General features: G+C 47.2%; 2 protein-coding genes across 4 annotated transcripts; both read left to right on the forward strand.

Moving 5' to 3' along the window:
• The first annotated feature begins 988 nt into the window (after positions 1-988).
• On the forward strand, positions 989-40,456 carry ALKBH3 (alkB homolog 3, alpha-ketoglutarate dependent dioxygenase). 3 transcript variants are annotated; one of them, XM_061152253.1, is made up of 11 exons: positions 989-1,179; positions 1,696-1,793; positions 2,962-3,107; positions 3,212-3,315; positions 4,101-4,135; positions 6,461-6,508; positions 12,218-12,321; positions 13,878-13,966; positions 22,692-22,901; positions 39,268-39,366; positions 40,098-40,456. In XM_061152253.1, the coding sequence occupies exons 3-11, from the start codon at positions 3,029-3,031 to the stop codon at positions 40,188-40,190; spliced, it is 861 nt and encodes a 286-aa protein (XP_061008236.1). In that variant the 5' UTR covers positions 989-1,179; positions 1,696-1,793; positions 2,962-3,028; the 3' UTR covers positions 40,191-40,456. The 3 variants fall into 3 exon arrangements, with proteins under 3 accessions (XP_061008236.1, XP_061008229.1, XP_061008232.1); XM_061152246.1 differs by having other exon boundaries at positions 989-1,793; XM_061152249.1 differs by lacking the exon at positions 1,696-1,793.
• Positions 40,457-64,207: 23,751 nt separating this feature from the next.
• Positions 64,208-65,503, forward strand: C1H11orf96 (chromosome 1 C11orf96 homolog). The gene has a single exon (XM_061140369.1). It carries the CDS (start codon positions 64,464-64,466, stop codon positions 64,833-64,835), a length of 372 nt encoding a protein of 123 aa, XP_060996352.1. The 5' UTR covers positions 64,208-64,463; the 3' UTR covers positions 64,836-65,503.
• Positions 65,504-70,672: the final 5,169 nt, after the last annotated feature.

The following is a 70,672-nucleotide window of genomic DNA, read 5'->3' on the forward strand; positions in this document are numbered from 1 at the left end:
TGGGTAAACTAAGCCACCTGAGACTTAGTTTATGGGAAGGGGGTAAAAGATAAAAATTATAGTCTGGCCTTACCACTTTTCTCTCCTCTCAGTTCAAGGATAAATCCTTTCCCCTTCAATGTCACAAAGTATAACAAAGAGTAAAGGATGCTGTGAAATTAGATTTGACAGTAGCAACAATGTAGGGTTGTTGATGGGGTATACTATTCCTGCAGGTTAAGCACTATATAACACAGTTTATTTTAAATCCTTCCACAGTATAATTTGCACAAGGTGTAGTAAATTTAGCACTACTTCTGCTATTTTCACACTGTAAGATACACGATTTAACACGGCCACTTAAAGATGTTTCTCAAGAACTCAGACAGATTGAAGACACTTAACATTTATTAAGTTTCTATTATGTTCCAGGCATCGTGCTAAATTCTGTAAATACACTATCTCATTTAATCCTCCCGACAGAAAAGCTATGCGCATTTCATAAAAAAGCAGGGTACCCGACCTAGATTATACACCAAGTAAAAGGGTGTATATCCTGAAACTCAGATCTTTTCTGTCAAGCAAACTTTGTTAGCACTACAGATCCACGACGAATAGGGCGTCGTGGATAGAAGTCTGCACCGGCTGCAGGGAAAACAGACGAGGTGCATCTCAGACGCTCAGTGGAGCTCAGGACAAAAGTCAAGGCCTGTTGCTCAGCGCATCCTGACCTGGTTCCCCAACGCCTTTGCCCTTCCGCTGGGGCTCGGTCGCTCTTCCCGCACGGACCAAAGAAGCGAGAGCTTGGATGTCTCTCGTCTTTGGTCAGGGGTGTGGGACTTCGGCCGAGGAAACGTCTTCATCCCCACCCTTAACGGGGCTCCGCCGCACCCTTAATCTCTTGTGCTCCCCTCGAGCCCCGGCGCCGCCATCTTCACCTTCAGAGGCCCGGCCCTTTCGGCTCGAGGGCCGCCGAGCCGCCCGGAGACCCGGGCTGTGGCGCCGGAAGAGGCGGCGGCGCCGCCGCGTGACGTGAGAGGACGAGCCTGCCGCCGTGGGCCTGTGGTTGGGAAGTGCTGGAGTCGGGGCCGGGGTCCTGAGACTCCCACAGCCCGCCGGCGGCAGAGCGGGCCCGAGGCAGCGCGGGGTTTGCTTTAGGAAGAGCGGCTTTAAAACCTGCGCGCCCGGCTCCGCTGGCAGGTGCGGCCTCCCGGCCTGTCCTTGCGAGTTGTGGGGACCGTCCTGAGGTCCCTTCCCCGGCGACCCCCGGGGACTTCATTCAGGGCCTCCCAGGAAAAAAGAAAAAAAGGGGGGGGGGTCTAAAATAAAGTTGCTTAAGCCTTACTGAGAGGACCAGGCTCTTTCACCTTCGAGCATTGCTTAATTCTCACTCGGACCGTGAGAGAGGTATTGGCTCCTCTGTTGACAGAGGAGGAAACTGACTCGGAAAGGGGAAGGCGTTTGCCTCAGGCCACGCCGCTGGGAAGGGTCAGGTTTGGATTCAAAGCGAGTCCTTCGCTGCCGCCGGAGCGCTCGCTCTTGGCCCTGGAAGCCGGGTTCTCGTGCTTAATTCGGGTAAAGAATCTCGGCGTAGGAGGTAGGGGTTAGTTAATAGTTTGCGGGACTCCGCAGATTTAGTCTGGGATAGGGTTCTGGAGTCTATTTTCAGCAGCCGTGCAGCGCACGTAACAGCACATCGCTCCCCTGTAAACACAGCAAGAATGATAGCTGGTTGTCGCGTTACGGTTTTAAGGCCTCAACTGAGAGAAAATATCATACGAGAGCTTCCTCTACAAATCATATGGGACTGGAGAGTAGGTATTTGGTTCTGCCGTTAACTCTGTGGGCGGATGGCAGCCTCTGTTCTTTTCCACTTATTAAATAAGAAAACTTACATGCTTGTCACTTGGGGGAATTTGTTAAACATACAGATTCCCAGGACCAGCTTAGTTCTACTGAATCAGAAAGTCTGGGAGTGGGGCTGGGAATTTGTAGGCTAAACAAGCTATTAAAAGGAGCCTGTTAACCTTTGAGAACTTTTGAGTGAAGTTGTCTTGGACCTATGAAAGAATGGACTATAGGTCCATACGTGCCCCAGCTTTTCCGTTTTGTTTGGTTTTGTTTTGTTTTGCCAATGTGTATGCTCTGTATTTGATGTGGGCTAGACTTTTATTCTTGCCTGCGGAATCCCAGAGACTGCGGAGCCTGGTGGGCTGCCGTCTGTGGGGTCACACAGAGTCGAATACGACTGAAGCGACTTAGCAGCAGCAGACTTTTATTGGCAAAAATGTCAAATTAATATTACTGGTCATTATTGTGTGGAATTTTTACTTAACTGAAGACTGGAACGTGGTAAAATTTGAACGTTAATTACCTGTTGATTTCCTGAGTGACACTGGGTGAACCACTTAACCCTGTGGCCCTTACGTATCTGTTTATCATCATCACCTACAATGCTTGTTTCAATGACAGACACCTGTATCCATCCAACATCAAATCTTCTGTGACAGGTCATAGGTGTTTTTAACAAGCTTCAAGGGAAGTTTGATGCAGCCTGTGATGATGAAGTATGGAAATACTCTGGGAAACTGAGTTTTAGCCTATTTCTGAATCTTCATGTAGGTGGCATATTACAGTTTCGTTGTGTTGTCCTCTTGGGGGTCTAATAAGAGTAATGTGGTTTATGGTAGGTCCTGGTTTTAGAATTTCTTAGTATCTACTTTCTTGTGAATGAAGTGAAAGTACTATGATAAGCTAAATCATTAAAAGATAAACATTGCAAAAGATAAAACATTAAAAGCAGCATCCCCAAGTAACTTAGTAGGCTCCTGATTGAGATGTTGTGATCTCAGAGTTGATTTTATGTAGACGCACTGATTGCTATTGAGTCATCTCATCTACTTAAAAGGCTTATAATTATCCCTTGGTAGTCAAAGCTTTCACAACCCCAACTTAAAGCTTTTTTTTTTTTCCTTTAAACAGATACCACTGCGTAGTTTGAATCAGGAATGAACTTTTCTGAAAGCTAAGAGTAGAAGTCTCGATCAGCATGGAAGACAAAAGACGGCGAGCCCGAGTGCAGGGAGCCTGGGCTGGTCCTGCTAAGAGCCAGGCCACTGCTCAGCCAGGCAAGGACCTGTGGGGATCTCCTGTTTTTGTGTATGTGTGTGTGGACCAGTATCGTTCTCTTTTAATTGATGTTAAGGTTTGAATCTTCTCTCTCTTTCTTCAGCTCCCACTGCTGAGAACCATCTCCAACAGAGACCTGGTAAAACCTGGATGAACAAGGAGCAGCATCTGTCTGACAGACAGTTTGTGTTCAAAGAACCCCAGGAGGTAAATTCTTGTTTCTTCTTCAACAGTAACAAAGATTTATTTATAAAAGCAACAGTCACATAGTAGATACTCAAATAAATAGTGGTTGAATAAACTCACTAATAGAGAACTGAAAGGCCTATAATAATAATGAAATGTGGAGTATCAGTTTCTTAGTATGTCTGAGGATTCTTTGTAGTCTTCTCTCAATTTATAGGCATATATAATTCCTTTTTTTTTTTTGACAAGGAGATGTACTGTGACTAGAGGTTATACCATGACTAGAGTTTGCATTAGTTATTTAAGTTCTAACAGTCCTAAACATGCTAGTATATCAAATATCTCTGGAATTGGATTGAAATTCTAGCTACTGCAATGCTTAATCCCACTAGGAAAAATGTAAGAAATGGGAAAGAGTTGCCATTTTTAATAACATGGGGAAAAGGGGCTAAAAATCAGATATCTTGCTGTAGTAATGATTACATAAATAATGATTAAAACCTCTTATTTCCTAATATGTCGTCTGTTTTTAAAAATCCCTTGGAAAGAATGATTTTTCCAGAGCTGCTTACTGCTAGGAAAACATATTCTAATTTTGTCATCCTTTACTGCCTACTAGTCACTCTGGAGTAGTTCTAAGAAGAGTAGAACCAGAACTTTCTGGTGGGATACTAAGAGCTTAGAATAAAACAGGGATAGTTTTAAACCTGCCTTAACTAGAAATGAGAGGATGCCGTAATTCTGCAAGGAAGCCTCCCTGGGGATTAGGAATCATTCAGAAATAACATCTGACTGTTTCTCTGCAGGTGGTACGCAGAGCCCCAGAGCCACGAGTGATCGAGTAAGTATACTGCTGTACCCCTGGAGCCGTTTCCCACAGTGAAATGGAGAGCCCCGGATCTTTCCCTCGGCCTGGTTTTTCCATCTGGAAAAGACAATGGCCAATTAGTGTCTCAAAGTTGAAGCTGGGATATCCCTGTCTCAGATATCTTTAAACCTGGTCTTTTGAGAAGCCTTTCTGAATTTGCTGATGGTGTGGAAAATGCAACCGGATATCTGTTCCTTAAACTCTGACTGGTGTAGATTACTTGACCCTGTTTGACTAACATATATGCAGATAGCAGCTAAAATATCTCTTAGGTAAAGACACAGAGGAATTTTTTTTCCTGAGTTATTGAAACATGGTTCTTCAAAAAACCTTTTAGTATCAATTTACTAGCAATGCTATGAAAACTGCTAGAAATCTAGAAACTCTTACAGTTCATTTATTAAAACCACAGAATTGTTCCAGAGCAATTAAATGATAATAAACATTTATATTGATCTCTGTCTAAAAATATTCTTTTTCAAAATGATGAAAGATGCTTTGATTTCTCTTGTCCTGCTTCTCAATTTCCATCTAATGCAGATAAATTATCTGTAGAAAGCATGCTTTTATTTAAGCAAATTAGCATTATATATGTGTGCTATTGTTCATGAGCAAGTATTAAGCTGTTTGGCTGTTTGCAGGTCAAGTTGTATATCTTAGAAAAGTTTGAAACTAACACAAGTGTCATCATGTTTTCAGAGAGGGTGTGTAGTTGTGGCTTGGCCACTAGTCAGCTATGTAACTAGTCCTTAGGTAAATTATTACTGTCTCTCTGGACTTTTGTTTCCTTGCCTGTAATATTAAGGGGTTGGACTATATAATCACTGAAGACCCAGTCTGGTACTCTAACAGTCTTTGTTTTGCAAATACAAATGTGATACTGCCTCCATCGATGGTAAAGAGAAGAAGCAAAGCCAAGAAACCTATTACAAACTACAGATGGGACATTCAGGTTGAAAAAAGGGACAATTGTGAACTTCCAAGGCAGAGACAAAAAATGATGGTACTCATTCCTACTTGACCATAGGGTTTGTTAATTCTGTTTATCTAAAATTAGCCATGCTAGATTTTTTTAATAGCCAGAAATACCCCTCACATTTGGAGTGAACCATTTTCTAAATATGGCCCAAAATATAGCACTGAAATATCAGCAGTCTAGGAAACTTTATAGCCAACTAATATTTTGTAATATGCTATACGTTTATGATAATAACTCTGCCTACATTTTGGCTCCGAGTGGCTTACACATCCCCCAGCTCAGAGGTTATGAACTGCTAAGTCACATGGAAAAGGATGACGTAAATACTGTCCCTTTATATTATTCTCCAATACTTATCTCTGAGAAGCATCCGACACAGCTATCTGGACAGAAATACCTATCCAGTCTGGATCACGTTTCTTACCGTGACGTGCCCTTCTGTAACAGTTTTGTGCTTTTGTACATTTGATTAAGTTCAATAAACTTTCTACTGTGCATCAGTTGTGTGCTAGGCACTGGGAGACAGAAAAGTCACCCATTCCAGCCCTTCAGCAGCTCATAGTCTAGTAAATGAAATAGACATATAGTCCGACAAATTGTGATCCTGACTATCTTCAAATAGTATACTTGTAGGTGAGGTGTAGTGGTCACAGAGGATGAGATATGTAACATTATTTGACTGGATTACAGACCAGGAAAGGCTTAGACAAAGTGATACTGAGCTGAGATTTTTGAAGGATGAATTAGAGTTTTCCACTGGACGAAAGCTGGGGGCGAGTTGGATTGGGATGCTAGATAGTGGGGACGCATACCAGCATGTAGAAGAGCGTGGGATCAGACACGTGGTGGTGTATTCAGGAGATTCCAAGTGGTAATTACCCTGGAGGATGCTGAGTCTGTGGGAACTGTCAGGAGGCGGAGCTCTATCATGGGGACCTTCAACTTCTGTTCCATGTATCTCTGTTCCAGGCTCCAAGGCACCCCTTTTTGTGTGATAGATTCCCACACCACATCAACCTGAATTATGGGTGAAATATGAAGGTATAGGACAAGAATTTACTTTATCCTGGCCTTTGCCTTCATGGCCTGATTTTGTCAAGATTCTATACCTAGGGCCATTAATGGTTACTACCATCTTACCCCTTATCTCAGTGATAGAAGAAGGTGGGGCTATACTTCCCTCATCGTGTACTCTCATCGGGAAGTGGTTTTGGTGAGCTGGGACTTTGTGCACTCCGAAGGACAACTCTTCCTTCCCCTACATGCAGTATATTGTTTAACTTGGTACTAATAAGTCTTTGTTTTCTTGGTTTCTTTAGTAAAGAGGGTGTGTATGAAATCAGCATGTCACCCAGAGGTGTATCTAGGTAAGTGAGTTCTCACTGGAAAGGGATTATAATTATCACTTACTTAAAGTCTTTTGAAATATTTAGAATGTTTTTCTTGTAGAATGTTTACCTTGATTAAAGTAGGTAACATGTGCCCTTAAATTCCTGGAGAGCAAATATGTGGTAATATCTCCTTTTATACTAGCTTCAAAACATTTTCATAACCTCTCTGTCAGGTATAGTATTAACTATTACTTCTCCAGTTTTTCATGTGAGGAAATGAGGTCCAGGGAGATTCAGTACTTTGTCCTAGTGCTACACAGTAGTTTAATATTAAAGTTGAGTCTGGTCTCAACTTCTGTGCTGTGAGTGATGTATTATTGTTAGATTGTTCTAGTTGTTCAGTCGCTAAGTCATGTCCGACTCTTTGGAACCCATGGACTGTAGCATGCCAGGCTCCTTTGTCCTCCGCTGTTTCCCAGAGTTTGCTCAAATTCATGTCTGTTGAACTAGTGATACTATCTAACCATCTCATCCTCTGCCACCCGCTTCTCCTTTTGCCTTCAGTCTTTCCCAGCATCAGGGTCTTTTCCAACAAGTCAGCACTTCACATCATGTGGCCAAAGTATTGGAGCTTCACTTCAGCATCAGTCCTCCCAATGAATATTCAGGATTTATTTCCTTTAGGATTGACTGGTTTGATCTCCTTTCAGTCCAAGGGACTCTCAAGAGTCTTCTCCAGCATCATAGTTTGAAAGCATCAGTTCTTTGGTGCTCAGCCCTCTTTGTGGTCCAACTCTCAGGTCTGTAATGAGTACTGGAAAAAAATCACAGCTTTGACTGTATGGACCTTTGTCAGCAAAGTGATAGTCCTGCTTTCTAATATGCTGTTTAGGTCTGTCATAGCTTTCCTTCCAAGGAGTCAGCGTCTTTTAATTTCATGGCTACAGTCACCATCCGCAGTGATTTTGGAGCCCAAGAAAAAAAATCTGTCACTGCTTCTGCTTTTTCCCCTTCTATTTGCCATGAAGTGATGAGACCAGATGCCATAATCTTAGTTTTTTAAATGTTGAGTTTCAAGTCAGCTTTTTCAGTCTCCTCTTTTACATTCATCAAGAGGCTTTTCAATTCCTCTTCTCTTTCTGCCAGTAGAGTGGTATCATCTGCATATCTGAGGTTGTTGATATTTCTCCTGGCAATCTTGATTCCAGCTTGAGCTTCATCCAGCCCAACATTTCACCTGATGTACCCTGCATATAAGTTAAATAAATAGGGTAACAATATAGAACCTTGATGTACTCCTTTCCCAATTTCGAACCAGTTCATTTTTCCATGTCTGGTTCTAACTGTTGCTTCTTGATCCACATACAGCCTTCTCAGGAGACAGGTCAGGTGGTCTGGTACTCCCATCTCTTGAAGAATTTTCCACAGTTCATTGTGATCCACAGAGTCACAGGTTTTAGCATAGTCAACGAAGCAGAGGTAGATATTTTTTCTCGAATTCCCTTGCTTTCTCCATGATCCAGCGAATGTTTGCAGTTTGATCTCTGGTTCCTCTGTATCTTCGAGACCCAGCTTGTACATCTGGACGTTCTCAGTTCATATATTGCTGAAGCCTACTTGAAAGATTTTGAATATAATGTTGTTATCATGTGAAATGAGTGCAGTTGTGTGATAGTTTGAACATTCTTTGACATTGGCCTTCTTTGGGATTGGAATGAAGACTGACCTTTTCCAGTCCTGTCCTGAGTTTTCCAAAATTTCTGACATATCGAGTGCAGCACTTTAACAGCATCATCTTTTAGGATTTTAAGTGGCTCAGCTGGAATTCCATCACCTCCACTAGCTTTGTTTGCAGTAATGCTTCCTAAGGCCCACTTGCCTTCACATTCCAGGATGTCTGGCTCTAGGTGAATGACCACACCGTCATGGTTATCCCAGTCATTAAGACCATTTTGTATAGTTCTGTGTGTTCTTGCCACCTCTTGTTAATCTCTGCTGCTTCTGTTAGATCCTTCCTGTTTCTGTCCTTTTCCTGTTCCCATCCTTGTGTGAAATGTTCCCTTGGTATCTCCAATTTTCTTGAAGAGGTTTCTAGTCTTTGCCATTCTATTGTTTTCCTCTATTTCTTTGCCTTGTTCATTGAAGAAGGCCTTCTTATCTCTCCTTGCTATTCTCTGGAACTCTGCATTCAGCTGGGTGTGTCTTCCCCTTTCTCCCTTGCCTTTCACTTCTCTTCTTTGCTCAGCTCTTTGTAAAACCTCCTCAGACAACCACTGCCTCCTTGCATTTCTTTTTCTTTGGAATGATTTTGGTCACCACCTCCAATTTAGTGTCTGTAGCTCTGCAAGCACTCTGTCTACCAGATCTAATGCCTTGAATCTGTTTGTCAATCATAAGGGGTTTGATTTAGGTCATACCTGAATGGTCTACTGGTTTTCATTACTTTCTTCAATTTAAGCCTGAATTTTGCAATACAGAGCTCATGATCTGAGCCACAGTCAGCTCCAGGTCTTGTTTTTGCTAACTGTATAGAGTTTCTCCATCTTGAGCTGTAAAGAACATAATCTGATTTCAGTTTTGACCATCTGGTGAGATCCATATGTAAAGTCATCTTTTGGGTTGTTAGAAAAGGGTGTTTGCTATGACCAGCATGTTCTCTTGACAAAACTATTAGTGTTTGCTCTGCTTCATTTTGTACTCTTAAGGCCAAACTTGCCTGTTATTTTTGGTATTTTTGGTGGGCTTCCCTGGTAGCTCAGCTGGTAAAGAATCTGCCTGCAATGCGGGAGACCCTGGTTTGATTCCTGGGTTGGGAAGATCCGCTGGAGAAGGAATAGGCTACCCACTCCAGTATTCTTGGGCTTCCTTGGTGGCTCAGCTGATAAAGAATCTGCCTGCAATGTGGGAGACCTGGGTTTGATCCCTGGGTTGGGAAGATCCCCTGGAGAAGGGAAAGACTGCTCACTTCAGTATTCTGGCCTGGAGGATTCCATGGACTGTATAGTCCACAGGGTCACAAAAAGTTGGACACAACTGAGTGACTTTAACTTCCACTTTTGGGTATTTCTTGACTTCTGCATTTGCATTTCAATCCCTTATGATGAAAAGAACATCTGTTTTTTTGTGTGTTAGTTCTAGAACGTGTTGTAGGTCTTCATAGAACCAGTCAACTTCAGCTTCTTCGGCATCAGTTGTTGGGGCATAGACTTGGATTACTGAATTGTTGAATGGTTTGCCTTGGAAATGAACCAAGATCATTCTGTCATTTTTGAGACTGCACTGCATTTTGGACTCTTCTGTTGACTGTGAGGGCTAGTCCACTTCTAAAGGATTCTTGTCCTCAGTAGTAGATGTAATTAATGGTCATCCGAACTAAATTCACCTGTTCATGGATTTAATTCATTTTAGTTCACTGATCCGTAAGATGTCAGTGTTCAGTCTTACCATCTCCAGCTTGACCATGTCCAGTTTACCTTGATTCATGGATCTAACATTCCAAGTTCCTATGAAATACCATTCTTTACAGCTTTGGACTTTACTTTCCCCACCAGGCACATCTGCAACTGAGCGACATTTCTGCTTTTGCCCAACCACTTCATTCTCTCTGGAGCTATTAGTAATTGCCCTCTGCTCTTCTCCAGTAGCATATTGGATACCTTCAGACCTGGGTGGGGGGAGGCAACTCATCTTCCAGTGTGATATCTTTTTGTCTTTTCATACTGTTCATTGGGTTCTTGCAGCAAGAACACTGGGGTGGGTTGCTGTTTCCTCCTCCAGTGTACCGTGTTTCGTCACAACCCTTCACTGTGTCCCATCTGTCTTGGGTCGCCCTGCGCAGCATGGCTTATTGCTTCATTGAGTTACACAAGCCCCTTCACCATGACAAGACTGTGATCCATGAAGGGGATTGTTTATTATTGCATGTATTATTATGTTGATCATGCATTATTATATATAATATATGTTGTTATATTGTATTGCTATATAAAGGTAGATTTCAGTAACATTAAAGCATATGTGATTTAGGATATGTTAGGCAGTAGTCATTGTTTCATTTTGAAAGCATCACCTTAGTGCATGTTACTGTAAATCAGTGAGATGTTTAAGTAAATGAGAATTTATATATCCAAGTGAATTGCCTGGGAAGAGCTGCTTTTGGATTTGGAAGTCTCTGTAGTTAGTCCAGTGGCACTGCCATTGTTACAACCCTTTTCAGAAGTTCCGTTTTCAGAGCTTCCCTTTTAGAGCAAGTTTAATCGTCACACAAGAAAGCCAGTTGCATCCTTTTGTCACATGTCACTGTTAACCTGGTGTGGCCTCAGGTGAGCTTCGGCTCTTTCGAGATATCAGCTCACAGTGTGTGTGTGTGTGAGCCAGATTATTGTGCCTTATGCTGAAAACGTGTATAGTGCTGTGTGTCCACTATGTCTTAGTGAAACTGGAAAAAATAATGATTCAGATCAAACATTGTAAACTGTGCAGCTGGTTACAATTAATAAACTCCTTGTTAAACTGTTAAAAAAAAAATCAAACATACCTTCAGAGAGGGAAAATACATTACCAGCAAGGCTGTTGAAGAGCATGTTCCATGTCTTTCAGAACATTTCTTGAGAAAGTTATCCAGAAATCCAAATGCATTGTTAAAATGAAATAGTGCATTAGGGACATTGAAATCAAAACCACAATGATATACCACTTTATATTCATTAGAATTTCCACAATCAAAAAGACAGTAATAAGTGTTGTTATAAGAAAGAATGTGGAAAAACTAGAGCCTTCCTGTATTCCTGGTGGAATATAAAATAGTACAATCCACTTAGAAAAAAGTTTGGTGGTTTTGTATACCTTTATCATATGACCCAGCAGTTTCACGCTTAGATATCTTATTCAAGAGAAATGAAAACATACATCCACACAAAAACTTGTGTGTGAAGGTTCATAGCAACATTCAAAATAGACAAAAGTAGAAACAACTCAAATCTCCACCAGTTGGTGAATGGACAAACAAAAGGTGTTATATCTATATAATGAAATATTTTATTCCACCATAAAAGGAAATGTTGTTTTGATAATGTGCTACAACATGAAAAAAAACCTTGAAGATGTTACCCTAAGTTGAATTTTATAGTATATTAGACTATACCTCAGTTATACCTCAGTTAAAGAGAGAGAGAAGAGATATCCAAAACAATTCTGAGCTGACTTGGCATTGTTGGAATAAGTGTGTATTCAGTGAGAGAAAAAAATCCTCATTTGAATATCTTTAGTTTGTTGCAGTTGTAAATGATTGATTTCCCTACAACTGGCATGGTCTTGGAAGACTATCAATTGTTAAAGTAACACAGGGCCATGCATTTTATTATTCTATTTTTCACAGATCCTATCAGGTCGAGATCATCTTTGTGTTACAGATGAGAAAAGCCAAGGTTCAGAGAGGTTAAGTAACTTGTCCAAGTTTTCACAGTCCAGCAGTGCTGGGGTAGTATTTGAACCATGTCTGTGAAAGCCATCATGTACCTCCTTATCCTTCATTGCCTGTTTTATTGCCTGTCTTAACTTGGCAGAGGTTGATTTTTCATCTGGAGCGTCATGATCTGGGTGATAACCACCCTCTGGAGGTGTGGCAAGTTGATTTCATCTACCCCACCAAAGGAAGCATCGTCCAGATTAATTTACTCTGCTAATGGTTGGTGTCTACCCCATCTTCTGTGTTCTTTAGTTAGTAACTGTTCTTTCTGCATCCAGGGTGTGTTTATGTCCTGGCTTTATTGACTTGAAAGAGGCCGACTTGGTGTTTGAACAGCTTTGTCGGGATGTTCCCTGGAAACAGAGGACCGGCATCAGAGACGGTAAGTGGCTATCTTGAGATCACTGTTGTTGATGTTTGGCCCTCCTTTCCAGATTGGTTTGCAGTACCCTTGCTTCTTAGTATCGCAGCCAGACTTACACAGAGATTTTCAAAGCCTAACTGGAACCGTAAGGATAGGCAGGAATTCGCCAAAGGGGACAGAGAAGAGTGTTCCTCGCAGAAGAACCAGCACATGGTTCTCAGTGTATGGCAGAAGGTAGGCTTTCCAGGAAAGGAAGGAGGTTTGGTTTGGCTGAGCTGTGGTTGACGTGCTTTTCTCCCTTAGTGTTTGATCACTATTCGTTACTTCAGATGGTGCCAGCTTCCCTCTTTCTTCATAGAAGCTTCCAGAACTTGTTTTTTTCTGATTCTGTTTGGCATATATTCTTTTTATCATCTTTTTATTCTCACTGTAGTTTCACTAGAAGTGTCCTTTAGCTTCAACATTTGTGTTAGTCTCCTGAGCTTGTCGAGATTACCTGACTCGGAGCGGGTTTGGCACGAGCAGCAGTGCCTGCTGTACCAGAGGCGGTCACTGGGGGGCGGCGATGCTCCAGCATAGAGTCTTTTTTTTCCTGGCACATGAGTGATTTTAAATTTTCTGTGGAGAAAAGCAAAGTATACTGGCATCACTTGCAACAGGCATCAGAAGGAGAGTCAGCTCTTTCAGGGCAGCCTTCCGATTCCCAGAAGTTTCTACAGCAGGCTTTTTGGTGGCAGACTTGGCTTCAATTGCTGGCTCTTTCAAAGTGATTGTTTACTTGAAAGAAATGATAGTTAAGTAATTTTCTGATTCTTAATTTTTCTGATCAAGTAAATAGAGCTAATAATAATACCTATCTTGCAAGGTTGTTGTGAGAATTAAATGAGACAGTGCGTGATACGTACTTAACAGAATGCTTGGTACATAGTAAGCCTTCAGTGAATGTTAACTGCTTTTATTATTATTGTTATTGTTGTAGTGGTTGAAGTCAGTTGTAGGGAAAAATAGCAGATCTGAGGGTAGCTCCTTCTCTAATTATAAAGTGGACATCAAAAACTTCTGACTAAAATTAACTGTGTGCTGTGGTGGGTCAGAACACCTTTTTCTTTATTTGGAATCAAAAGGGCTTAGATAGTGGTGGCACATGGGCGAACAGTTGGTTTTGTTTCCTGTATGGACGTTCATGCCACAATTTCCTACCTGCAAGGGTTCGGACTCCATGTCCTGCATCTTAGACCCTCTCTAATGTGAATCCTTCTGTCCTACGGTGTGACTCCTTCACTCTTGTTTGTGTCACCACTGACACAAATAGGTTAAACACATTCTCACCCCGGAGCTCCACCCATACTGGTTCTGCCGATATACCTTCACTTGCCATCCTTTTAGCTGTCGCCATTCCACTCCTGATGTCCCGTGCCCTTTATGAAGGTGGAACCTTGGGTGGGCGCCCATCCTGCCTCTTCCTTTGTATTTCTCATAGCCCCTTATACATTACTGGGCAGGGTGTTGGCCCTCGGTAGGTACACCTAAAATAACATTGAACCCTTTCAAAGGCCCTGTATTTTCTTTCTTAGATGTAACTTACCAGCAACCAAGGCTTACAGCATGGTATGGAGAACTTCCTTACACTTACTCAAGAATCACTATGGAACCCAATCCTCACGTATGTTGGAATGTTGTTGTTGGTATGCTTTTATAGACGATATGCTGTGACTGTAGAGTACTGTAAAATAACAATAAATGACCTTGCGGAGCTGCGTGGTGGTTCCTAGTTCAAAAAACCCTCCGAGTTCCAACACTGAGTCTTTGTGCATATCACCATTGATGTGCTTTTGATCCACAGATGAAGTGAGAGGATGAGAAAAAAAACTGGAACTAGAGTAAACTAGAACCAGACGCAAGGATTTCAGAGAAATGAATCATTTCTTTTCCTAATCTCCCGCTTCCCCAAGCTTTTCTGCCATAGCCCTTTGTGTATCTCCTGGTACATATTTGCTGTGGTTCCACATCTTTACGACTGACCAGTGAGGTCAGAATGTTTCTTTCCACGTCTCAGGCTCTTTTGCCATTTGTGAGAAAAATCTGTTGCTTTTCTTGTTGACTTTGTATTCATTCTGTGGCTGCAGTTCTCATACTTATCATCGCTTTGGCTTGTCTCTACTGCGTCTTGTGTTTTTAAAAATGTCCATGAAAGATAAAGAGATTCTAATATATAAATTAAGCTTATCCAGATGATGGAATTAAGATCCAAGAAACAGCTCTCTGTTTAGTCCCTGGAATCTTGCCTTTGGCAAATAATAATATGGCTTTTGTGGTTTTTTTTTTTTGAAGACTTTGAAGAAAATGGAGTTTTTGCTTATGGCATTGGAATAAAGAGAAATGTGACACATTTAGAACTCCTAGTAATTTCTTATCATAAACTAGCATTTTACTAAAATGTTTGGGGGTCAAATATTGACTGAAGGGAACATGACTTTTTCACATGAAGAGATAGATGGGTGCTCTGGTTTCTAAGGCTGCATTTAGAATGTAACCCGGGGAAGTACAGAGACCCCCTTTATATCTGAAAATGACTTGGAAACATGAAGAGAATTGAACTAGGCCAGTTCAGCATAAACTGCTGGCCATGTTTCTGTCAGAATTAGTGTATCTTCTTATCAACAGTTACAGCAGAGAGGTTGAGGATTAAATAGCCTGTGGGAAAGAAGTTCTTTCATTCTCGCTGATCTTTCAGAACAGGATTTCTCAACCTTGGTATCACTGACATTTCAAGCACAATAATTCTTTGTTGTTAGGTCGTCGTGTGCATTGTAGGATGTTTAGCAGTATCTGTGACTTCTGCCCCCTAGATGCCAGAGGCACCCCTTACCCAGTCAAGGCAACCGAAAATGACTCTGGATATTGCTAAACATCTGTTGGGGTTCCAAATCGACCTTGCTTGAGAACCACTGCTTTAGGTTAAACGTAAGACATGTAGGGTCTGCTGAGATAGACTGACCAACTATGCTTGGGGACATTTTGACAACTCTTCAAAAGAATTGTTTGAATGACAACCCTTTTCTTATGTCGTAAGTAATACGTGTTTATTATTGAAACTTTAGAAACTACAGAAAAATATGAAGAATATTAAAATTTTGGATAACACTTCCATCTGATGTTTTGGTTTCAGTCTTTTTTTTCTTTTTAGGCAAATATATAAAGAGAATTTATTTTTATATAAAATCAGTTATTCATATACTACATTTAATTTTGCTATATTATTAACATATTCCATTATCATAAGATTGTCATATTAGAATTCTTTAATTTGAATTTGACTGGCTCATAACTTTGTATTTATTGCTAATAGATTTAATTTGTATACCATCTGGAACAAAATCAAAACAGACGTCCCTTTCTCAGATTTTTTAAGGGAAGATTCCCTAATGTGTATATATGTGTTGGGGATATTAGTTTAATTTTAAAGTTGTTTTTACCTCAAGCTTAGTATTCCATAGCACAGGAGGAGGTTCAGTCATAGGTACTTAAACATCTTTTAGTCTTTTATTTGGCTGCACTGGGTTTTCATTGCGGCACGCAGGCTTTCTCTAGTTGCAGCACGGGGGGGCTTCTCTAGTTGTGACTTGCGGGCTTCTGTTATTGTGGAGCATGAGTGGGTGGCTTCTAGAGCGCATGGGATCAGCAGTTGCTGCTTGCGGGCTCGCTAGTTGCCCTGCAGCATGTGGGATCTTATTCCCCAACCAGGGATCAAACCTGTGTTCCCTACACTGGAAGGTGGATTCTTAACCACTGGACCTCCAGGGAAGTCCCTTTTAGTGTTTTTTTCAAGCTAAATGTTATATGAATCCACTGTATGGAAATAAAAGAGTGCCCTCACTGACTGGTAGTCCCACCAGCTTGACCGCTCCTTTCACCTCCTGTGGTCCCAGAGGCATCTCTGTGGCACCTGGGTGTCTGCAAAACACTGTTTGAAGTCCACCAAATAGGTCCTTGTATCTTCTCATACTCTTTTCCTCAAATGTCTTTTAAGGATAGAATGTCTTCACTGAACATTGAGAAGACGTTGGGTTTTAATTTAGACTTTCAGTTCTGCGGGATCTGTATATAGAGTATTGGTTGGAAAGTCTAAATTAATCCCCTAGTTCATTATTCCTTGTTTTCTCCTTTTCTACTTACTTCACCACCAAAAATAACCAATAAAAAAAATATATTCACTTAGAAACATAATGCAAACTTGGTGTTAGCTCAGTCCCTAAGCAAGTCAAGGAAGTGCTAATTAGTTTCTCAGTTACATTGCCGAAAAGCTATCATTCTCCTTTACGTTCTTGTGTTTCTTGTTAAGTGTATGATTCTAGCATCTGATCTTTATCCCCACGAAGATAAGCTTCTTCTTGTTGTTGTTCAGTCGTGGCCGATTCTTTGCGACCGCACGGACTGCAGCATGCTAGACCTCCCTGTCCCTCACCACCTCCCAGAGTTCACCCAAGTTCATGTCCATTGAATCAGTGATGCTGTCCAACCATCTCATGTTCTGCTGCCCTCTTCTCCTTTTGCCTTCTGCCTTTCCCAGTATCGAGCTTCCCAGGTAGTCCTTGTGGTAAAGAATGGCCTGCCAATGCAGGAGACTTAAGATACACAGGTTCAATCCCTGGGTTAGGAAGGAAATGGCAACCCACTGTTGTATTCTTGCCTGAAGAATCCCATGGACAGAGGAGCTTGGTGGGCTACAGTTCATGGGGTCACAAAAAGAGTCAGATGTGACTTAGGGACTAAACTGTTATCTATAGCCCTTGAGAAAGAACTAAATATCCTTGCCTATGCTTAATGCGTTCTAATGACTTCCCCCGTATCAGGGTCTTTTCCAGTGAGTCAGCTGTTCACATCAAGTGGCCAAAATAATGTAGCTTCTGCTTCAGCATCTGTCCTTCCAATGAGTATTCAGGTTTGATTTCCCTTAGAATTGACTGGTTTGATCTCCTTGCAGTCCAAGGGACTTTCAAGAATCTTCTCCAGCACCACAATTTGAAAGCATCAATTCTTTGGCATTCAGTCTTCTTTATGGTCCAACTTTCACATCCATATGTGACTACTGGAAAAACCATTGCTTTGACTGTACGGACGTTTGTCAGCAAAGTTAATACACTGTCTAGGTTTGTCATAGCCTTCCTTCCAAGAAGCAAGTGTCTTCCAGTTTCATGGCTGCAGTTACCATCTAGTGATTTTGGAGTCCAAGAAGAGAAAATCTGTCACTGCTTCCACTTTTTCTTCTATTTGCCATGAAGTGATGGGACCAGATGCCATGATCTTAGTTTTTTGAATGTTGAGTTTTAAGCCAGCTTTTTCACTCTCTTCTTTCACTTTCGTCAAGAGTCTCTTTAGTTCCTCTTTACCTTCTGCCATTAGAGGGATATCATCTACATATCTGAGGTTGTTAATATTTCTCCCAGCAATCTTGATTCCAGCTTGAGCTTCATCCAGCCCGGCATTTCACATGATGTGCTCTGCATGTAAGTTAAATAGACAGTGACAACATACAGCCTTGTCGTACTCCTTTCCCAATTTCAAACCAGGCAGTTGTTCCATGTAAGGTTCTGTTACTCCTTGACCCACATACAGGTTAAAGATAGCTTAAAGCCATAAAATAAATAGGAAATACAGCTTGATAACATTATTATGGAATTTCACTCTTGAATGTAGGTTAGTTTAATAACATTTAATGACATTTAAATAACATTTAATGACTAAGTTTTGTTTGTTGTTATTGCAGTTTATTTTTTAAAATCATCTGCCTTAGAGGAGCTGAATAGATATTTTTCCAAAGAAGACATACAGATGGACAATGGTGGTGATGTTGGTGGTTTAGTCGCTAAGTCGTGTCTGACTCTTGTGACCCCGTAGACTGTAGCCTGCCAGACTTCTCTGTCCATGGGATTCTCCAGGCAAGAATACTAGAGTGGGTTGCCATTTCCTTCTCCAGGACAAATGAACAATAGGCATGTGATAAGATGCTTAGCATCACTAATTAGGGAAGTGCAAATCAAAACCATAGTAAGATATCATCACCTCATATCTGCTAGAACGGCTGTTATCTAAAAGGTAAGAAATAACAAGTGCTGGTGAGGATATGGAGAAAAGAGAGCTGCCATTCCCTGTTAATGGGAATTTAACTGGTGCAGCCATTATGGAAATATCTCAAAAAATTAAAATATCATATGATCCAGCTATCCCACTTCTGGTTATTTATCCAAAGAATATGAAAACACTAATTTGAAAATACATGTGCACCCCTGTGTTCATCATAGTGTTATTCACAATAGCCAAGATATGGCAGCAACCTAAGTGCCCATCAACAGATGAATGGATAAAGAAGATGTGATGTGTGTGTGTGTGTGTATCTGTATATATGTTGTTGTTCAGTCACTAAATTTTGTCCAACTCTTTGCAACCCCATGGACTGCAGCACACCAGGCTTCCCTATCCTCCACTACCTCCAAGAGTTTGCTCAAGTTCATATCCATTGAGTTGGTGATGCTATCTAACCACCTCATCCCCTACCGCCCTCTCCTCCTTTTGCCTTCATTCTTTCCCAGCATCAGGGTCTTTTCCAACGAGTTGTCTCTTCAAATCAGGTGGCCAAAATATTGGAGCTTCAGCTTTAGCATCAGTCCTTTCAATGAATATTCAGGGCTGATTTCGTTTAGGATGGACTGGTTTGATCTCCTTGCAGTCCAGGGGACTTTACAGAGTCTTCTCCAGCACCACAATTTGAAAGCATCAATTGTTTGGTGCTCAACCTTCTTCATGGTCCAACTCTCTTATATTTATAAATGGACTACTACTCAGCCATTTAAAAAAAGATGAAATCTTACCTTTTGTGAGACCATGGATGGACTTTGAGGATATTATGTTAAATAAGCCAGGTGGAGAGGGACAGATTCTGTATGATTTTATTAATGTGTGGAATATAAAAAATCAATAATATAAATGAACAAACCAAACATGTAGGTACAAGGAGCACAGTAGTGGTTACCAAGGGGGAAGGGACAGAATGGAGGACACAGCAGAGGAAGGAGGTCAACTGTGTGGTGATGGATGGAAACTGAATTTTTGGTGGAAGTGAACATGCTGTATAGTTGGAGAAGGAAATGGCAACCCACTCCAGTATCCTTGCATGGAGAATCCCATGGACAGAGAAGCCTGGTGGGCTACAGTCCATGGGGTCACAAAGAGTCGGACACTACTGAGTAACTGAGCACACACGCATGTGCATGGTGGAAATATGATGTTATAAACCGGTGTCACTTCAGTAACATAAACAAAATCCTCTGCTAAGAATGTAATGCCACGTCCGTAACAAGAAAGGCCAGCTTTTAACACGATTTCCACGAGATAGTGAAGCTGATTCCCACATGTGCTCCCTGGAAGTTTTACCTGGTGATAGTCATGGTATATACCTAAGAATGATATTGTGCTCTCCTTTGCTGAGCGTACATTTCTCCACTTCCAGACAGAGAACATGGACTCTGAAGGGGTTCTCTAAAGTGGCAGTTCTTTTTTTTTTTTTTTAATAATTTTAAAAATTTATTTATTTTTGGTTGTGCTGGGTCTGTGTTGCTGCGCAGGCTTTCTAGTTGCAGAGAGAGTGGGGGCCTGTCTCTAGTTGCGGTGTACAGGCTTCTCATTGTGACGGCTTCTCGTTGCAGATCTCGGCTCTAGGGTGCATGGGCTTCAGTAGTTGTGGCATTTGGGCTCAGTAGTTGCAGTAGCTTGTGGCACATGGGCCTAGCTGTTCTGCAGCCTGTGGGATCGTCCCGGACCAGGGGTCGAACCCACATCCCCTACATTGGCAGGCAGATTCTTGACCACTGAGCCACCAGGGAAACCTGAGTGGCAGTCCTTAAAGTAGAATCTGTGGATCCCTGGAGGAAGTCCACAAAACTCTTTCTGGGAATCCACAGGGTCAAAATTATTTTTATGAGATTACTAAGACTAGGTGACATTTTTCACTGTGTTGAGTTTGCACTAGACAAAAACAATGGTGACTAAAATTGTTGGTGCCTTAGTATTAATCAAGGCATCGCCACCGAACTGTACTAGTAATCATTGTTTTCTTTACCACATGCACTTCGAGGTAAAAAAAAAAAAAAAAAAAATGATGGTTTCATTCAAGGGTGTCCTTTGATGAAGCGATAAGCATTATTAGTTGTATTAAATCTTGATCTTTTAAAATTGTTTCATGAAATGGAAAGTGTGTATAAGGCATTCCTGCTACAAATGATTTATGATGGTTGTGTGTGATTGTTTAAAGTATAAGCTGAACTAGCTACTTTCATTCTGGACCATTTTACTTGGAAGAGCCACTGGCACACACACTATTTAGACTTGAGAACTCAGCAGACATTTTCTCATAAGTGAATGAAGTGTCACTTCTAGGAAAACAATGGACAGGATTTAATAGAAGTGTGATACTGATAAAAGTTGAGGTTTCAAGGAAATGTTAGAAATTCTGGAAAAACCCATATCCTTCACCTTGAGCCTGACCTCTTCCCATTACTTAGCTTTTTCTGAAGAGATCAGTGGCAATATTAATGGAGGTGATTTTTTTATGGTATATAATGAAATATGTCAGTAGTAAGAGGGTCTGCATAACTCAGTGAGCCAGTATTTTCCAAATGACCAGTGCTTGATGTTACAGAATCATGCAAGATTAAAAGATTCATTCAAAGTGCAAGTTGGACCAATGGATTTAGATGTAATAATATAAAAAGTGTGTTGATGTAGTTTCAGATTCCACATTGGCTCTAACCTTTAAGAAATCAGTACAGTTGAGTTTTGGTGTAATAGCAAAGAATATCAGTTATTTGAAAAGGCTTTTTCTTCTTTTTTCCAACTACATCTCTGTGTGAAGGCAGTTTTCTTTGTATGTGTCAACAAAAACATCTTAAACAGATTGAATACAGACGCAGATATTACAACCAACTCTCTTCTGTTAAATCAGACATTGAAGAGATTTGCAAAACAGTGCCACTCTTCTCACTAATTTTTTTGTATTGGAAAAAAGCTACTACTTGGTTTAGCATATAATGGAGTTGTTATTTTTTAAATGAATTAACCAAAAATTAAAAATTTTTTAGTTTTAATTTTTAATATGGTAGCTATCATAGAAGTTGTTTGGGGTCCTCAGTAATTTTTTTTGGCTGTGCTGAATAGCTTGCAGCATCTTAGTTCCCCAAAGAAGGGTTGAACCCAGGCCCTCAGTTGTGAACGTGCTGAGTCCTAACCTCTGGACCGCCAGGGAGTTCCCTCCTCAATCATCTTTGGTAGTGGAGTGAGAAACCCTGTCCTACAGGAAGCTTCTGTAAAGCACTTGAGGTTTCTTGGGAGGCAAAACATACAGAATTCTAACCAGAACCATAAGAGCTACGCTGATTGTAGCTCCCTAGTACAACCTAAGTTTCCTAAAGCACATATGACGAGATGGTGAGTTCTGAATATAAACTACGAATGTGAACTCGGTGCTCAGGAGGCAGGGCTGTGGACTGTTTAAATCTTTTGTAGTTCACAGACATTTCATGACTCCATTCTGTAGAATGTTTTTCCCCTCTGGGTTCTGGTCTTAGGAAGTTTGCCACTCTGGAAATATTAAATATCCTTTTCAAAGAGCAATTTTGCCATTTGTGATTAAATGGGAATTGCATCCTGGTGGGTCAGACAGTAAAGAATCCGCCTGCAATGCAGGAGACCTGGGTTCGATCCCTGGGTCTGGAAGATCCCCCTGGAAGAGAGCATGGCAACCCACTCCAGTATTCTTGCCTGGAGAAATCCCCATGGACAGAGGAGCCTGATGGGCTACAGTCCCTGGGGTCGCAAAGAGTCAGACACAACTGAGTGACTAAGCACAGCACAGCACAGAAATGGAACAGAGGGCCACCCCGAAGAAGAGCTGCTTCACCCTCAGACTTCAGTCTTTATCTGCCAACTCCTGACGGCCCATCAGCCGTGGTGACAAAGCAAGCTTCCTGCTCCACATGCCACCTCCATGCCTTACTGAGGCCACCGCCCAGAGTGTACTGACAATTACTTCTCGGGAGGGTCATATTTTAACATGGAGAGGATGAGATGGGAAGGTAGGTCTGGTCTTCATGACATGGCTACACCAAATTTAGCACCTTAATAAAATTGCAGAGGCCAGCTTGCTTCAGAATAGACATAACGGGCGAGAATGCACCTTCTCTTCTGGCGTTATGCTTATTACATGTCAGATGGTTTGCTTATTCCAAGCCCCTGTTTATAGCATGACTGACTTTGCACTTCCTGTTTTCCCTGTGACTGCCACCTTGTTCTCATGTGAGCTGTCTCTGCCCCTTCTCTTGACCTGTTGATTGCAGTGGCATCCTGTGCTGCTCACGCTGAAGAACCAAGTTGAAGAGAACACTGGCCACACCTTCAACTCCTTGCTCTGCAATCTTTACCGGAGCGAGAAGGACAGCGTGGACTGGCACAGCGATGACGAACCTTCACTGGGGAGGTGCCCCATCATTGCTTCTCTCAGTTTTGGTGCCACACGTGTGTTTGAGATGAGAAGGAAGCCCCCACCAGTGAGTGGTCTGTTTGTTTATTTTATGTTCCTCCTGCCATATAATAATCTGTGGGGAAAAAAAACTGGGCTCCTAAAAGGCTCCTACTTTCAGATTTAGGGGATTGGAGTGTGTGTCTGGTTGACGAAATGTTTTCAACTGATGGCTTATATCCTGTGGATAACTTTTGACTTCCACAGAAGCCATTTGTTCATTTCTGCAACAGAAATTGCCCGCCGTGTGCCAGGTGTCAAAGGCTTATTTCCATTGGTGGAAAGGACAGACACGGTCCCCATCCTCATGGAAATGGGGGTAGACAGACATTACTCATTACTCAAGTAACTGGAATTACGATAAATGCTAGGAAGGAGGGCTCACAAAGGGACGACTCTAGTGAGTAGGGGCAAGAAGGGAAAGAAAGGAGGCTCAGGGAAGATGCCCTTCTTCAGGAGCCTTTAAGTAAGTGTCCTTCATGGCAGTGTTGCCTGTCTTCTTTGAAAAGAAGTACCACAGGCATCCCCATTCCTTCTTAGCCGGTTCCTGAAGTCCAGATGGATGGTACTCCTTCAGAGAGGAAGTTCCAGCCAGATGACCAGACAAGCAGTGACTAAACTGTAGAATAACTTCAGTTGTCCAGCCCAGCTCTTACCTATATATTATAAGACACTGGAGGAGTATGAGGGCTCTGTGTGTGTGTGTGTGTTTTTTTTTAAATCAACAAGTGTAGAACTTTAGGACTAAAGTAGATAGAAAGATAGTAGGAACTCTAAGAAAAGAGCAAACCTCTACCAAATTATCTTATTTCCACGATTTGCGTGTGGGTATATTTTTTAAACCAAGGCTCCCAATCATTGAGCTTATAACATTAAACCAGACGCAGTCAGTGTGGACGGCCTACAGGGCTGTGTTTTGAGTATGACCTAATCCAGACCACATAATTGTCAGGCAGTCAATGCTTGTGTCTGTTCTTCATCAGATATACTTCTTGGGCTGTTTTCCAGACATGTATTTGGGTTTCCAAACATGGGATTTTGAAGCATATTGTGTTGTTTTGCACTTACTCCATTAAGCACCTTTCCTTGGCATATCTTCTGTTGACAGGGCTGTATTTGCTCTTGTTTACACAGACGCTTTGGTCTGTGTTGGCGGGGTGGGGGTGTGGTCAGTTGCTAGTGACTTCCTGAGTGAACTTGCTCCCTGAGCACTCTGACTAGCCTTCACTGTCTCAGTGTACCAGGGAGACCCGCCTAAGAAGCAGGCTCCCCAACCTTTGCCACGTTCCTTTCAGGTACAGTTAGCTTTTATATGCAGACTTCCACTTGGTTAAATCCTACGTTCGCACGTGTGAGGAGTTCATCCTCCCCTTGGTAAGTCTTCTGTTGTGTGGATGGCAGAGAAACACCACGTGTCTTATTTTAAAGTTCAGACCCTCAAGCCAGACATGCGGAACACCACCTTTTTGCCAGGCCTGGTCTTAGGAGCTGGGATTATAGCCATGAGTAAGTGAGATGAAGTCATCCTTCCCCTCCTGGAGTTGATGATCTGGCCCCTGTTAGTGCTCTGTCTCCCTTCCAGGGTTATCCTTCCAGCTTTCTGAGTGGACAGCAAACTCTGTTGGATCCAGGATAATCTTTGGTGTAAGCTGAGTCTCTGGTTCATTGCAGTTACTTTCCTTGTTGCCAAGTGTTTAAGTATTCAGTTATCGCTTTTCTCTACATGTACATTTGCTACCACTACCATCACCCTTTTTAAAAAACATTTTTTGGCCTATTTCCAGATTTTAAGGTTAAGAATTCCCAAAGCATGCTTTGTAGGATAATTAGTCTTACTGTACAAGCAATTTCCAACTGTTAAGCATTAGTCATTGAAAGGACTGATGTTGAAGCTGAAACTCCAATACTTTGGCCACCTGATGCAAAGAGCTGACTCATTTGAAAAGACCCTGATGCTAGGAAAGATTGAAAGCGGGAGGAGAAGGGGGTGACAGAGAATGAGATGGCTGGATGGCATCACTGACTCAATGGACATGAGTTTGAGCAAGTTCTGGGAGTTGATGATGGACAGGGAAGCCTGGCGTGCTGCAGTCCATGGGATCGCAAAGAGTCAGACATGACTGAGCGACTGAACTGAACTGAAGAATTAACAGTGTTCTGGTACCCAGAATACCTCTATTTTTTCCCCTCTAGGCAGCTGAAGGTCTTCATATTCTCATATGAGAACATATTCATGGTGATCAAGAATTATTTCTTGGAAATACCATTCAGTTATGTTATAGGTTAATGGGTGGATAGAAAATGTAACTGCCACATAGCATTGTGTCTGAGGGCAACCAATTGGAACGAAATCTCTTAAGAGGGACACTGACCACACTTACTGAAACTTTGTCTTCTCAAGGCTTCTTAGAGTCTATTTTGATGAACAAGAGTGAAAGCACAGGCCGTGAAACACTGAAAATGTGGTTAAGTCCCTTTAATTGTCTGCCAATAGCAGGGGAATTTGCACTATAACTGTAGTAGCTGATTTGATGAAAAAACCTATCTGATAAGTAAGAAAATTTGTCTAAGATCTTGAAACAGAGTTGGCTAAGGAAACAGATACGGGAAGAAATACAAATGTGTCAGTATATCAGGTTACTGATTAATAAGTTTTGTTTCTGGCATAGTCTTAACTGTGATTGAATTTGATGCAGTTGTATATTCCTTCAATTCTGACTTCTGTTTAAGATGGAGAAATTGAAGGTTAATATATTTGAAATTATAATCATGAGTTAGTGAATACAGTTTTAAAATTACTTCCCAGCCCCAAGAACCTATAAACTCCATTCTTGGGTAAACAAAACCCAGGTTTAAACTTTTGGAAAAATTTCTTCAAGTTTCTTTAACAGCTTTAAAAAATCTTGGGCTCCACAAATCTAGCTAAACTTGAAGTACAGAAGCCTTTCTCTGAGTTGGCATCCTTGGGAATGTATCTTAGAGTACATCATCTTTATCTTAGAATAATAATCCCTTTTCCAAAGGATTGAAAGGAAAATGGTTATTGCAGATCTGTCTACTTTTCTTCCTTAACTATGGTGATAGCTTTGAGAACATGACTCATGATTCGTATAACTCAAGGTAAAAGCATAAAATAAAAAATGTAATTCAGGTTAGTCCTCTGTGTAGAATTTGTAGGAGTCTGACTTTCTGTAGCTCCTAGGAACCTGTCCTGCTATGCCACTAAAGATTGTAATTTTCATGTCTGTCAAAGACATTTGGAGTGTGCTAGAGATTGTGGGAGGGCATCTTTTTCAAAATCCAGTTAGTTTTAACCAGTCTGAGGAGAAGAAGGTAATACCTGTTTGACTTGAGTCAAAGTTTCTCATCTAAAGCTGACAGAGAGGAATCATGAGATTTCCTGTGTTTGATTAAGTATGTAGATTTGAGACAGTTTGGGGCCACTTTCAAAAAGAATTAGCCTTTTTTTTTTTTTTTAACTTTCAAACTCCCCCACGCCTGCAGCAGCTGTTTGTCTTGCAGTCTGGCACCTTAAGTAGTTCTCTGTAGCTGCTGATCTTCTGAAGGCTGCCCCAGTCGCACACAGTACATCCCTAACAATTTCTCGCTGTGCTAAGATGGTAAGGAGATCTTTGTTTCCCTCGGCACCAGTGTCCCTCTGATTCATGCAGTTGGCTCAGCCGGCTTCGCGCATGCATCATCCCTAGGATTAAACATTCACTCCTCCAAGATGTCAATCCTTGATCCTCATCTCCCTGTCCAAGTCTGTCAACTTCTGCTTATTTGTTTTGATTTTATAGTCAATTACCACTTCCTTTAATGATAATAAGCTACTTGGAGACATAGTAGCCTTTCCTTTATTCACCCATCCCTTCTTTTGTTAATTCAGTTAAACCTGAGTGAACAGCATTGTATCTATCTTCTGGCCAACCTCAGAATATACTATCTTAAGACAAAGCTTACCAACTATACCTCTGCAGACGTTTTTTTTAAAGAAACCAAGAACCTCTTATATTCTCCCAAGGTGGGCTCATTAAAGCTTTTCTATGCTTGTGTCCCAAACCCAGTTGTACTTTTCAGACTGTGTCGTGTCCCTGTTATAAAGATTAGTCTGGTTCCTTTCCCAGTATAGCTTTAATTCTATACTGAAAAACAAGCTGGAAAAGGAAGTACAAAAGCCATTTGGCAGGCTGCTATTTCTCTGTCGGTTACCATAGAAACGGTGATGGCTGAGTTGGGGAGGGGGGTGAGTATTAGATAATAGGAAGTTTGTGATGCACTGGAGGTTTAGATGCCAAAAGCCTTGTTTTCTAGAAAATTACCCTTGCATAAGCACTGTCCTTTATCAGCTGAATCTTGAAAATGTGAGGGGCTTCTATCTACCTCAAGATGATTGAGTTGAGGCAAGTTGGGAAATTTCTCCAACCATTCCTTTCTCTAGCACCTTCTGAAGAATGAGAACTCTGTTCATAATGCCAAAAGAGATGTTTGTAAAACCACTTGTAATGGGAGAGGTTGAGAGTTCCCAGTACATTGGAGTTCTTAGTACCTCCCTGTTTACACACTACTGGGAAGAATGGAATATAAAAAGGTCACTTTGATCATAAATATCAATATTTTTCCCAGGGTTTTAGAAGAATTGAGGACATTGGAATCCAAAATAATATAAGCTTATTAGCTTAAATTTGAAAATTGGGTTAACTAGACTCTGCAGTGTCTCGCGGAGTGGCGACCGGACCGCCGCCTCAGCTGCCACACCCACTACTGCTCTTCCAGGCATCCGTACTTCTAGGTTGTCTTCTGATTACTGCATCTGTCCTGAGAAATTACAAGAACTACTCAAAAGGAACTGCTGATAACCATCATCGTTTTAATACAGTCCCTGTTTATACAGTTTCCTGTTTCTGTTATGATGCCTGTAAGAAGCACTTATCTGCTTCATTTACACTCATTCCACTTTTGTAAATGGGGATGACAATTGGTAGCAACTTTATGGAAGTAATAGGAAAGTTTTCCCATGAAAGGCACTACGAAAGTTGTTGCAGTAATCAATGAATTTTTAAGCTGTTATAGATGGTGGATGCTACGGTGACTTTTCAGATGTGGGAATTGAAAAAGAAAGTGAACAACAGTGAGGCTAACCTCCAGGGTTGCCTTGGCCTGTGAATGGCATTCATTGAGGGGGTGCAGCGGAGACTTCGGGAGGGTCAGGTGGCCTGTGGATCAGGAATGGTGATTGAGTTTCTGAGCTCCTGCCTTTAGGGTCATGCAGTGTTTTGGACAGTGTGAATGAGTGAGTGGGTAGATAAATTGGTGCATGTTTAAGTGGATAAAGATAAGTAGTCCTGGTAAACCTCAGTTCTCTACACACACGAGCTCTTTGGGGAGTTGGGATCGTCATTTGCTTCCTTGGGGGCTGTCTCAGGCTAGAATCCGTTTCCTAACTGCCACTGGGAATAACTAATTTTTGTAGAGAGCCTCCCAGTTTTGTATTGCCACTGATAGCACTCTTAATCTTGGGAGAACAGTGTTTTCCAAAGTGATTTGTCAAATTTGTGTGTGTCCTGACTAGGTGTGAGGTCTGCTTGCAAACTTTTTTTAAAACCTTGTCTTAATGGTAGTTTTTTTCCCCTCCACTTTGCCATGCTCTAAAAAACTATTCCTGAGCCTTCTGCTAATTTTCTTTCACAAGCCACATTTTCCTGGTAGATGACTGCTTAGCCGAGGCAGAAAAGAGCTTAGTGAGTTTGAGGAAGGAGAAGGAGGCCCAATAGAGGAGCAGAGTGAGCAGGTGCAGAGGGGAGCAGGTGATGAGATGGAAGGGGTGGGCAGGGCCAGGTCGCACCGGACTCGGGGTCCTCAGGAAGGAGTGGGTTTTAAGTACATCAGGAAGCCACTGAAGTGTGTTAGGCGGAAGAGTGACACGATCTGATTGAAATTTTACAAGGTCAGTTGCTACTGCGTGGAGCTCAGACTAGACAAGAGCAAGAGTGGGAGCCAGGAGACCAATTAAGAGATTGTTATACCTCCTGGGACCAAGGCAGAGAAGGAGAGAGATGGACAGCTTCAATGACATGAGCTCAAAGGAGCAAGCATTTTTAAGACATGCCTGGGAATAACGGTCTGAAAGTGTTAATGAGGAGTATCCCCTCACTCTATCGATGTGAGAGACATGATCACCTTCCACAAGAGAGAGAGTTTCCCAGAATTTGGAGTCTTCTGGAGAGAGCTAGGTTTTGATTAGGACAGGACGAAGAGGGAACCTTCAGAGCACATGAGGTTGAGGATCTGGATGTGTTTGCTCATCCCTGACTGAGAATTCCAGCGGACACAGTGGCAGGGCCAGGGGTGGGTGTGGGAGATTGTGTTTGATCAGGTTATGTCCCGGGATGGTTTGGGAATGAGTGTTCTGATATAATGGATGACTGGAGAACCCTGCACTTTTCCTGGTGACTGAGGTCAGCTGGATGTCAGGCTTCATGGAATTTGTCCTGTATGCTCTTCAAGGAAGGAGAGTGTTTATTTCTGGTGCTGCAGTCTTGAGTAGAAGCTCTTTCAAGATAGCAATTCCTTTAAGTTGCATTTCTTGGAAATATTATATCAGCAAGAATGGCATCTTCATTGCATTAAATCTTCTGGTTTTAAATGCACATTTAGTATAGTTAGAGTGACTATAACGGTAAGTGTAAAGCCAACCTTGTTTTTGCTTAATTCAGTAACTTTTCAACAATAATATATCAACAACTAACACTGGTGGTAGGTGTTGCAATGTACACTGCATTTGCCGTTTAAGATCATGGGATGTGCCTGGTCTGGACTGACCGACTGCACGTGCCAGGCCCTCATGCTTACTGTTCTCACTCACCTCACTAGAACCTTCCATGCCAAATCCATGTCAAAATTCAGGAAGAGAGTTTGATAAAAGCCCAAGTATTTGTGTGTGGCAAGTGAGTTCAAAACTGTTTTGAACTGATAACCGCAAGTCACTGTAAATCTGCGCTTTCCCAGAGGTTTCCCTGGTAGTCCCGTGGTTAAGACTCTTGTGTTCCCACTGCAGCGGGCACAGGTTCCCTAGTCAGAGAGCTAAGATCCTGCATGCTGCCTGGCGAGGCCTAAAAAAAAAAAAAAAAAAGTCTATGCTGTCCCATCTAGTTTCCTACTTTATCAGATCTTATTTCAAAACCAGCTGCTGCTTTTCTTTAAAGTAATGTTTTTCAGATCATGTTGAAGATGCCATCTCTGAAAGTGTTTGGTTTGAGTCAGCAGACTAACTGTGGAGATGACTTTGTGGGGTCCTAGCTTTATTTTGTTTCCATAATTTCCATAACTAATATATTTTGTTTATGTCAAATTTAAAAATATATTACCGCTATGAATGACAGGTCCAGCTGTGTTCTTACATCGGCGCTATAGAAACACCTTTACAATCCAAATACAGCTGCAAACTTTGATGATCCATAAAGCTGTCTAGAAGCCAGCCAGGTTCTCAAGGGCAAGGCCACACCATAGTTTGATTGGGAACACAAGCTGGAAAGAAATGACTGAAAGGAGAGGAGACATTTTGGCGTAGCCCTAAGTCAGGAAGTAGGGCCAGCGAAGGGACAGCTGGGTGCGGCAGTCTAAGAAGCTGTAGCACATGCTGGCATTTAGTTTTCAAGTATCATTTCAGTCTGCGGTAAAGCCTTAACCATACTTGTCAAGCAGCTCTATTATGTATCTAATTCTCGGACCAGAGAGCAAGGGAAATTCCTATTCTGTCTGTTACCATCTTGAGAAAACCCTTTGCTTGATTCTACAGACCCTCCAACATCTTGGTTTTTTCTTGATTTTTGAAGCACAGATTCTGGGATCAGTTGTCTGCATCTGCAGGTTCCCTTTCCTACAACTTAACTCACTTTTGGAACGCCTGCTCTCTAGCTCCATCTCACCATGCTGCTAATGTAGTGATACCATTGTCCTGAAGAGCAAGTAGTCTGGCCTTTCCTCAATCATTGTCCTCTTCCTTGTAACGCTGGTCACCAGCATCCAGCATCTCTCTCCCTGAAACTCAGCCATCTGTTAGCTGCCCTTTTTTGCTCCTGTTGGCTTCTGAAATACTATATTATCTTAGCTATTCTCACACTTTTCTCACTGCTACTTCTTAGCTATTCTCACACTTTTCTCACTGCTACTTCTCTGCCTCCTTTGAGGTTTTTTTTTTTTTCCCCTTTACATTCAACCCCTTTAAATATGGATATTCAGGATTGTCTTTGATTCTGTCATCTTTGTCTACATAACTTTTAAGGAAATTATGAAGTAGGAGTAGATTGTAAACGCCATGTAGGCAAGGTCCGTTTCTGTCTCCTTTATCATTCCATCCCCAGCGTTTAGCACTGTGTGTGTATGTGTATTTTGATTGAATACATAAATAAATGAGATTTCATTTGTTGTTATGGCTTCAACCATTTCTTCTTTGGTGGAGCAACTTGCGAATCTCAATTCCAGCTTTGACTTTTATGTCACATTCTAGTCATCACTTTGTCATGAGACGTTTTTACTTACAACAGCACATGACTTCTCACCTGAAATTGTAGACTTACTGTTATTCTCTCAGAAAACTCCACAATTCCACCTGCTCACAAGTACCATTATGTTCATGGTGTCGCTGCTCTCTTGGTCAGGTTTAATCATAAATTATTTTCAGTTCTTCCCCATTCTCTCGTTTCAATTGTTTTAGTTCCAAATCTTCTTCTTTCTTGAAAGGTCTGAAAAACTCATCCATCTAATAGTGACTTCACTTCAGGCTGTCCTTACTACATGCCTAAAATACTAAAATGCCATTTTCCGCTCTGATATCCGTAATTCTCATCTCTTCTCCCTCAGTTCTGTCTGATAACCAGATGCCAGATGTTTTCAGGAACAGCTCGTTTTCTCGTTTGTTCTTTCTTCTCTTTCCTCCTGCTCACAAATACTAATTGAGTACCCACTATGTGTCGGGTACTATGCTTAACTCTGGGTAAATAGCAGTAAATGTGGCAGACATGGGCCCTGCCCTCCTGGATGTCACGGGAGCTAGAGAACAGTCGATTCAATGGAGAGACATAATTACGACTTGCAGTTAGGGCTCTGAATTTAGATTTTACTCCAAGCGGAATGGGAATAAACGAGGTTGTGACATGCTCTGGTTTATATTTGAAAAAGAACATTCTGGCTGCTGTGTGAAGAATAATTCAGGGAGAGGAAAAATAAGAGACTAAAAGGTTGTCCCAGTGTTTTTACTGGGAGACTGCTGATTTGCAGTCAGATGGTGGCAGTGAGGAGGAACACAGCAGATGGGTTTGAGGTGTATTTTTGAGGGTGAACCAGGTTTCTGGCTCAAGCAGTTGGGAGATGGAGGTGCTATTTACTCAGATGGAAGAGGAGCAGGGGGTTTGCATTTTATTTTTCTCTTGTTTAGGGAGGATTGTGGAGGAATCAAGAGATCCTTCTTCTACATGCTAGGTTCAAGATGCTTGAGACTTCCAAATTGGCTATGGCGTCAGGGCTTCGGAGGACAGGCCTGTGCTAGAGGTATCATTTGGGAATTGCCAGGATAACAGCAGTAACAACAGTAGAGGGGTAGTGATCAATAGCGAGTGCATAGTCCTGAGTCTGTGCCTGGCTCTGTCCTCACTGCGTTACATGCAGCCTCCAGGAATCTTATAAAGTCAATGCTGCTGTCATCTGCATCGCACAGGTGAGGCGGCGGAGGCACTGTGTTAAGGCACTTGCTCCACATGGCATGGACAATCAGTTGTTGAACTGAATTGAAACTAATAATCTAGATAGTGTGTAAAGCTATGGAATTACCCATTATCAGTTCAGAGCAGAAGTATAGAGAAAGAGGAGCAGAAAGCCAAGACTGAGCTCACTGCTTTCATCAGTTTGTTTTCCAGCTTAGAAGTCTTTACTTGCTCCTGCTGGAACACAGGGTATAAAATGTGAACTCTTCCAGCCAGATCGTCAAATCTTCACAAATCTATGCCCAGCCGACTTTGATGTCTTCCTTTGATGTCCCTGTGTGATTGCACCATACTGCTGACTTACCTCTTTACTCCTTAGACAAGCTCTCCACCTTCTCATTGGGCTTCCTGGGTGGCACTAGTGGTAAAGAACTCACCTGCCAATGCAGGAGGCGTAAGAGGCACAGGTTCGACCCATGGGTCAGGAAGATCCCCTGGAGGAGGGCATAGCAACCCACCCCAGTATTCTTGCTTGGAGAATTCCATGGACAGAGGAACCTGGCGGGCCCCAGTCCATAGGGTTGCAAAAAGTCGGACATGACTGAAGCGACTTAGCACACATGCACACCGCCTTCTCATTAACTGAAGTCCTCTCCAGCCTTCAAGGGCTCCTGTAGTCTTGAAGCCTCTCAGTGAAGAAAATAATAATAGTTGCTGCATGTCAGGTGTTTCCTGAGCTTTCGAAATGAGAAACAGGCAGCAGGCTTCTACTTTGTTTTAACCTTTCTGTTCATTTGTTTTGTTATTATAAGCATCTTATTAATAAAAAGATGGAAGAATTTGTAGGTAAGTAGCTCATCCAGGAGATCAGAGATGACTTGGAAAACCAGATGTCTCACTGTTGACTAAGATCATTAATTTGGAAGCATATTTCACATCCATGGCCTTTTCTGATTGTGTTGGGATCACTGAGATTAAGAATACGATACTTGAAGCAACGTGTGTGTACTGAGCTTTGTCTCAGGCACTACCACGTGGAATGGCAAGAGGGCATCACAGAAACTGGGCAGATGACATCTGGGCTTGCTTGGGAGCTTACGTGGGATGCCCGGAAGTGAGCATAAGAGGAGGAGTTGTGATGGGTCCAGCAGCAGCTTGGCTGGGCAGCTCTTAAGCAGAAACTGGTCCTCAGACTTGTGTATATACCTCCCAATATTTTTAAAGAAACTGGGTTAGTTGGCAAAATTTATAACTCAGGAGAGATCACATAAAAATCCCATTTATCAGTTTCCCTGGAAAATCCAGAAGATCAGGCAGCACCCAGGGAATAACGAGGGAGCCACAGAGTGCACACAAGTCCCGTGCTGTGTGGCGTCCGTGGTCCCCGCTCCCCGCTGTTGCACCTGCCCCGTGCCCCTTGTTCATGCCACCTGCTGGTAACTGTGACCCTTACAGAACAGACAGGGTGCCATGCAGTGCAGACAGAAAGTATTACAGGATTTCAGGAGAAAGAAAGCACTTTGGAGAGCACAGTAAGGTGGAAAAAAAAATACAGACTTTAAAACCAGGCAGGTCTTAGTTCAAATACTTGCGTCCGTGTCTCCTGCCAGCCTTTTGCCTTAGAAATGTACTTTCCCTCCAGCTTCCTTTGCTTATAATAAAATGAAGAATATCACGTCCCTTACAGGGTTGTGGTGAGAATTAGCAGTACTGGGTACACACGGTCCCTAACATGCCTGGCATTTTAGCAGCTTACACCATGGTTGATGGTGTCCAGAAAGTCTAGCAGGATGACTTGGTTTAAGTACCTGGAAATTGTTAGGAAAAAACACTTGGACCCAGGGGAGTGGGGAGCCAACTCCAGGTGGATTAAAGAGTTAAATCTAAAAAATACAGAATTTTTTTTTTTTAACTGAAAGGAAATGCAGTTGTATATTTAGGTTTCCTGAAAATGGGAAAAAGACTTTCTAAGCGTAAAAACCATGAAGGGGAATCAAAGAAAGATCAGCAGAGTTGATTGTAAAAATTTTTGAGCCATTCTGTGTTAAACATCATAAACACAGTTAAAAGTCAAATAGCAACTGAGAAAAATATTTACAGAAAATATAACAAAGGGGAAATATCTTACTATATATGGTTGCAGATCAATAAGAAAAACGTTAACATCCCATGGGAAAATGGGCAATGAAGGAGTTTGCAATAGAAGAAATGCAAACAGCAGATAAGCATATGAGAAAACGGTGAACTTGGTTCACCATTTAAAGTAATTAAAGAACTTTATGTTTGAGAATGAGCTGCAGTTTCTCCCTAAACTTTTTTCATCATTGTTAATTGATAATGTTCCATATTGATGATGTGCTTAGAAGGTAGGTACTGTCAAGTTTTCCTGATGGAATTATGAATTGCCACAATCTGCTTAAAGCAGTTTGATACTATAAATAAAGTGCCTTTAAGTTCATACCCTTAGATCCAGTTTTTCCATTTTAAAGGATTTATTCTAGGGACTTGCAGTGGTTAAGATTCTGCAGTCCCAATGTAGGGGGCATGAGTTCGATCCCTGGTCTGGGAACTAAGAACCCATATGCCGCACAGCATGGCCAAAAAGAAAAGAATATAGCCTAGAAATACACTCAGAGATGTTTTGCGCAAAATCTACTTGCAGTAGCTTTTTCTTTTTTTTTTAAAGTATTACTGGTATATTAAAATCTATTTCTAACCATGCATACCTCACTGCTGTATCCTCAGCACAGTGCCTGACATATCCAAGTGGTCAAAAAATAATTTATGAGTTTAAAGGAGGAAGGATATGTTCATGCAAAGGAATATTATATAACCATTTTTAAGAAATACTGTACATCTAAGATGTAGGAAGTGCTCACAGGACAGTGTTAACAATGAGTGCACAATTGTATGTATAGAATATTCCCTGTGATTGTGTTGTAGGAATTCTGGATGATGGGATTAAAGGTGATTTTTATATCTTCTTGGTGCTTTTCTTCAGTTGTTCAGGACATAGTTACTGATATATGTGATATGCATTGAGCATATTTCAAAAGGGAAAGACAGCATCGTCTTCCCCTCATGGAGTTTATCAGAGATCAAAGAGGCAGACATTGAATAGGTGTGTGTCATTTACTCTAGTGAACATATGTTACTTTCATAGTAGGGAAAAACTATGCCAATGACGATTTTTAAGCACTGATGTTTGTAATTTCTAAGACACCTTTTTAGGACAAGAAAGGCACAATTACATGAAAGATCTACATCAATCTCATACAGTGTGAAGTTTTCCTTTCCAAGGGGACGAAGAATGTTTAGATTTCTTATCTTTTGGGTGGTGTGTAATGATATGACAATAAATACATCCAGGCTCCCCACCCCCACCCCCCCACTAAATAGCATTTTTCTAAGGGAAACTGAATAGATTCAGATCTCGGTAAGAGTTGTGAAACTTTGGAAAAATCTCAGCATTCATTGAAAAGTATAATTAAGCATTCAAATGAATTGACTGTGGTTGAGGAGGGAATGAGAATGTTGATTAACATTAATGTAAAAAAAAAATTTTTTTTTTTTTTTTGCTTTTTCCATCTACTTGTGAGGTTTCAAGTGTGTGGGAAACCAAGAATGTCAGTAGCAAAACCCACCCTGAAGACTGACTCTGGCCCTACAAGTTTCTTTGAACCGGGATCAGGAATGGAAAATTTTATCCTAAGCCATGGCTTTTTAGGGGATGTGTTTTGTTTTGTTTTGTTTTGTAGAAAGACCTGAGTAAATCAGAAGGGTTTCAGAGCCATGTTTGGGTAACAACCATGCTTAAGAGCCGTGAGCTTGCTCCTCTAAACAGTCAGACCCATGCTTCCACTGTCGCTTATCCATTTATCAACTGAGCTCTTATGCTCAGCCACGTGAGCTCCTCTGGCCCTTTTTTCTGCTTCCTCAGTGGAAAAAGCCTCTGTGAACCTTGGTTGCGTTGAAGGGTTGGCTGTGTGATCTGTTGCTGCCCCGGTCTCAGGAGAAGGAAGCATCTGTGCTGCTTTGGTAGAATCCCCTGTCCTCTTTCCTGTCTGTCTCCTTCTGCGAATTATGGGGGGCTTCCCTGGTGGCTTAGTCAGTAAAGAACCCTCCTGTAGTGCAGGAGGCCTGGGTTCGATCCCTGGGTCGGGAAGTTCCCCTGGAGAAGGAAATGAGGAATGCACTTGCTGAGCCAAGGGTGTCTGAAGGAACGAATGACAAGCAGCAGAGTAATGACATCACCTCTCCTATGGATGTGCTGGTATCACCGTCTCCTTCAGGGACGGATCAAGGTAGCTCCCTGCCAAGAAAAGGCTCGCCCTCTTTTGCTCTTTGGTACAACTAAGGGTTATACTGGATGCGGTGTGTTTCAAACCACCCTGAGGCTTCCTCTCATTTGAAGAACTCAGATCTTAGGAATGGAGAGGGAGACGTGACCCTGCTGAGCATCACATTCCATCCATGCTGATAGATCCATCCTGGGTTTGGAATCCTCTTTCCCTGCTTCATGTTTCCAGGTAGAGTTACAGTGCTCACCTCTTCTGTTCTGCTGGCCTTAGCACCTCCTCCTCCCCAATAATGACCTTTTTTTTCATGTTTGGAAAACTGTTAAGGAGTTCCATTTATTTGTAGCACAGGGTGCCCGTGAAAGGGATGTAGGAGACGAAGCTAAAGAGAAGGAAGCAGGCAGGTCATCAAGGGCCTTGGGTGCCAGGCTAATGGATTTGAACTCCATCCTGAAACCTTTGGGATGTCATTAATGTGTTTTAAGCAAGGGAGGGGTATTCTGAGATCAGATTTGCATTTTATTACAATGGCTCTGACAGAGCAACCCTGGATTAGAAAGTGCTGGCTCTTAACTCTCCTAACTTCTCCAAATCACTCCTTACACCTGCCCTCTGGTCTCACAGACCTGTGTATGCAGGATGGGCCTTGACTTCTTGGCCTATGGCTGTTGGATATACAACTCCTTCTTCCTAGGACATGCTTCTCTTTCTTGGTGTTTTTTTTAATTGAAGTATAGTTGATGTACAGTATTATCTCAATAATGCTTTAGTGTTCTGAGAGATCATCATCTCAGGCTTGTCTTCCTGTTGTGTTAAGGGTCTTTCCTGTCTGCTGCACTCTTCTGAACCAGGGCTTGATTTAGAGATTAAAGCCCCGTTGTACTTCTGGGTTATGCAGAGGGCAGCAGCAGTTCTGTCTGTAGCTGTGTCAAACCTTGATCTGGTGACTGACTTTACAGCCTAAATCAAGGAGCCTTGGACCCTCTGATCTCATGAGCAGTGCACTGCCTTCTGATATCTTTTCTTCAGTAGGATGTACATCTCCTCTATCTGCGATCCTTTTTTCAGAGAGCACCCTTTTGCTTTTCTGAGATGGAGCTGGGCCACCTGCAGACAAGGTCACCTTCCCAGTGCTCTGTGGTTGGTTGAGGGGTCATAGGTAAATGTTTTGGTGCTTGCTACTGGAAAGCAGAAGGTGGCAGACACAAAATCAGTCACTGAGACTGAAAGTTATTTCAAACATCGCTTGTGTCTTCTGCTTATGAAAGTTATGACAGTGCTCGACAAAGTCACTGCCAAGGGTTGGGGCCTGGAATCTAGACTGTTTATAAAAGTCCATTATTGTTTTGGTTTTGATTTTCCTGGGGGAAAGCATTGTAAACAGTTACATTCTCAGAAGCACCCCTGCAATAATAAACATAAACACAGCACTGCAGTGAAATCAGTCCTGCAGTAATTTAAATGTAAATCTCTTGCACTGGAAGTGAAGCAGATGAATGGGTGGGTCTGCTCAGAACAGAGTGAAGAAGTCAGAACACTTGGGTCTGTCCCAGTCCCAGTTCTCCAGGTGCTCTCTCTTGCTGTAAGAAAGTTGTTTAACGTGCCCTTTGTCAGCAGTGGAGGAGGGACACCCCCTGTGGGCCATATCATTATGACACTGCCCGCGCGTCGACTTTGAGCTCTGGAAGAAAGGGGCAGTGTAAAGACGGGCGTCTGCATTCTAGGTGCTCACGCGTTGCCCTCTGTCCTCAGAGGCGCACAGCCAGGCGCAGTTTAGCCGTGCTGCTCTGGTCATGACAGAGTCCCCTTCTGTGAGAAAGTCTGACTGGTGATTGTTCTGGAAAGAAACGAGAATGTGTCTCCAAAATATCAAAGTAGCTATAGGGAGAGTTGTGATCAGTTTTAACATAGATATTTATTAGTGAATTAGCATAAACTGTGAAAGGTGGTCAAAGCTCATCACACCACATCTTGTTTGAAAGCCTGTTCTCCTAACACTATGTCAAAACACAGGGCACAGAGTAAGGCAGATGTAAAGAATTACTGTATAAACGACTTTGAATTCCTTCATGGGCCAGCATGTACTTTTCTGCAGTTCGGACGCTGATAATATGAATACTAATAGCTATTACACTGTACCTAATACTTGCTGGGCTCCAGGTGATTCACACAGATCAGCTGAGGCTCCCAGCAGCACTGTGAGCCAGGTAATACCAGGTGAAATCACCTGCCCAAGGCCAGCCAGCTGCCAACTGACAGAGCCAGTAAACGAAGCCTTGCCATCTGGCTGAGTTGAAGTTGCCGTTTCTCTGACCAGTGTCGCGTCCTGTTGCATCTTGATCACACAAGCAAAAAAAAAAAAAAAAAATTCAGTCCCGTGAATGCTGTTTTCTAGGAAGACAATGGAGACTACACATATGTGGACAGAGTGAAGATACCCTTGGATCACGGGACCCTGTTAATCATGGAAGGGGCCACGCAAGTGGACTGGCAGGTGAGAACGTGTGAGTGACATGGACTCGCTGTCATGTGGAGGCAGTTTCCCGACTGGCTCACGATGATTAATTTCTGTATTAAACGTGGTGAAAAGCAAGTTGCTTTTATAATGAGCATGAGGCAGTAAACTGACCTCATTTCCAAAGAATTTGATACTGCTGACAGAATGGCCCTCTCGAGCAGCGTTGTCCAGTGGACCTTCCTGTGATGAAGGAAGTGTTCTGTGTCTGTGCAGCCCAGTGCTCTCGCCACTAGACACGTGACTCGTGATCCCTTGAGGGATGTCTGGAGTGCTGAAGAACTGCATTTTCAATTAAGCTAGAGCTTCAGGCAGCCAGTGGCTCTCACACGGGGCTGCACAGCTCCATGGCCTCGGCCGGGCCATTTTTAAGGTGTGCAAGCTAATGGAGGAGCACTTAGCATGAGAGGCACATCTGGTGCCTCTCTGTGGCCCCAGCCATTGTGTGTGGTCTTAGGAGCTTTGGGAAAATGGCAGGAGGCCACAAGGAGGAGCAGCACTTGGAAGAAAAGGAAAATATCTCCCCGTGAGGGTGGGGGTGGGGATTTGTTTCAGAGAAGAAGGCCTTTCTCCACAAGACTTTGAAGAGCTATTACTGCTCACTGAATGGAGATAAAATTGAAATATGTCTGTGTCCTCATAAAGAAGTTTTAAATGGCTTTGGACTAAAAGTGTGTGTTTATGTCAGAGTTATTCATATTTCCATTTAGCATCGAGTGCCCAAAGAGTACCACTCCAGAGAACCAAGAATAAACTTGACCTTTCGGACAGTTTATCCTGACCCTCGAGGGGCGCACTGGTGATGAGAGATCCTGGAGAGAGGAGCCGTGCTGAGACTGAGCAAACCTTCCTCCATGAAGACACTTCCGGAGGCTGGTCCAGCTGCTCTCGTGGCTGTTTGGAGGATGAGGATGGGATTTGCTTCCCAGCTCAGAGTCCTATTAAATGACAGCCTGCAGTTCGTGTTCAAAATACGTTTGCTGTGGGAACAGTAATCCCTAATCACATTTTGAAATCACATATTTTCTTTAGGCAAATTAAAAACCGCTGTGGCTGTGTTTACCAATGATTTTGCCCATAAGCTGTTTCCCCCGCCTGCCCTCTCCGGTTTCGGTTGAAGAAATATGAATGGAGTTTGCCTCCAGGGGAGGGTAAATCCACATCTTTGTTCCTTGTGCCTGTAGCAAAGTGGAGATAGTAATACACATCAGTGACTCGGAAGCCTTCCACAGGCAGACAGCTGCTGCAACCCAACAGAGCTTTGTTGAAGTCTGCCTCGACTCCTGAACATCTTGGCTTATGTGCTGTGGTAATGGAAATCTGCATACTCTGGGAGTGCTTTATTTAACCAAGTCTCCTTGCCTGTCTATCTCCCTGGGAGACACGCAGACAGGTTTCAGGCCTCTGAGTGAAGAGCAGAGGTGGTATTCTCCAGTGTATCTCCAAGCCGCCCCATGGACTGCTTGTAATACAAGAGGAAACTGTCCCCTCAAAGGGAGGAGGAATTGAGTGATGTCATGAGAAATTTCAGCTGAAGAGCGGCAAATGCCCTGCTAGTGGCAGCTGTTCCACATAGATTAGTTTCCCCTTGGAGAATTACTTGAGTCACTTAAACCCAAGCCAGATAGGAGCGGGAGCCATCCTTCAGGGAACAGACTCAGTTACCTTAACAGTGCTGTCCCTGTAGAGTTCAGTAGCCCCGTGACTAAGGCTTTTTTCTGACTCAGTGTTGTTTTCTGTACACTCTCCCAAGATTCAAGGGTTCGTCTCTGATGTCACCAAGGTTCCCAAAACAGAGCGGCTGCCCCTTGTTGCATCATAAAAGCACGTGTCTTCCTGACCCCTCAACTTCGGAGCAGCATGCCAGATCAGTTCCAAACCAAGACAGAGGAAACCAGAAAGAAAGAGGATGGATTAACGTGGCTGAAAGTAGGGTGAGGGAGTTAAGAGTCTCCCTAGCGCCCCAGGGGGGAAATCTACCCAGCCTTCTTGCTTTTTGGGCTTGTTTCCATTCCATGCTGTAAGACTGATGAGCCCCAGGATCATGATAGAAGGCCAGAAGGCAGATGAATGCCTTGCCTGGCCAGGTGCTGTTCTTCTCTGTCAAGCTCTATGACTTCTTGAACCAGAGTCTCTTTCTCTTAAATGTTGTTGCATGTGTGTAGCTCCTTTGTCTAAGACATACCAAATGCTTTATAAAATCTGAGCATCACAGTGAGCCTTCTGTGAGAGAGATACAAATTACCACAACAATAAAACAAAACCTATTTAATTCCTAGCTTTCCTGCAGTTCAGACACACACAACCTGGCCAGGGAGGTGCAGCCAGCTTTGGCTGTGAGTTGGATGCGTGACCCCGGGGACATTCCTCTTGCATTCCCACAAGTGAAAGAGCCAGGAGATGACTCCAAATCTTGTTACCACATCCCTCCCAATTCAGGCCGTGCATTGCGTCAGCTGCAGATTTGATCTCTTCCCTCATCACGGCCGAGTCTGTCAGGGAAACAAATTCCTGACTGCCTGGGCCACCACCTGGGTTTCTTCATCTGAGAGCAGCAGTCTGAGGTTGTGTTTCTGGCTGTCCAATGGCAGAACAGCCACTCTTCCTACTACTAAGGTAATGTCCCTTCGGAAATGTCAAGGAGGTCGTTGCCATAGAGTGAAAGGACAGGGTCAGAACTGCACAGGAATGCCAGACCCTGGCAGAGGATGCCCATGCTCAGTGACTGCACCAACCTGTTGCTGTGTTTTACTGATTGCAGATCTTAACGAGGAATTAAGGCCAAAGCTCTTTTTGCCAGCATTACTTGTTAAAGTTGAGGGAGCAAATAAAGCAGCTGTAGCATGAAGGAAAAAACAGGTCTGGTTTTTCAGCTGCCCTGTTTTTGAGCTTTAATAACCTGCTAGGACGATTTAGTAACCATGCTAGGAGCTTCCCTGGCGGCTCAGACAGTAAAGAGTGTGCCTGCAATGCAGGAGGCCCCCGTTCAATCCCTGGGTCAGGAAGATCCGCTGAAGGAGGAAATGGCAACCCACTCCAGGATTCTTGCCTGGGAAGTCCCATGGATAGAGGAGCCTGGTGGGCTACAGTCCATGGGGTCGCATAGAGTCAGACACGACTGAGCCACTAACACGGGAGCTTCTTATAATAATCCCTAACCCTCCTTGAAGCCCTGCCAGAACCAGCTGCTGTTCCCATTGTAGGGATGAGGCAGCCGAGTCTCCAGGAGGTGAAGTCATTTCACGGGATGTGTGAACGGCAGAACCGGAACATAAAGCACAAGCTAGTCCCCTAACTGTGCTGCTCCCTCGGCCAGGCAGAATTTAGGCAGAATGGTCTAGTGGGCACCCCCAGGCCCCGAGCCTCAGGGCTTGCTCCTGCAGGGCTGGCAGCCCAAGCTCACCTCAGTGCCCTGCTGGCTGGGCTGACTGCCAGGCCACCCTGTTGGTCCCCTGGCTTTCCTGTGCACCAGGGCAGATGTCTGCACCTCCTTAATCAACACTGGCATCTCCTAGTCAGAAACTCTGCTGCCAACTGGACTAGAATTGTCCAGCTTAACAGGGGAGGCTCATTGTGGGGGGATACAATCCAGTTTATGATGAATTAGACAAATTCTCCTCCAGCCTTCCTGGCAAGTGACTGAGAATGTGTTTCCTGACCATATCCAAGCAACCTTTCTGTCGTAGGTGGGTGGTCCCTTCTTCCCTTCATTCTTCCCTGTGAGTCATTTGGGGACCCTAATGCCTGGATTCAGCATCAGGCTTCCTCATGATGCTGGCCAGCACCACGACTCCAGTCAGTCAGCAGACAGCCCAAGAAGCAGAGCAGGCTAGACACTGACAACGTGGGCCACAGGCAGCTGGCCTCCAAGCAGGCCTTGGAGCAGTCTGACAGTTCCCATCAGCTTGTGTCCTCAGTATTGAAATCAGGTTCCACGTTGTTGTCAGCTAAACCACTAACTCATGTGGCATTGATGATTCCTATTAAGTTGGGCTCACAGCTCATTAACCTGCTGTTTTCTTGTGACACCCTCCCTTCTGCCTCCATGGCTGGCATGACCTGCCCCCACCCCCCCGCCGTGAGTGGCAGGCTCTCTAGGCCTGGCCAGTAAGTGGCACCGTCTCCTGGGCCATGTCATGGCAACTCCAGAAGAGTTAAGTGGGCCCTGCAGTGAGCAGAAGGCTCTCGTTGGAGGGCTTCCTAGAAAGCCCCGACACACGGGTCCCTGCCCTACTGGGAATATTTCTTCCTTGAGTTTTGGCAGCTTTTACTTGGCTGCAGAATATCTGAGACCCATTTGCCTTTTCTGGTCATAAACACTTGTAGTGTTGAATCTGAAGTCTTGATTGCTTTATTTTCTTAACTATCTCTTTGAGAAAGTCAAATGTTTCCATAGTGATGCATTCTGTTGGTTGAAATCTTTACATATATGTGGTTCCACCCACATGCTCTCCTCAGAGGGACCTAGTCTACAACTGTCCCCTGACCCCCCCCCCTCCCATTTTCTCTTTTTCAAGGAACCCCTGTGTGAGAGCTCTGTTGGTTTTGTGCTGCTGGAATCCACTCTTAGATACAATGATTCCTGTGTCAGGGGGTCAGAAAGGAAATCATCTTGATGTTTATTCATGAGAGTGGAACACAGGCTAATGGTGCCTTTTCCAGCTGGCTTGGTACCACTGTGCCAAGTTAGAAAAGCCTTTCTCAGCCTGTGGCCAGAGCCCCATGCTGGGCTGGGCCTTCAGCATAACTTGGGTTGTGTTTCTGTAGCCAACATTACCCAAAAGAGCATTTTCTCAGATGAGCCAGCTTGGAGCTGACCAGGGCCTGTGTGATAGTGTCATCATCGCAGTTATTTAGATAATACTCTAATCATCGCTCTCACTCCCCCTCTGCGTAACAGTGATATCACAGTCCCTGGACACCAGGGACAGTCCCTGTCCTCATGTGGGCTCCACAAGTGTGGACATGCTCGGGCAGGACCCTGGCCTCTGACCCCACTAATTTTTAACTCTGGACACAAATGCTAGGTTTCTAAAAGGGTGGGAAAGGTGAAAGCCAGAAGGAAGCATCGAGTCTTTCATGGTCCTATTGCATGCCTGCTCAGTTGTGTGCAACTCGTCGTGACCCCGCAGACTGTAGTCCACCAGGCTTCTGTGTCTATGGGATTCTCCAGGCAAGAATGCTGGAGTGGGTTGCCGTTTTCTCCTCCAGGGGATCTCCTGACCCAGGGATGGATCCTGCATCTGCACTGCAGGCGGATTTTTTTTTTTTTTTTTTTTTTTTTTACCGCTGAGTTACGACATAATTTGATTGCTTAGTTTTGTTTTTTTTTTTAAACAGATGAGGAAACTGAGGTACCTAGAGGATAGTTCAGATCCTGAGATTGGGCATCCCTGCTGTTAGGGGCGGTCTCTGCACCGCCCGCACCCGCCACCCCCGTGCCCCCTCTCCCCGCGCTGGGCTGGGGCTGGAGGGACTACGCATTCTCAGCCCCTTTCACCAGCCGGCAAAACCTTGGCTCCGCGCCGGAGCCGGGAAGCTTCTTCCCCGCTGGGGAGGGGGATGGGCAGGAGGAAGTGCTGGGCCAGGCGCGGGGCTCTGGAGGGCCGCGTGATCAGGTTGCAATTAGCCGCCCACTGCAGGAAGGGTGTGGGCGAGCGCTGTGACAAGCGCCTGCCGCGCCGCGCCTCGGATGCTCCAGGCGCCCCTGAGAAGGAAGGCGAGCGGCAGCCTGCAGGAGCAGCCTTGGCCGTGGAGACAGAACGGCGGTCTCGCCTTTCTCGGAGGCTGTGACAGGAAGGCCCTCCCCAGGAGGCTCTGCCGCTCTGATGACTGAGTCCCTCCCTGCTCCCCCTGCCCACAATCTGCACGTGTATGGGACCATCTGGGAAGGGAATCCACACCCTCCAAAAAGCCATTCTGGGTGGAGGACTGTATCCTCTCTTCCTGGAGAACGTTTCTGGGCCGGGTGGGCAGATGAAAGATGCCCTGGGGGCTTCCCTAACTGGCGGGGGACCATTCAGGCCAGCTAAGCATCCAGCCAGATCTCAGGAGAGTCCTGGAGAAGAGGAGGGCCCCCGGGAAAGGTCTCCCGTAGGCCCTTGTTGCTTAGAGAACGCTTTGCTGGAATGTTTTCTCTGAAAACATATCAAGGGATTAGGCACTAATTTTTTCTCTGCACCTTCTCTCTGAAGGTAGCTGTTAGCCTCTCTTCACCTGGTGTGAAGGTGGAAAAGAGGACAGCTAGCCTAGAGGCGAAAATCGGGGGTGGGGGAGTGGATGAAGAGGAGTCTGAATGTGTGGCTTCTCTTTGCCACCCTGCTGGCCCCCCAGTCTGCCTCCTGGAGGCCTCCTCTGCCTGCAGGGAGAGGGGCCAGAGAGAAGGGCTGGCGCCCTCTTCCACACCTTGCCCCTTGTCTCCGGAAGTCCCATGAGGGTGGTTAGGAACCACTGTCCCCATTGGACAGATGCTCCTCTGACGGCCACCTAGGGCCATGCTGGCAGAACCAGCATGAACACCCACAAGGGCCTAGGCCAGTGTCCTTTTCATCACTCTGGGGTTCTGTGACCTCTTCTGAGATCCCCAGCTAAAAGCAGAACCTGGTGACAAGAGGGAACCTGGGCACAGACAACCCCAGAAGGTCGCAGTGCCTGTGGGGGCAGCCCTCGGAGGACTGGTATGGGCGGTCTCCCATGTCGCACCAGCCAGGTGGTGCGCCCTCCTAGCTTCAGGGTCTTTTCCAATGAGTCAACTCTTCGTGGCAAGGATCCCTGCTGCCTGCCCCTCCAGGTGGCACCCTGCTGCTGAAGACAGTAAGCCGAGCTCTGTACCAGTGGCTCCAGGGAGTTGGCCAGACAGCTTCAGGCAAGACTGCCTGAGTCACCCAGCAGGGCTTGAGTGCTGCTGAGTGCAACAGCCTGGGAGGGTGGGATTAGGAAAGAGCTTTGACACACCAGGGGCTTCCTTTATAGCTCAGCTGGTAGGGAATCTGCCTGCGATACAGGAGACCTGGGTTTGATCCTTGGGTTGGGAAGATCCCCTGAAGAAGGAAATGGCAACCCACTCCAGTGTTCTGGCCTGGAGAATTTCATGGACTGTATAGTCCAGTTCAGTTCAGTCGCGCAGCTGTGTCCAACTCTTTGCAACCCCATGAATCGCAGCATGCCAGGCCTCCCTGTCCATCACCAACTCCCATAGTCTGCCCAAACCCATGTCCATCGAGTCAGTGATGCCATCCAGCCATCTCATCCTCTGTCGTCCCCTCCTCCTCCTGCCTTCAATCCCTCCTAGCATCAGGGTCTTTTCCAATGAGTCAACTCTTCGCATGAGGTGGCCAAAGTATTGGAGTTTCAGCTTCAGCATCAGTCCTTCCAATGAACACCCAGGACTGATCTCCTTTAGGATGGACTGGCTGGATCTCCTTGCAGTCCAAGGGACTCTCAAGAGTCTTCTCCAATACCACAGTTCAAAAGCATCAATTCTTCGGCGCTCAGCTTCCTTCACCATCCAACTCTCACATCCATACATGACCACTGGAAAAACCATAGCCTTGACTAGACGGGCCTTTCTTGGCAAAGTAATATCTCTGCTTTTAAATATGCTATCTAGGTTGGTCATAACTTTCCTTCCAAGGAGTAAACGTCTTTTAATTTCATGGCTGCAGTCACCATCTGCAGTAATTTTGGAGCCCAAAAAAGGAAGTGACACTGTTTCCACTGTTTCCCCATCTCCAGGGGCTTGCAGAGAGTGGGACATGACTGAGCTCCTTTCGCTTTCACTTTGACACACCCTCTGTGTCCCAGCTTCCACCTCTGCCAGAGCCATTGCTGACTGAGCCTCAGCCTGAGCCCGGCTGATGTGGCCTTGAATCCCATCTGTCCTTCCCAGGGAGCCACCTTGGATCCCACCCATCAGCTCTCAAGCCTCAGTCTCCTCATTTGTGAAATGGACATCGGAGCAGCCACCTCTCAGAGGTCTTGTGAGGGGCGAGATCCTGAATGTGATGTGCCCGACAGTCACATGCTTAGTGGTGTAATTGTTTTAAGTAGAACATTCCACATGCCCTGCCAGCCCCGACCCTAACCCCTGTGCTGGGCAGGCACTCCCGCTGTAACTGATGGATAGCCCTGCGACCCTGCCCTTCCCCTTGCCAGGCTCCCTGGGTGCCTGCATCTCCACTGCAGTCAGCAAGGAGAGGCCCAGCGGCTTCGGGAAGGAAGGGCAAAAGGGAAATTGTGCACAAGGAGGCTGATCTGTTAGGATCCAGCTGCACTTCCTAGTGTCTCCTGGGAAGGTCTTTAGCCGGAGCTGAAGAGTGCTCGCAGATGCCAAAGTGGCCTCGCATCGAGGCTCCACCGCTCTGGGCAGCCTTACCACATGCTCCCCAGGTAATGGGTCTCCTGATGCCCCTGCGCTGGCCTGGTTCCCCCACCTCTCTCCACCCCCCTGCCCCACCCCGCCCCGGGGTCAGTTCCCGATGTTTTCCAGCCTGGCGAGCAGGTCACAGGTCAGTGTGACGCACCCCCACCAGTCACATTGTTTTCTTATCCTTGCAGGCCATTTCTGGGTTCTGTACAGAACGCTTTGGCCTGGGAGCGTAAACAAGATTACCAGGCAATCTTGAATCAGGAATTCTGTTCAAGACAGGGCCTTTATGCCCAGAAATTGTGTGTGAACTGCAGTGGGGAACATATAAAAGGGAGACATGATCCTTCCTATTACAGACAGAAGTAAACCAGCGTGGCTTTTATTTTCTCCTTCCTTCAAAATTAGTTTTTATTCCTAACTACAAAAGGAGTATGTGTTCTTGGAAGGAATGTCAAAGAAAGATACAAGGGAAAAAAAGAAAATAATTTCTGACTTTACACTGGAGTTGACAACTCTTCACATTTTGCAGTGGATTTTTTTCTCTACATATTTGTATCATTGAAAAAAAAGAAAAGCAACTTCATACTGACCCGATCAGTGTGTAGCCTTTCTCTACTGTTTTGTAAATTGCTGCGTGATATTAATTGTTGTTCCCTAAGGAGTGACAGCTTAAAATTGTAAAGATAGATATTATATAACGAGGCTGTTGTCTTAGATAATTCAGTCATTGTTGAGGTTGGAGTTGCTTTTGCTATTTGTAACCATTCTGTTGATTTTGGAAGTCATGAGAGTGGATGGTGGGGTGGTAATATAGATAAGAGCCCAGAATTTGGCCTCAATCAGACCTGAATTCAAATAATAAAAGAAGGGGATTTCCCTGGTGGCCCAGTGGCTAAGATGCTGCACTCCCAATGCAGGAGGCCTGGGTTCGATCCCGGGTCAGGGAACTAGATCACCCATGCTGCACAGGCATGTGCCCTTGGCACAGGCAAGAAAAAAAAATTAGGGAATCAAACAAACAAAAAAAAACCCAAATAATAAAAGAAGAGATAAGTAACATTTTTATAGAGCCTGAATATTGTGCCAGACACTGTTAAGTGCTTTACATGTATTAACACATGATTTGTAAATCCACACAACAGGCCACAGACTAGGCATTATTTTTACCCCTTTTTTACAATTGATAAAGCTATCAATTGTATGTAAGCTAATGATGAAGCATTAGCCCTCCACTTATGCAGCCATCCTCTGATGAAACCTTTGTGCACATATATGACTGTTTCTTAGAATACCTTCCTGAAAGTAGGGTCCTGGCCCAGATTCAGAAAGGTATACATATTTTTTAAGGCCTTGAATATATAATATATTTCAAGTGGTTCAGTGGTAAAGAATACACCTCCCAATGCAGGAGACACATGAGATTTGGGTTCGATCCCTGGGTCAGGAAGATCCCCAGGAGTAGGTAAATGGCAACCCACTCCAGTATTCTTGCCTGAAAAATTCCATGGACAGAGGACCCTGACAGGCTACAGCCCATGGGGTCACAAAGAGTCGGACACAGCTGAGCAACTGAGCACGCATACATAATGTAAATGGCTTTCCAGAAAGGTTGCCCCAACTTCTCCTACCAACAGTGTTTGAGTGTATTTGAGAAATTCATGCCATGCTTTGAGCAACAATAATGTGCCAGGCCAGTGTTCTAGCAAGTTTCTGTCCATGAAGGAGAGACTGTCCTGTGCCCGGGCGACAGAGAGTCAGCAAGCACTCGGTAGAGTTTAGCCCGCGTTAGCACTGTTGTCACGTGATGTGTCATTTGTTGAGTAAACAAGTCATGTACTTGAAGAACCTTCATAACAAGGTGAATCTGGACTGAGGGGTCCTGACAGGGAGTGCTCCAGGCGTTGGAGGACTATGGGATGTAATTTGGGATAGTAGTCATGGAAGGCTTCTCGGTAGAGGGGGCGCTCAGAGAATGGGACCGAAGACCCTGGAGTGACAACCTGAAGGCTCATGAACAGTGGAGCTCTAAGTGGCTTGTGTCCAGGGCTCAGGTAGGAGTGCTGCGCTGGAGGAGAGACAGTGAGAGAAAAGATGGGCCCAGATCAGGTCTGGGAGCTGTCCCAGGCAGAAGGCTCTGGTGGTGCGGAGCCTCTGAGCACAGAGACTTTTAGGAAAATACGTTTATCAGGAGGGAGCAAGGGGGTGGGGCTGGAGGTGGGGAGACCTGTGGGAGACCAGGGCGGCGGCCCAGGCAGAGGGGCCTGGGTGTGCTGCCCTGCAGATGCTCCCGGAGCAGTGAGGAGGAAATATGTCTGGTTTCCTGGGGCCTGGAGTGCTGCAGCAAAAGAAAAACAGACGCGGGACTCAGCCACGAGGTCAGCGTGTGTGCCAGAGCTGGACGGGAGACCTTGGCTTCCATCCACGGCCACGGTCAGACCCCTGATGCCCCCTCACCAAGTCTGGGCCTCGGGGCGCTCTGTTCAAGGAGAAACAGCACAGCAGGCTCTGACCCACCGGCTACCCCGAGAGTCGGGGCCACGCCCACTGCGCTGGCGCAGGGGGAGCCGGGGAGGTGGGCCTCGGGCCGGCTTCCAGCAGGGGGCGCTGGGCCTCCCAGGCATCCCTCCCTCCCAGGCCGGGACCCAGGAGCCGCGCGGCACACACACGCTCTTCTGTTCTATTGCCTCTGGCCTATGACCCCCAAGCAGGGGTCATAGATCTGCAAGCGGGCAGGAAAGGGGCTCCCTGTCCCCCCGTCAGAGACACCTGTTCTCTGCAGGAGGAGTGATAAGGGGGCCTTGGAGAACATGTCCGATCATTTTGTCCGATGATTTTCCCTCCTGGGGTCAGAGCGCTCCTTTCCTCACTGGCACTAAGGTAGGAGATGCTTGCCCGTCCCCCACACGGTCATCCCGCCCCATCCAGGATCCTTGGGGGAAAGGCTGCCAGGAATGGGCCAGGCAGCGGGGGGTGTCCAGGTGTCAGTTCCAGCGCCATCTCCACCTGGGTCTAGAGCGAGCCCCTCCGTTTCCCCCTGTGCGGCCTTTCGCAAACTTCCTGACCTGAGTTTGTCCCCCTGTCAACAGGGTTGTTAATGAATATCGGGGTGTTGTGAATATCAAGTGTGACAGTATAACTCTGTCTCCATCTGGGTGGCTGTCATCATCAAATAATGGAGACGGGAGGAAGGTCCTCCACCCTGCGGGCTGGGGCCGACCTCGCTGTGATGGAGAGGGAGGGACTTCTGTGTAGATGGGTCTAGGAGCAGGCCTTGGGGGAGAGGCAGGGAAGAGTCTGTGCAGAGGCCACTGTCGGGGCATGTGGGAGGGAACATGTAAAGGGACCTGATCCTGGGGTGTTCCCAGGGCTTCCCTTGTGGCTCAGCTGGTAAAAGAATCTGCCCGCAATGCACGAGACCTGGATTCGATCCCTGGGTTGGGAAGACAGGCAGGAGAAGGGAGAGGCTACCCACTCCAGCATTCTGGCCTGGAGAATTCCATGGACTATACAGTCCATGGGGTCGCAAAGAGTCAGACACAAGTGAGCGACTTTCAGTTCACTTCACTTCCACGGAGCAGGGCGGGGAGGAAGAGGAGACAGGGAGAGGAGACCAGAAGGTTCTGTTACAACCCCCTTCCCTCTCGCATCACCCACCCCCACCCCCAGGGCCTCACTGCAAAGCACTGAATTCTTCCCACTCTGGCCTGGGAGCAACGTGGGGCAAGAGTTGGAAAGGCTGATTATGTTTAAGTGATGCTCTGAAAGGTGGCCCCCCCGGGGCTGGGCCGGTAGCATCAGGACTGAGTCTTGTCTGTCTCTGGCCCCCAGGCCAAAGCCCTTTCCCACACTTAGCTCCAGTTTTTCCATCTGAAGAATACAGGGTTGAACCAATTCAATTTTTTTGTAGCTGTTTTGACCACAATTCACGGTTAAAAAAAGAAAAACAAAGGTTTACACACACATTTAACTAAAGCTTCATGGAACAATCCTTTATGACACTTTTGTCCTCTGATGTTTTCTGTTGTGCACCATTAAAAAATGCTGGTCATGGCCCTTCTTGCTCTGAACACTGACCCAGCTCATCTGGAAGGTTCCTTCCTGCTCTGGCAGCCAGCAGTTCTGTTCCATTTCCTCTGGCCTCATGACCCCCCATCAGCCAAGCCTTCGTGGTTTCCTTCTTCATATCTTCAAACAGTAACCTCAGGCTGCAGGAGGCAGCCCCTGGATGGACAGCGCTGGTCTGAGTCCCCCCACCCCCGCTCCGTGGGAGGTCCTGGCGCGCCCACTGTCTGGCTGGGTGCTGTCGGCTCTGTGTCTGTGGGTGGGGAGGGTCCCTGGTGCCGTCACCATGGAAGAGGGGTGGGTGTGAGTGGCATCCGCGCTGCTCTCCCCACCCCACCTGACTGCTGCCGGGGCCTTAGGACATCCGTCTTCTCTCTGGAAAAGTCGCTGGGAAGTGGAACTTGGCTCCTAGATGGAATTCCAGGCTCTTCCCCAGGCCCGGCCTCTTCCCCCTGTCCTGCCTCGCCCTGAACTGCTCTCTGGAGGTCCAGGAGTCCCCATCGTGGGAGCTGCTGATGGACGATGAGATGAGCTTTGGACTGACAGACCTGGGTGCAGACCTTAGCTCCATCTGTGCTTGGCTGTGTGACCTTGGGAAAGTTCCCTGACATCTCTGAGCTTGTTTCCTCAACTAAAGCTTGGAGATGGCAGCCCCCGTCTTGGAGGGTAAACTTAAGGGTGAGATGATGGGTAGAGTGCTTTGTTTTCGTGCCCGGCACGAGGAAGACTCAGTCCTTTTAAATCCCATCCCCTTGGTGTCTCTGTGAGGGACCGGCTGGAGAAACGGCAGATCTTGCTGCCCTAAGGCAAGGAAGGGGAGATGCCTTCCAGGGCCAGCTACAGGAGGGGCAACATCGGAGAGGGGCTGCCTTAAGGTGGCGGTCCCGGGAGCGACTCCCCAGCCCCCAAATGTGCAGAGTCTGGGCACTGGGCGGCCCGAGCCAGTGTCTGAGGAGGGACACAGGCAGGCACTGGGGAGAACGGACGCTCTGGGCCCCCAGAGCGGGCCAGGAGCTTCTCCCAAGGCTGATTGTGTGTCAGCTCAAGGCCAGGCTTATCGCACGCCACACCGGGGTGGGGGGGGGGGTCTTCCTTTCAATCCTTGTTCTTTGGAATCCCTTTAAAAATTCACTCTCCTGCAGGGCAAGGAGGAATTCTCGTAGTATGTTCTCTTGGAACAATCTGGTTCCATCCTCGTAGCCGCTACCCGGGGTAAAGGGTGTGCTGTGCTGCGCCTAGTCACTCAGTCGTGTCCCACTCTCTGTGACCCCACGGACTGTAGCCCGCCAGGCTTCTCTGTCAATGGGATTCTCCAGACAAGAATACTGGAGTGGGTTGCCATGCCCTTCTCCAGGGGATCTTCCCAACCCAGGGATCGAACTCAGGTCTCCCGTATTGCAGGTGGATTCTTTACCATCTGAGCCACCAGGGAAGCCCAAGAATACTGGAGTGGGGAGCCTATCCCTTCTCCAGGGGATCTTTGCAACCCAGGAGTCGAATCGGGGTCTCCTGCACTGCCGGCAGATTCTTTACCAGCTGAGCCACCAGGGAAGCCCAGGTAGAAGATGGGGCAGGCCTAAGCCTTCCATATCCACAGGGTAGGAAGAAGAACTTTCTAGCAGACCCTGGAAGCAGAGTATCTAAGCAGGCAGTCCTGATGTGTTGTTTGCCTGTTCCCCTGATGTCACCCGTTACTGAGGCAGCATGAACGTCTTCTTTGCGGGTTATCTTCAAAGCCCATCTCACTTTGTTTTCAGTGCCATCCCATGGTGATAACTGTTGAAAGATCCATATCTTGGCTCAGATCCGAGTTATCATGGCTCTGAGCCCCGCTGGAGATAGGCACGAGGGTACCTCTGTTTTCTGGGACTGCTGTTCTCAGGCAGCTGCTTCTCAGAACATGGAAATCCGTTCCTCCCAGGGCTCCTGGGTGCATTGGCTGTTGATAGCTGTAGACCCTGGGGCTCTGCCAGCCGAGGTGACATGCCCAGGGGCCACACAGCTCCAACAGAAGAGGTTAGGGGCCCTTCACAAGGCTGCCATGTGCAGCTGGGACTTGACTCTGCCTGGGGAGACCTCTGACCCCTTACCTCTGTGCTCCTGGCCCGCTCCCACTGCCCTCTGCTCTGTTTTGCCAATAACCAGAGAATCTCCTTCCAAGGCAGTGGCTGGCTCTTTAACCTTGGAACATAAATAAGTTGCTGGGTCTTGTTTTAGGGAGTACATGGGACTGGCTCATGGTTCAGTAGAGACTGTGAAATTTCTCAGGACCCGAGGCTGCCAGCGCAATTTTAGGCTCACTAGCAGGAGGGCTGGCTCGGTGCCTCAGTTTCCCTGCCTGTATGTGAAGGGCAGTGCCCGCTGGACCCATTCTGGAGACCCTGTCCTCACAGAGGGCAGCGAGGCTGGGCTAAAGTTCAGGACTGGGTTCTGTCCTTATTCTGCCACTGCTTGCTGCTTGCTGTGTGACCTTGGTCTAGTTTCCTCCCCTCTCTGAACCTCTTCTCAAAAGACGGCAGAGGTAGCGGTGCTTTGCAGAGGTCACAGAGGGGAGACTTGGCCAAGCTCTGGGGTCACAGATTGTGCATTGTTTCATCATTAGCCACGGAGCGATCCCCAGCCCTGTGGGCCCAGGGGAGGCTATGCTAGGCCTGCAAGAAAGCATGTGGATGGGGGCACTTCTTTGGTGTTCAGTGGCTAAGAATCCAAGCTCCTGAGGCAGGGGCCTGAGGGCGATCCCTGATCAGGGAACTAGATCCCCAATGCCGCAACTAAGGGTTCACACGCCACAACTCAAGGTCCCGCCTGCTGCCACGAAGATCAAAGATTCTGTGTGTCACAACCAAGACCCAGTGCAACCAAACAAACGTTAAAAAAAAAAACCCTGCGGGAAGGACTGAGCTACACACTCCGGGCTGCCAAAGCTGTGCCAGGCAGCAAGCCCCCAGCAGGGAAATGTGTTCCCATCACTCACAGCAGCGTAGTCGGGCCCCACAACCTGGGCAAAACTGTTGGGAGGTTTCCCTGCGCTCCGACTCACTCCGAGTGCCCAAGACTCTCCCTGTCCCCAGCTCCGGGCTGGTGTTCCCTGGGGCTCATCCTCTGAGTCGGGCTGGTCAGGGTGCCTCCCCCGGCTGGGCCAGCCGGCCTGCCAGCAGCTGGTATGCCGTTGCACTGGGTACAGTGAGGCCCAGATTAGACAGTGAGCTCACCACGACGTGAATGGGGGCACAGGCGGCTGGAGATCTGACTTGGGGATATCACTGCGGATCTCCCAGGACCCTCTCCCTTCCTCTCTCTGTCTCTCAGACTCTCTGCCTCTGTCTCCCCCCATCTCCTATGCACACACCCAACACCCTCTCTTGGAAAGCTTGCTGGGGATTGTCATGGCAACCCTCCAGCAAAATTGTCAAGACACTTTTATGCTCACAAGCGTACCAGACCAAGTGCTAATTCTGAGTGAGGCAAAAGCAGCTGGTAGGACGCTGAAGCCATGGGCTTTGTGCAGAGGGCCCTCTGCGGGGTAAAGAGGGCTGCGGGAGGTGCGGGTGGAACCAGGAGGCAGGGGAAGGCCCTGTCACTAGCCTGCCACAGCTGACTCCTCCCCGTCCCCAGTGCCACATTCATCCACCTCCATCACCCATCTCCACCTGGATTCATGTACACACACACACACACACACAAGTGAACAAGTGTTAGTTGAGCCAAAATACACCCAGAGTACAGACTGACCCAAACAGCAACATCTGGAATAACCATGACCTCATTCAGCACTTAGAGGCCTGAGACCCACCCTGGAGAGACTTCTGGCTGAGCCTGAAGGCACAGCTAGCTGACCCAGGCTTCTAGCCGGTGATGGGTCTCTGCCAGTGCCGCAGGAAGGGGCCAGGCCCTCTTGTAAGGAAGCAAAGAAGGGACCCGTGACCAGCAGTGCCCTGACCTGGTCCTTCCCACCTTGCTGTGTGGCCCCGTGGCTCCCCGCTTCTCTGCATCCCAGGACAGACACAGCATCCCTGGGCCCTTCGGATCTGGACCAGGTACCGTGGGCTCCCTTGGATACGAAGCCCTGCTGATAGCTGAAGAACTGGTAGTTGCTATTTTTAAACCCCGGCTCTGCCCAAAAGCCAGAGTGTGGGTGGGGATGGTGGAGGAGGTGATGGCACAAGCCCGTCCCCAGGCTGCTGCCATCTTCCTCCCCATCTGCTCCCTGAGCAGTGCCCTCCCTGGGGGGCAGCCTTCCCCCTGCAGCCTCAGCCCCAGTTGCTTGCCACGCTCTGGCCCCAGAGGGAGCATCTCCCTCCTGCAACTGGGTCCCCTCATCGGCACTTCCTTCCGAGGATTCTTGACTTATCAGAGCTGGAGGGGTCCGCAGCAAAGCAGAGTCTGGCCTCTTCACTTCAGACAGGGAAACTGAGGCGCAGAGATGGGAAGCAGTGGTTTCCATTGCTTGCCACGCTCTGGCCCCAGAGGGAGCATCTCCCTCCTGCAACTGGGTCCCCTCATCGGCACTTCCTTCCGAGGATTCTTGACTTATCAGAGCTGGAGCAGCAAAGCAGAGTCTGACCTCTTCACTTCAGACAGGGAAACTGAGGCGCAGAGATGGGAAGCAGTGGTTTCCAGGCCGCAGGATACATGGAGGATGGAGCTGAGGCTGAAACCTGGGCTTCTCACTTCTCATCCAGTGCTGTTCCCATCGCATCAAAGGGATGGTGTTTGGAATGGATAGCTCATGAGGACGCACTGTATAGTTAAGGGAACTGGAAACTCGACTCAACTTTCTGTAGCAACCTAGTCGGGGAAAGAATTTGGAAAAGAATGGATACATGTATATATAAGCAAAGAAACAAAATTTCAAATAGAAAAAAACCCTAAAACTGAAAAAGGGTGGGGGGACGATGAGATGGGGTATTGCAAACCATGAGCATTGCTTTCTGAGTCCGGCAGGCCTGGCTTGAGTGCCGGCTTCAGCACTTTAACACCAAGGGTGACCCCAGTCAGCCACGTGCCTTCAGCCCTCATCTGTGAGGTGGAGTGAGAGTCGGGTCCCCCCGAGGGGTGCTGTGAGGGTGACTCAGATGAGGCACGTGCGGGGCACCCCTTGCATCCTAGGTGTTTCCCCGGGGGACAGTCTGTCTCACTCCTGTGCAGTCCCGGGGGTGCAGGCCTGCTGAGAAGAGGGGCCACCCCGTGTTCCAGGGTGGCCGGGGAGGCAACCTAGCCTGTCCCGGGAAGGCAGGCTGCACCAACAAGCGCACGTATGGAGAAGGCCTTGCAGAGAGCGGTGTAGAGCCACCCAGCAGGGCCCTGAAGCGGGCGGACAGGAAGGCTGCAGTGAGGAAGTGGCCTCGGAGCCGAGACCTCTGCGGGGCGGGGACACAGACGGCGTGGCCCCGGCCTCTCAGTCTGTTCAGGTGGAGCCTGGCTGGGCCCCGTCTCTACTCCCATCCCAATCATCTCCCTCCTTCTAGAAGCATCCTTCTCCCGGATTCTGACCCGTTCTCCTGGTGTCCACACTGTTACCCTGTGGGACGTTGGTCCTCTGAATCCTTGACTGACTCATGCTCCTCTCCGTGTTGGCTGGTCCGAGCCCCTCTCTGTCTGGAAGGTGGGTTTCTACCCGTTTCCCTATCTACACCCCGGCGACTCCCAAACTGCCCCCATCCGCTCCCCACCCTCCTCTAGGTCCCAGGGTCCCACTTGAGCTCTCTGCCTTATGTCTAATGGCTCTCCTGGTTCTCCAAGTCAGTGTAAAAGAGATTCCAATGTAGAGTAGTTTAAAAGTATCCAGTTGATGGCTCTCTCACAAAATAGCTCCACAGGAAGTGTTTCAGGTCGGTAGAGAGCTCCGATCCACAGGGTCATTTGGGGACCCGGACTCATCTGGCCCTGTGGTCTTTAACATGAAACCTCTGGGGCTTGCAGCCAACATGAGGGGAGGAACACGGAAGTCCCAGGCGGGATTTTCCTCTTCAGCAGTGAGACCGGAGTCTGACTTCTGCTCACATTCCCCAGATGGAAGCTCAGACACGTGACTCCGACGAGCCGCAAGGGCCTTCCTGCCCTGGTGGTGGAGGAGGTGCTCTGAAGGGCGGCCCCCTCGTCCTGTGTCCCCCCTGCCCCTGGCTTTGCCCTTGGCAGTTCTCTGTGGCTTTCGATTGCCACCCCGCAGGATTCTGAAAGTCTATCCTCCTTGGGTGCTTTTTTTTAAAGGCTGGGACCATCATGGGCTTTTCAAGTCCGGTCTTGCAATTTTGTTGATAATAACAGTCCCTTCAAAAATATAGTAGGCTTCATTCAGGTCTTTCTGCTTAGTCAGTTCTATGTGCAGTAACCATACCCCAAGTTCTGTTCTTTTTTTTAAACTTTTTATTTTGTTTTGGAGTATAGCCAATTAACAATGTTGTGATAGCTTCAAGTGAACAGTGAAAGGATTCAGCCATACACATACATGTATCCCTTCTCCCAAGTTCTGTTCTTCATGGAGTTTTTGTCTGTGTTGCCCAACCTATCTCTTTCTCTCCCATTTTAAATGAAAGCTACCCTAAGGCCATCTGAAATAACAGACCTGGATGACAAGGCAACCCCCCTAATATAATACTTTGCCACAAGTGTGATTCTGTTATTCGGCTTCCTGTTTGTTGTAATAGATAGCCTTTGAGAAAGGCTCTGAGCCCTGAGGTCTGATCACCTGCTATTTGGACAAAACCCAGTTGGTTTTTCCAACTCTGAGGGTAGGATGATTTTCCACATTATCTCCTTTTCTATCTCAGATTCTTGTAAACAAAACTAGCCAGTCTCTTGTAATATCTTGCTAAAGGCAACACTGAGAAGCCAACACATGCCAAGTGTTTTTGTCTCTTTTCAACCTTAGCTCAGCTGGTAAAGAACCCGCCTGCAATGCAGGAGACCCCGGTTTGATTCCTGGGTTGGGAAGATCCCCTGGAGAAGGGGTAGGCTACCCACTCCAGTATTCTTGGGCTTCTCTTGTGGCTCAGTTGGTAAAGAATCTGCCCGCAACGCGGGAGACCTGGGTTCGATCCCTGGGTTGGGAAGATCCCCTGGAGAAGGGAAAGGCTACCCGCTCCAGTATTCTGGGCTGGAGAATCCCATGCACTGTATAGTCCATGGGGGTCACAAAGAGCCAGACACGACTGAGCAATGTTCACTTCACTTCAACCATTTCTTATAGGATTAGATGCTCAAATAGGCATGTGGTCTGCCTTCCAAATTACCACAGGTAATGTTTTTTATTAAATGTTTTGTCACAGCATAAGAAGGGTCACTGGTTTTCCATTCTCCAATATTTGTTTCCATATTACTTACCACTTGTTGGCCACGCCAGTGCCACATGTTTTAAGGTTTTTATACATGGCACCTTCCCATATCTGGTACCAATTTCTGTATCAGAGTATTGCTAAGCTGCTATTAAAAGGACTCCAAAATATAGTAGCTTTAGGATTAGAGAAATGAATTTTTGTCTCACATAGTAGAGTTCTTTTTAAAAAAAATTTTTTTTTATTTTTACTGGAGGAGGGCATAGCAACCCACTCCAGTATTCTTGCCGGGAGAATCCCCATGGGCAGAGGAGCCTGGCAGGCTACAGTCCTTGGGGTCGCAAAGAGTCAGACGCGACTGAGCGACTAAACACACAGCACATTTATTTTTAATTGAAGGATAATTGCTTTATAATATTCTCTTGGAGAAGGCAATGGCACCCCACTCTAGTACTCTTACCTGGAAAAATCCCATGGACGGAGGAGCCTGGTAGGCTGCAGTCCATGAGGTCGCTAAGAGTCAGACACGACTGAGCGACTTCACTTTCACTTCTCACTTTCATGCACTGGAGAAGGAAATGGCAACCCACTCCAGTATTCTTGCCTGGAGAATCCCAGGGACGGGGAGCCTGGGGGGCTGCCGTCTATGGGGTCGCACAGAGTCGGACACGACTGAGGCGACTCAGCAGCAGCACTCTCTTGGTTTCTGCCACACACGGCCTGAATCGCCCGCAGGTTTACACCTGTCCCCTCCCTCCTGAGCCCCCCCTCCCCCTCCCGCCCGCCCCGCCCCTCTGGGCTGTCACAGAGCACCGGTGTGAGCTCCCCGAGCCGCACAGCGGATCCCCACTGGCCGTCTGTTTTACCCACGGTAAGGTGTGTGTTTCCAAGCCACTCTCTCCATGTGTCCCACCCTCTTCTTCCTGCTCTGTGTCCCCAAGTCTGTTCTCTATGTCTGAGTCCCCATTGCTGCCCTGAAAACAGGTTCATCAGGACCATCTTTCTAGATCCCACGCGTGCGTGCTCAGTCACTTCAGTCCTGCCTGCCTCTTTGCGACCCTACGGACTGTGGCCCACCAGGCTCCTCTGTCCATACAAGCATACTGGAGTGGGTTGCCATGCCCTCCTCCACGGGAATCTTCCCGACCCGGGGATGGAATTTGAGTCTGCCTGCATCTACTGCATTGCAGGTGGATTCTTTACCCACTGAGGCACCTGGGAAGCCCTTCTAGATTCCATATATATGTGTTAATACACGATATTTGTTTTTCTCTGAATTGTATAACAGTATTTGTTTCTCTCTTTCTGACTTACTTCACTTTGTATATCAGGCTCTAGGTCTGCCCACCTCATTAGAACTGACTCAAATGCATTCCTTTTAATAGCTGAGTAATAAACCACTGTGTATATGTACCACAACTTCTTTATCCATTCTATCTGTCAATGGACGTCTTGGTTGCTTCCATGTCCTAACTGTTGTAAATAGTGCTGCAAGGAATATTGGGGTACAGGTGTCTTTTTCAGTTATGGTTTCCTCATGGTATATGCCCAGTAGTGGGACTGCTGGGTCATATAGTAGTTTTATTCCTAGTTTTTTTAAGGGATCTCCATACTGTTCTCCATAATGGCTATATCAATTTACATTCCCACCAGTGCAAGAGGGTTCCCTTTTCTCCACACCCTCTCCAGCATTTATTGTTTATAGACTTTCTGATGATGGCCATTCTGACTGGTGTGAGATGATACCTCATCATAGCTTTGATTTGCATTTCTCTAATAATGAGCGATGATGAACATCTTTTCATGTGTTTATTGGCCATCTGTATGTCTTCTTCAGAGAAATGTCTATGCCTTCTGCCCACTTTTTGATTGGGTTGTTTGTTTTTCTGGTGTTGAGTTTCATGAGTTGCTTGTATATTTTGGAGAGTAATCCTTTGTCAGTTGTTTCATTTGCTATTATTTTCTCCCATTCTGAGGGTTGCCTTTTCACCTTGTTTATAGTTTCCTTTGCTGTGCAAAAGCTTTTAAGTTTAATTAGGTCCCATTTGTTTATTTTTGTTTTTATTTCCATTACTCTAGGAGATCGGTCATAGAGGATCTTACTATGATTTATGGCAGAGGGTGTTCTGCCTCTGTTTTCCTCTAAGAACTTTATAGTTTCTGGCCTTATATTTAGGTCTTTAATCCATTTTGAGTTTATCTTTGTGTCATAATACAATTCTGATATGATCATTTCAGGCCTCACGCCAGTGGGTGATGGATTCTGATGCATAGCCTGCAGACCCCACAAGGGCCCTCCCCTCCCCAACCCTTTCTTCCCTACAGTCTGCTTTTGTCAGTCAGCGGCACCACCATCTAACTTTTCCGGCCAAATACAAAGATGTCAGTCTTGATTTCCAGCCTCCCTCCCCAGCCCCGCCCCCTCCATCCAGTCCATCAGTGAGTCCTCTCAACTCTATCTTCTGACAAACCCCAGATCTAACCGTTTCCCTCACTCTCAGCCAAGTCTCCCGTGTCTTATATTTGGGGATCATGTGGTGATCTATGTGGGGTCCCTGCTTCTCCTCCCCCACCCGCTCCACTACCTCTCCACTCAGCAGTCAGAGCAGGATTTTAAAAACACAGACTGGAGCATGTAGCTCCGCTGCTGAGAACTCTCCAGTGCCTTAGGATAAAATGCAGTCTCCTGACAGACACACACTACGTGTATAAAATAGGTGACTGGCGAGGACCAACTACAGCGCAGAGAACTCTACTCCGCGCTCTGTGATGACCTGTATGGGAACAGAGCCTGAGAAGGAGTGGATGGATGTATAACTCGTTCACTTTGCCATGCATCAGACACTAATACAACATTGTTCAGTCAACTGTGCTCCAATAAGAATTTTTTTTGAAGATTAAGTCCTGCTTTTATTTTTTCCCCATTTTAAAATGTATTTTTAATTGGAGGATACTTGCTTTACAATAGTGTGTTGGTTTCTGCCATATATCAACATGAATCAGCCATAGGTATGCGTATGTCCCTTCCCTCTCACACCTCCCTCCCACCTCCCACCCCATCCCTCTAGGTTGTTTTTATTTATTTATTTTTTTTAAATGCAATCTCCACAGCATGATCATCAAGGCCTTCTGTGACTGGCCTTACTTCTCACGCCCCCTGCCCCCTCTGCTTTAGCCACAAGAGTGTTCTTGCTCTTCCTGGAATAAGCCTTACTGCGTCCATGCCTTGGCACTGTTCTTCTGTGGGAAACGCTTGCCTCCCATTTGTCACACCCTGGTTCCTTCTTTGTCCTCCACGGGGCAAAGAGCTTCAGTGGAACGCATAAACAAGGGGTCTTGGGGGCTAAGTCTTCTGGGTTTGAATCTCAGCTCTGCTGCTTACTAGCTGTGTGACCTTGGGGTAAGGTGCTTAGCTCCTCTGTGCCTTGATTTTCCTGTCTGTAAATAGGGATAGTAAAAGTACTTTGTCATCCAGGGTTGTTGAGATAATTAAATAAAAGTGATAACATTAAATGAGTTAATGCACAAAAAAAGACTCAGAGCTGTGGCATCTATAAAACACTTGATAGTGCTATTATTGAGGAGGGCATGGCAGCCCACTCCAGTATGCTTGCCTGGAGAATCCCCATGGACGGAGGAGCCTGGTGGGTTATAGTCCATGGGGTTGCAGAGTCGGACGTGACTGAGCGACTAAGCACAGCACAGCATAGTGCTACTATTGTCCTTCAGGGAGCACCTTAAATACTCTGAGGAGCCTTACCCGACCACCCCCTGACCCCCACCCCCACCCCTCCACACCCCCCATCTCTCCATCTGCATCCCTGTCACACCACCCCCAGTACATTTCTTGTTTGGGTGTTTATTGTCTGCTCTGCCCCCTTCCCTAGACTGGAACTTTCATGAGGGCAAGGACTTTCCTGAGCTGGTATCCTGCAGGTTCTCAATAAATCTTTGTTGAATGGCTATGGAAGGAATGGAGGCCAAGTCCATGATTCCCTCCTTTCCCAGCAGCCCTGAGAGCTGGGTGCTGGCACCCCAGGGCCATGTGTCAAAAACGATGCTCAGGGTTTTTCCTTGGGAGTCTGGGAACCCCAGGCAGGGGACCTACTTTTAGAAGCCCTGGGGGCATTGGTGGGTGCCACCCTTAGCAGGGGACAATCAGAGCCTGGAGTCTGGAGTGCAGACCCCTCGGTTCCATCCGTCTCTAGCGGACTACTGATCCTCTCTGGTCCTCAGCTTTCTCATATGTAAAACTGCGGGAATACCAGTTACCTCACAGGGCGGTTAGGGAGATTAAGTGGGATAATATACGTAAAACACAGCTCCCTGCCTGGCTTGGAGTAAAGCTCTCCAGATGGTTAGTTATCATTATTGTTGTCAGTGCCACATCTAAGTGTCATCCTTCTGAGCATGAATGGGGGTGCGCGAGGGACTTGGAGGGTGCAGGTGGCGGAAGACACATAAAGACAATTAGGGGAGAGAAGTGGCCTGGAGTCCTCGGCTGTGTCTGTATTCATGCGTGCCTCTGTGCCTGCGTGCGTGCGTTTGTGTGCGCGCGTGGGGAGGAGAGGTGGCATGGATCCAAAGGAGAAATCCGGTCCTTCCTCGGAACTTGGTTTTGGGGAGCCCGTGGGGCCTGGCTTTCCTGCGGCAAGGAAGACTGGCAGCTGCCTCCGCCCCGCGCGCGCTCAGCGCAGAACCCGAGGCCAAACAACCGAGCGCCTCGATTTGTGTGTTTCTGGGATTAGGAGGCTGGATGGGGCGGGGGACCTGCGCCCCCGCGGCCACCATGGTTGGGCCGGACTTGGGGAATCCCAGGGCGGGCAGGACCCCTCGCTCCCCGACCGCCCCGCGCCCGGGCCCCGCCGCGCGCTCCGCAGCCTCGGATGCTCCCGGAACGCCCGCGGGCGGGGCCTGCCTTCCGGAGCCGGGTTGGCGGGCGGCGCGGGGGGGAAAGGGCCGCTCCTTTCCCAGAGTGGCGGGGCGACGTCAGGCGGAAGGGCGCGGGGCGCGCACGCTTTAAATGGCATTCGCTGTCATCCGAGCTCGCAGCCGTGTGGGCTGGAGCCGGCTATATAAGCGGCGGGCCGGGCCGCCGCGGGGCAGACGGCGACAGCGGCGGCGGCGAGCGCCTCGGAGCAGCGCACCCCCCACCCCACCCAGCTCCGGAGCCCCGCGCCCCCCGACGGGCCCGCCCGCCCTCTAGAGGAGCGCAGACCCGGGCCCGTGAGGGCCGCCGCCACCCCACAGCAGATTTGGATCCCCCGCCCGGCGAGCCCCAGGCTGCTGCCTCCCGGGGGGCCCCGGCGCAGCGGCCGCCCCCGGAGAGCCCCGCCGCCCCGCCGGCCGGCCCCGAAGACGCCGGCCGCGCCATGGCGGCCGCCAAGCCCGGCGAGCTGATGGGCATCTGCTCCAGCTACCAGGCGGTGATGCCGCACTTCGTGTGCTTGGCCGACGAGTTCCCGCAGCCCATGCGGCCCGCCAAGCTGTCCAAGGGCAAGGGCCGGCTGCGGCGGCCCCGCCAGTCCCGTTTCAAGACGCAGCCGGTGACCTTCGACGAGATCCAGGAGGTGGAGGAGGAGGGGGCGTCCCCGATGGAGGAGGAGAAGGCCAAGAAGTCGTTCCTGCAGAGCCTGGAGTGCCTGCGCCGCAGCACGCAGAGCCTGTCGCTGCAGAGGGAGCCGCTCAGCGGCTGCAAACTGAGGAACAGCCTGGACTCCAGCGACTCCGACTCGGCCCTGTGACCTGCGCCGCCCGCAGCCGGGACTCGCGCGCCCGGGCGGCGCGTCGCGACGGACCAGCGTGCAAACCTCGAGGGGGGCCCCGCGCCCCGCACCTCGGGGTTCCCCATCCGCCGAGCACCCCGGTTGGGGGACCGCCTGGACCCTCACCCGACCGCGAACTTGTCCCGGCTCCCTGAGCTGAGCTCGCCCCCGCCGGGAGCGCGCGCCGGGGAGCCGGGGCGCCAGGGAAGGGGGGGCCGCCTTTCTTTGCCCTTGTAAATGTTTATTTTTTAACTCTTCCCAGTACGAACTCTGCTGTGAGTGTGTGCGGGGAGGCGCACCTGCGCTGAGTCGCCGCGGGTCCCCGGGGCTTCGCGGAGAGTCGCTCCACGCTCTTGTCCGATGGTCTGAAACTCCGATTTTTGCACACCGCTCCACCGTGCCCACCCCCTCCCCCCGCGCGCACACCCGTTCACACTCACGCCGACCCACTCTCGCTGAACACTTTTATAATTGTTAGGCGCGGCCGATGGGACTTGGGGCGCAGCGCAGCTGGCGCTGTGGCCGGAGGATTGATATTTATTTTTGCATTGCGATGGCTGACGGCGTTTATTTAACGATCTTTTTACCTAGATATGTCTGTGAGGCTCCCGAACGGAGACAAATAAAGTCAATATATTTGCACAGTGCATTTCTCAAGGCTCTTGACTTCTTGGGCCCCTTCAGGGCCCAGGTTCCCAAAACTAGGGGAGAAGTGGGGAGGATTAATTAGCTGGAATGGGTGGGTGGGGGTGGTGGTGCCAGGAATCCCCGACTGGAAGTAACTTAACCAGCTTCGGTCACTGGGACGAAGTCGCAGCCCCAGTGGGTCCATGACCCACCTCCCCAGGGGACCACCGGCCCGGAGTTCTCTCCTGCCTCCCAGGTCTGTTCCCCATCACCAGTGTCCAGGATGGGGTGGAGCCGCTAGGGAGGTGAAGGTTGGCGCTGTGAGGACTCAGAGCACCTGCCTGGGGCGGGCTGACCTCTCATGGAGACCGGGATCAGGGTCGTCGCCCCATACCCACCACGGAAGACCCCACTCACCCCGCGCCCTTTCCAGGCAGTGGGGGGAGAGATGCCCGAGCCAGCAATGAGAGACCCAGGCGGGGATCTCTGGGTGGTGGGATCCGAGGGACGGCTGGGAGCTGGCGAGTGTGTGTGTGTGTGTGTGTGTGTGTGCGCGCGCGCGCGCACTCCAAGTCGCCTACGCCCGAGGGGGCCGGGCGCCCCTCCACTGGGGCAGCAAACAGCGGCTGCTTCGGTGGTTTCGTCCTGTTCTCCAGTTCTTCCCTTTGCCCTCTTCAAGGTTCCGCAAGAAATCTGTCTTTGGTCAGAGCCTGAAGGGCGCTTGGGTACCGCGGAGTCCCTCCCTCCCCCGCCTTTGTTTACAGATGAGAAAACAAACCCAGCAGACAGGGAAAAGTCACATGAAGAGCAGGCGCTATGCAGCCAGCTCTGACTCGCCATCCAGTGCTCCTTCCGTCACACGACTCTTGTCTTTCCAGTGCTTTCCAGCAGCGGCCGGCATCCCGGGCAGTAGGTGGTAATGGGGGTAATAATCAGCATTTGGTTGAGGAAACAGGTCTCGACACTTGGGACCCCCCAGCCAGCCCACCTCTCTAGGGTCACGCCAGCGTTGAGCCACCAAGGCCAGGCTTTCCTCTGAGTAGTTCGGAGGGACATGGAGGGGGTGGATGCCCTGACGACTCGGGTCTCTCCAGGTCGCCGCGCGTCTGTACTCGGGTGTCCCCTGGTGGTAGGGGACGCTGGTGCTCAGCTCAGCCCAGCCCTGCGGGGCATCTGCCCGGCCTTTTACCTCTCACACCGCAGCTCTCACAGCCCGGGGCTCTGCAGAAAATCAGAGGGCACAGCAAACAAAACAGACAAAAAGGGATCACACAGGGTCTGAAGGGGAAGCCTGGCCTGATGCAGTCCCCGGGGCGGCACAGAGTCCGCCATGACTGAGCAAAGGACAAGGGTCTGAAAGAATGCTCTCCCCTCTGGCGCACAGAGGGGGCCAGGCTCAGGGCCTTGGGAAGAGTAGTCTTTGGCACCATCTTCGCCCCCACCCCGGGAATTCACTGGCCTCTGGTCCCCATCAACTGGCCAGGTCCATTGCAGGGATGCATGAACAAGGCATTTGGCGTGGTGAGGCAGCCATGGATCCACGTTTTGATTCCAGTCTCTGCAGCCGCCCTGGCTAGGCTGGTTTGCACTCCTTGGGTGGGAGGAGGGTGGCTGAAGCTCAGAAGCCCCTCCTAGAACCTCCTCCCATTCTGTTCTCTCATCCTGTTCCGGCCCCTACCCCCATCTTATCTTACATTTTTAGCAGTAGTTCCTGTTTCTGCTCTTCAAGAGCCAGGCGCCCCCAACCTTCCTATGGGTTCATCCTTAAGGCCCGAGATCCTGGCTAGGTGTCTCCCTCTGGGCACCAAGCTCCTGCCAGTACCCTTTTCCCTGCTGGAGAACCTCCTTCTCCACCATCTTCAGCTCATACCCCAGCTGAAGGTCTATTTGTAGAGCCTCCTTGAGTCATCCTGGCCAGGACCTGGGAATGTTGTGGGGACCACATGTAATCATTCCAGTTCTTGCTCAGCCTCTGGCAGGACCCAACACCCAGTAGTCCCTTCTGAAAAGTTTGTTGGGTTAAAATGAGTAAGGGGGCAGGGGGGAAGATTGATGTTCATCTTGCCTACTTCCTGGTTTGCCTTAAAATTATTCTAATGTTTTATTACCCAAGAACTGTTTGTTCCTTATAATAAAAACGAGTAACTTATACTCCTACCACCCCGAGATAAATATGTCAACATTTTGGAGGTTATGCCTATATTATTGTGTATATGTATATACATATGTATACATATATACATGTTTCACAAGATGGATTTGTGCTGTAAATACTATTTTTTAAGAAAATATTTCTTTAATTTCTGGCTGTGTTGGGTCTTGGTTGCTGCTCGTGGTCTTTCTCTAGTTGTGGCAAGGAGAGGCTTCTCTGTAGGTGCTCGGGCTTCTCACTGCCGTGGCCTCTCTTGTGGACCACAGGTTCGAGGCTCCAGTAGTTGCAGCTCACGGGCTCCAGAGTGCAGGCTCAGTCGCCCCGTGGCATGTGGGATCTTCCCAGACCAGGGATCGAACCAGGGTCCCTTGCATTGCAAGGCAGATTCTTATCCATTGGACCGCCAGGGAAGCCCCCCAATACTATTTTTTTTTAAGCCACTTGTTTTCTTACTTGGATTTGCATTTAATATCAGTATTGATCTATATCATGATTTGTATAAAATCCTACTGAATAGATGTGCTTCCCAGGTGGTGCTAGTGGTAAAGAACCTGCTTGCCAGTGCAGGAGACGTGAGAGATGAGGGCTTGATCCCTGGGTCGAGAAGATTCCCCTGGAGGAGGGCATGACAACCCTCCATGCCTAGGCAGTATTCATGCCTGGAGAATCCTATGGACAGAGGAGCCTGGTGGGCTATACAGTTCATGGGGTCGCTGAGTCGGATATGCCTGAAGCAACTTAGCACATTGAATCGATACCCCAGATTTAATTAAGCTAATTTCCCACTCTTTGGTATAAAAGTGATTGTTCCGGTTTCTTAGTTTTGCCTATAACTGACTTTAGTTCTAAGGACTGAGTGTGCGCGCACGTGTGCTAACTCGCTTAATTGTGTCCGACTCTTTGCGACCCCATGGACTGTAGCCCGCCAGACTCCTCTGTCCATGGGAATTTTCCAGGCAAGAATACTGGAGTGGGTTGCCATGGCCTCCTCCAGGGGATCTTCCCAACCCAGGGATTGAAACCATGTCTCTTAGCTCTCCTGCCCTGGCAGGCGGGTTCTTTGCCACTAGCGCCACCTGGACTGAGTGTAGAAAGAAGTTGGAAGCAGTAGTGACAGGGAGAAGGGGAGGAGATGGGGATGATGTTGTGGTGGAGGCAGCAAGCAGGCCGGGTCTGGGTGCTGGGGCCCTCCGCGTTACACTGGGGATGCTCTCTGATTCCGAACATCTTTGCTCTGCTCAGGGGAAGAAGGAGACAGGAGGGGCTTCTCTGAGGTGCCTGTGCAACATCTAGGGTTCAGGTCCCCCCTGTGTGATCCAGGACACCACACGGCTCCGAGGAGCTGGGCTGGGCTGGGCTGGGAAGCCAGATAGTGGGAGAGGAGGGAAGAGAGGGAGACATGGGCTGAGGGAGCAAGAGAGCATGAGAACCAGAAAGATGGGAAGGAATGAGGCCCTCGGGGAAACGCAGAGACAGAGAGAGATGGGGAAATACAGAGTCAGGAGCCAGAAAATGTCACGAGACTGAGCAGAAGCGGGGCCACCCTTGGAGAGAGCGAGAGCGGGATCCATGGAGAGTAGAGGGGAGGGAAGGAGACATCCGAAGGACTCTGGAGCATAGGGCTTTCAGGAGAGAGAAAACCCGGGTGAAAGCGCCTCGCTAGGAGCTGGGAGCCTGCACGTGCGTGTGCCAGGGCCAGGTGGAAGCCTGCCCAGCCGTCTGGCTTTACAGCCGTCTGGATTTACAGGCTTGTCCAAGGAGACGCTGCTTCCTTCCCCGCCCCACCTGGGCTTTAGCCTGCGGCCCTAGCCTGGGTGACGGGTTTTCAAACAAGCTGGAGCCCAGAGGAGGTAGCACATTGCCATCCCAGCCCTGTCCGGCAGCCTCTTCTAAACATTTCTCTTGGCCCTGGGGGTGATATTTCCTAGGGTGTTTTTCTTGCACTTGTTTAAAAGCCAGATTGGCCTCTGCAGTCCGCCGTGTGCTACTTCGGGTCTGCTTGGTGGGCGGTAAGGGGCAGGGGAGCGTTGCTGAGAGGGAAAGGCTGTCTGATCCCAGGGAGTCAAGGTCAGCTATGGGCATGGGGGGCTTCCCAGATGGCTCAGTGGTGAAGAATTCGCCTGCCAATGCAGGAGACACAGGTTCGATCCCTGAGTCGGGAAGACCCCCTGGGGTAGGAGATGGCAACCCACTCCAGTGTTCTTGCCTGGGAACTCCCATGGACAGAGGAACCTGGCGGGCTGCAGTCCATGGGGTCGCAGAGTTGGACATGACTAGTGGCTGGACAGCGGCAGCATGGACTTGGGAGTCCTCCAGCACGGAGCACATTTGGGGTAGCCCCTAGGCCCACAACCTGCTTTAAGATGGTAGGGGAGAGGACCTCCAGTGGGTACTCTGAATTCAGACTTTCCCAGGCATTTTACAGAGGAGAGAACTAAGGATCAGAGGGGTTAAGTTTCCTGCCCAACGCCACACAGCTAGTCAGTAGCGAGCTGGATTATGACATGTCTTGTCTTTTGTATTCTGAAGCCTGTTCTCTTCCTAGATCCCCAACTTCTTACCGTACTGTCCTGTGGCAGCCTCTGGTGATGGGGGGCCAGAACAGAGCAGCTCTGGCTTTGCCATCCATCTCCTTCTTTGGCTGAGGCTGGGCCCCTCCCCCCAGACGTGCTCCCCACCAACAACTTTGCAGGTGGCTGGGATTCTAAGGCAGAATTCTCCCAGTTCCTGGGAGACCTGAGATTTCTTTCTTGGTGGACTTCAGTTGGTGGACTTTGCCAACAAAGGTCCATCTAGTCAAGGCTATGGTTTTTCCAGTGGTCATGTATGGATGTGAGAGTTGGACTATAAAGAAAACTGAGTGCTGAAGAATTGATGCTTTTGAACTGTGGTGTTGGAGAAGACTCTTGAGAGTCCCTTGGACTGCAAGGAGATCCAATCAGTCCATGCTAAAGGAGATCAGTCCTGAATATTCATTGGGAGGACTGATGCTGATGCTGAAACTCCAATACTTTGGCCGCCTGATGAGAAGAGCTTA

The sequence above is a fragment of the Dama dama genome, chromosome 1 (assembly GCF_033118175.1).
Source record: "Dama dama isolate Ldn47 chromosome 1, ASM3311817v1, whole genome shotgun sequence".
Classification (NCBI taxonomy): domain Eukaryota; kingdom Metazoa; phylum Chordata; class Mammalia; order Artiodactyla; family Cervidae; genus Dama; species Dama dama.

Coding starts and splice junctions, on each gene's coding strand:
- C1H11orf96 (XM_061140369.1), top strand. CDS start 64,464: ATGGCGGCCGCCAAGCCCGGCGAGCTGATGGGCATCTGCTCCAGCTAC.
- ALKBH3 (XM_061152246.1), top strand. CDS start 3,029: ATGGAAGACAAAAGACGGCGAGCCCGAGTGCAGGGAGCCTGGGCTGGT. Junction 6,509..12,217: donor TCACCCAGAGGTGTATCTAG/GTAAGTGAGTTC, acceptor TTCTGCATCCAG/GGTGTGTTTATGTCCTGGCT. Junction 12,322..13,877: donor GAGGACCGGCATCAGAGACG/GTAAGTGGCTAT, acceptor TTTCTTTCTTAG/ATGTAACTTACCAGCAACCA.